General features: G+C 42.3%; 1 protein-coding gene across 3 annotated transcripts; it reads left to right on the top strand.

The window, feature by feature from the left end:
• Nucleotides 1–15,528: 15,528 nt before the first annotated feature.
• LOC123724366 (butyrophilin subfamily 2 member A1) lies at nucleotides 15,529–63,260 on the top strand. Of its 3 annotated transcripts, XM_045687185.1 has the most exons (14): nucleotides 15,541–15,666; nucleotides 15,811–15,879; nucleotides 16,199–16,291; nucleotides 16,721–17,071; nucleotides 18,650–18,931; nucleotides 21,759–21,872; nucleotides 24,430–24,450; nucleotides 24,853–24,873; nucleotides 25,115–25,135; nucleotides 26,490–26,510; nucleotides 51,289–51,309; nucleotides 52,164–52,190; nucleotides 54,607–54,633; nucleotides 62,231–63,260. In XM_045687185.1, exons 4-14 carry the CDS (start codon nucleotides 16,822–16,824, stop codon nucleotides 62,758–62,760), a joined length of 1,335 nt encoding a protein of 444 aa, XP_045543141.1. In that variant the 5' UTR covers nucleotides 15,541–15,666; nucleotides 15,811–15,879; nucleotides 16,199–16,291; nucleotides 16,721–16,821; the 3' UTR covers nucleotides 62,761–63,260. The 3 variants fall into 3 exon arrangements, with proteins under 3 accessions (XP_045543135.1, XP_045543139.1, XP_045543141.1); XM_045687179.1 differs by lacking the exon at nucleotides 16,199–16,291 and having other exon boundaries at nucleotides 15,529–15,666; XM_045687183.1 differs by lacking the exons at nucleotides 16,199–16,291; nucleotides 21,759–21,872 and having other exon boundaries at nucleotides 15,529–15,666.
• The last annotated feature ends 8,829 nt before the right edge of the window (nucleotides 63,261–72,089 follow it).

The following is a 72,089-nucleotide window of genomic DNA, read 5'->3' as shown; positions in this document are numbered from 1 at the left end:
CAACCCCTATTACTAGCTTGTTCAACCTCTCTTTCTTATCGTCTGAGATTCCCAAAGATTGGAAAGCTGCCGCGGTCACCCCCCTCTTCAAAGGGGGAGACACTCTAGACCCAAACTGCTACAGACCTATATCTATCCTACCCTGCATCTGTAAGGTCTTCGAAAGCCATGTTAACAAACAGATTACCGACCATTTTGAATCACACCATACATTCTCCGCTATGCAATCTGGTTTCAGAGCCGTTCATGGGTGCACCTCAGCCACGCTCAAGGTCCTTAACGATATCATAACTGCCATCGATAAGAGACATTACTGTGCAGCTGTATTCATCGACCTGGCCAAGGCTTTCGACTCTGTCAATCACCACATTCTTATTGGCAGACTCAATAGCCTTGGTTTCTCAAATGATTGCCTCGCCTGGTTTACCAACTACTTCTCTGATAGAGTTCAGTGTGTCAAATCAGAGGGCCTGTTGTCCGGATCTCTGGCAGTCTCTATGGGGGTGCCACAGGGTTCAATTCTCGGGCCGACTCTCTTCTCTGTATACATCAATGATGTCGCTCTTGCTGCTGGTGATTCTCTGATCCACCTCTGTGCAGACAACACCATTCTGTATACTTCTGGCCCTTCTTTGGACACTGTGTTAACTAACCTCCAGATGAGCTTCAATGCCATACAACTCTCCTTCCGTGGCCTCCAACTGCTCTTAAACGCAAATAAAACTAAATGCATGCTATTCAACCGATCATTGCCACCCACCCATCCAGCATCACTACTCTGGATGGCTCTGACTTAGAATACGTGGATAACTACAAATACCTGGGTGTCTGGCTAGACTGTAAACTCTCCTTCCAGACTCATATTAAGCATCTCCAATCCAAAATTAAATCTAGAATCGGCTTCCTATTTCGCAACAAAGCATCCTTCACTCATGCTGTCAAACATACCCTCGTAAAACTGACCATCCTACCGATCCTCGACTTCGGCGATGTCATCTATAAAATAGCCTCCAACACTCTACCCGACAAACTGGATGCAGTCTATCACAGTGCCATCCGTTTTGTCACCAAAGCCCCATATACTACCCACTACTGCGACCTATATGCTCTTGTTGGCTAGCCATCGCTTCATACTCGTCGCCAAACCCACTGGCTACAGGTTATCTACAAGTCTCTGCTAGGTAAAGCCCTGCCTTATCTCAGCTCGCTGGTCACCATATTAGCACCCACTCATAGCACACGCTCCAGCAGGTATATCTCACCGGTCACCTCCAAAGCCAATTCCCCCTTTGGTCGCCTTTCCTTCCAGTTCACTGACTGGAACGAACTGCAAAAATCACTGAAGCTGGAGATTCCCATCTCCCTCACTAGCTTTAAGCACCAGCTGTCAGAGCAGCTCACAGATCACTGCGCCTGTTCATAGCCCATCTGTATACAGCCCATCTATCTACCGCATCCCCATACTATATTTATTTATTTATTTTGCTCCTTTTGCACCCCAGTATCTCTACTTCCACATCCATCTTTTGCACATCTACCATTCCAGTGTTTAATTGCCCTATTGTAATTACTTCGCCACCATGGCCTATTTATTGCCTTAATTCCCTTATTTTACCTAATTTGCACTCACTGTATATAGACTTTTTGTTTTCTTTTTTCTACTGTATTATTGACTGAATGTTTTGTTCATTCCATGTGTAACTCTGTGTTGTATGTGTTGAACTGCTATGCTTTATCTTGGCCAGGTCGCAGTTGCAAATGAGAACTTGTTCTCAGCAAGACAACCTGGTTAAATAAAGGTGAAATAAAATTAAAAATTAAAATTGCTTGTAAACAATGTAATTAGTAACTAACACTATAGCTTCAGAACATGGTTAAAACTATCCTTTCGATCTCGTGGATTGCTTCATCTTTGAATTTGAGTGGTTTAATTTCTCCAGCTCCATCCTTCAGCTATTTACCAAAGAAAGTGGCGGGTGGCCATTTAGTTGTTTGAATCCCAGATTGCCCCTTTAAGGATAATATGCTGGTGCTCACAGGAGCAATATTCATTTATTTGATTTCTTATTTCCTTTTTGTGTGTTTGATAATTGGGTTTGTGACAGTTTCTCACAATTCTTCCCGCAGCCGGTATACATTTGTAACGGTCGTCGTATATACTGGACCAAGGCGCAGCGGGTTGAGTGCTCATTTTATCTTTTATTTAGAACACTTAATTAACAAAACAAGAAAACGTACGAACGATTGGAGGCTAACACAGCAGTGCAACAACAACTTCCCACAAGGGACAGGTGAAAACAGGGCTACCTAAGTATGACTCTCAATCAGCAACAACGATGTACAGCTGTTCCTGATTGAGAGCCATACCAGGCCAACACAAAGAAATACACAACATAGATAGAGCATAGAAATACACAACATAGAACATAACCAAACCCCCGGAATACTCTAAACAAACACCCCTCTACATGAACACATTTAACAACAAACCCCGAACCACATAAAACAAACACCCCCCTGCCACGTCCTGACCAAACTACAATAACAAATAACCCCTTTACTGGTCAGGACATGACACATTTTCAGGGATGCCTTTGCACATTCTAAAGATATGAAATGAATGTGACCTATAGTTAACTGGTGCTTAATAATAAGATCTGTGGAGGAAAACTATGGACTGGAAAATGTAAGGGACTTCCTATGGAAAAAGACTAAAGAGCCTATGGAAAGGTTTCAATACATTCGTTAGGGTCTTTTTAAACTGGTGTGAATGTAGCTATTTATTTTAGTGTACATACAAATAAAAATGTATTTAAGAAGGGTTACATGAATGTGTGGTTTTGTACTCTGTGAATGTCAGATGTTACAGGCGCTTACAACCAATGATCATCCCAACCACCCAGGATGACCTCTGCTCTCTCTTGTTAAATCGTCAAAATGGTTTTTTTTTCAACTATTTTTAATTCATTCATTTTCACACTCCACACCATTTTCTTTTCTGACGTGCTGTAAAGAGGGTAAGAATATTTATCAATAACATTAAGTGGGTTATATTAAACCTTTTATTTTCCATTACTCTTAAAAAACGAACACCTAGATTGACAGAGCAGTGATCTCAATAATAGCATAGTGATAATTAATAAGATGCTGGTCTACTGGTTGATATCTGGTTCTGATCTTTATAATTGATGTTTATTTGTTAGACCAATTGTCTCTTTCAGGAATAATGGAGACTGGACCAGACAGTCTGTTTGTGATTCTCCTGCTTCTCCTCCACAGATCACACTCTGAGTCAGGTAACTACAGTGCTAATTCCCTCTGTCTGGTAACTACACAGCTAATTCCCTCTGTGTCTGGTAACTACACTGCTAATTCCCTCTGTGTCTGGTAACTACACTGCTAATTCCCTCTGTGTATGGTAACTACACTGCTAATTCCCTCTGAGTCTGGTAACTACAATGCTTATTCCCTGTGTGTGTTTGAGCGTGCGACACTTGCATTTTTTGTTCAATGTTTTGAATGCACATTCAAATAAATTAAGTCTCACAATTTGTGTGTCTTTAGTGGTGGGTAATGTACCTACAGTGCTGTGTGTCTTTAGTGGTGGGTAATGTACCTACAGTCTGTGTGTCTTTAGTGATGGGTAATGTACCTACAGTCTGTGTCTTTAGTGGTGGGTAATGTACCTACAGTCTGTGTATCTTTAGTGGTGGGTAATGTACCTACAGTCTGTGTGTTTAGTGGTGGGTAATGTACCTACAGTGCTGTGAAAAAGTATTTTCCCCCTTTCTGATTCTCTATTTTTGCATAGTTTTAATACTGAATGTAATCAGATCTTCAACCAAAACTTAATATTAGATAAAGCGAACCTGAGTTTACAAATATAAATGAAAAAAGTATAGTCTACTTATTTTATTATTTAACTGTTATGCAAAACCCAATTCCCCAGTGTGAAAATGTAATTGCTCCCTTACACTCAATAAGTGGTTGTGCCACCATTAGCACCGATGACTGCAACCAAATGCTTCCTGTAGTTGTTGGATCAGTCTTTCACATCGCTGTGGAGGAATTTTGGCCCACTCTTGCATGCAGAACTGGTTTAACTCGTGACATATGTGGGTTTTGAAGCATGAACTGCTTGTTTGAAATCCTGCCACAACATCTCATTCCAAAAGTTCAAACGTGTTGCTTTTTAGCCATGTTCTTGTAGACTTGTGTATTGGATCATTGTCTTGCTACATGACCCACCTACGCTTCAACTTCACCTCACAGATGGATGGTGTCACGAGCGGAATGAACAGTTTAAGGAGTGAGTCAAACGCAGGAGACTGAGGTCCGTTGGAACAATCTTAATTTAATAAATCCACGGGTAAGTTTCACATACGGCTGGGAGCATAACAGTCAGAAAAATTGACAAAAAGAAGCTCCGTTCAAAAGGCAGACGGGGCGTAGCCCGGCAACCCTAATGCCTAGATAATAAAAGTAACACCACACGTAACAACGAACAGTCCCGCACAAAATCCTAGCTAAACACAGACAGACTAAATAACCCCCCCACTAATGACAAAACACAAAACAGGTGCAAACAAAAACCAGACATAACTAATAGACACTGAAACACAGATTGGTGGCAGCTAGTAGGCCGGCGACGACGACCGCCGAGCGCCGCTCGACCGAGGAGAGGCGCCCCCTTCTGTGGATGTTGTGACAGTACCCCTCCCCTGACGCGCGGGTCCCGCAGCGCGCCGACGCCGGCCTTGAGGACGACCCGGAGGGCGAGGCGCTGGGCGATCCGGGCGGAGGTTGTGGAAATTCCGCAACATGGCTGGATCCAGAATGTCCCTTGCCGGGACCCAGCACCTCTCCTCCGGACCGTACCCCTCCCAGTCCACGAGGTACTGCAGGCCCCCCACCCGACGCCGGGAGTCCAAGATGGCCCGGACTGTGTACGCCGGGGCCCCTCCGATGTCCAGGGGGGCCGGGGGGGCCTCCCGCACCTCAGCGTCCTGCAGCGGACCAGCTACCACCGGCCTGAGGAGAGACACATGAAACGAGGGGTTAATACGGTAATATGTAGGAAGTTGTAACCTATAACACACCTCGTTTATTCTCCTCAGGACTTTGAATGGCCCCACAAATCGCGGACCCAGCTTCCGGCAGGGCAGGCGGAGGGGCAGGTTCCGGGTCGAGAGCCAGACTCTATCCCCCGGGTTAAACACGGGGGCTTCACTGCGGTGGCGGTCAGCACTCTCTTTGTGTCGTTCTCCAGCCTTCTTTATACACTCCTGGACCGCCTGCCAGGTCTCCCTAGAGCGCTGGACCCATTCCTCCACCGCAGGAGCCTCTGTCTGGCTCTGTTGCCATGGCACCAGGACCGGCTGATACCCCAACACGACCTGGAAGGGTGACAGGTTAGTAGAGGAGTGGCGCTGAGAATTTTGGGCCATCTCGGCCCAGTGTACGAACCGCGCCCACTCCCCTGGCCGGTCCTGGCAATATGACCGCAGGAACCTGCCTACATCCTGGTTAATACGCTCTACCTGCCCATTACTCTCGGGGTGGAAATCCGAGGTCAGGCTGACCGAGACCCCCAGCCTCTCCATAAACGACCTCCACACCCTGGACGTGAACTGGGGACCCCGATCAGATACGATATCCTCGGGCACCCCGTAGTGCCGGAAGACGTGGGTGAATAGGGCCTCCCTACGGCCCTACAGACCGCGAAGACCGGGCAACGGAATCAGACGGCAGGACTTCGAGAACCGATCCACAACAACCAGGATCGTAGTATTTCCCTGAGATGGCGGGAGATCCGTAAGGAAATCCACCGAGAGGTGAGACCAAGGTCGTTGTGGAACGGAGAGGGGCTGTAATTTCCCTCGAGGCAGGTGCCTAGGAGCCTTACACTGGGCGCACACCGAACAGGAAGAGACATAGTGTGTTACATCCTCTACCAAGGTGGGCCACCAGTACTTCCCCCTCAGGCCTCGCACTGTCTGTTCCACCCCAGGGTGACCCGAGGAGGGTAGAGTATGGGCCCATCGGATCAAACGATCGCGAACACCCAGCGGAACGAACTTCCGACCCGTGGGCCATTGAGGTGGAGTGGGTTCGAGCCGACCCGCCCGCTCGATGTCCGCATCCACCTCCCACACCACCGGCGCCACAAGACAGGACGCAGGGAGTATGGGAGTGGGATCGATGGTCTTCTCCTCGGTGTCGTAGAGACGTGACAGTGCGTCGGCCTTCCGGTTCCGAGAACCCGGGATGTACGAAAGGGTGAACTGAAACCTCATAAAGAACATGGCCCACCTGGCTTGACGAGGATTAAGTCTCCTCGCTGCCCGGATGTACTCCAGGTTACGGTGGTCGGTCCAGATGAGAAAAGGATGACGTGCCCCCTCAAGCCAATGTCTCCATACTGTCAAAGCCTTGACCACGGCTAACAACTCCCTGTCCCCCACATCATAGTTGCGCTTCGGAGGAGCGCCCGAACGCTGCGAAAGCACAGCTCCCACCCCAGCCTCGGACGCGTCCACCTCCACTATGAATGGCAAAGAGGGATCCGGATGCGCCAGCACCGGAGCGTTGGTAAACAGAACCTTCAGACGACGGAAGGCTCTGTCCGCCTCTGCCGACCACCGCAATTGCACCGGACCCCCCTTCATCAGTGAGGCAATGGGTGCTGCCACCTGTCCAAAACCCCGGATAAACCTCCGGTAATAATTGGCGAACCCCAAGAACCGCTGCACCTCCTTCACAGTGGTAGGGGTCGGCCAATTACGCACAGCCGTAACGCGGTCATCTTCCATCACCACCCCTGTGGTGGAAATGCGATATCCCAGAAAAGAAACGGCTTGTTGGAAGAACTCACATTTCTCAGCCTTGACGTATAGGTCATGCTCCAGCAGCCGCCCAAGCACTTTACGCACCAGAGCCACATGCGCGGCGCGAGTGGCGGAGTAGATCAAGATGTCATCAATGTACACCACCACCCCCTGCCCGAGCATGTCCCTGAGAACCTCGTCCAGAAAGGATTGGAAGACAGCGGGAGCATTCTTTAACCCATATGGCATGACGAGGTACTCATAATGGCCCGATGTGGTACTAAATGCGGTCTTCCACTCGTCTCCATCTCGGATACGCACCAAGTTATAAGCGCTCCTGAGATCTAATTTGGTGAAAAAGCGCGCCCCGTGAAATGACTCCACGGCCGTAGCAATGAGAGGTAGTGGGTAACTGAACCCCACTGTGATAGAATTTAGACCTCTATAGTCAATGCACGGGCGCAGGCCTCCCCCCTTCTTCTTCACAAAAAAGAAACTCGAGGAGACGGGTGATTTAGATGGCCGAATGTATCCCTGTCTCAAGGATTCAGTGACGTATGTCTCCATTGCCACTGTCTCCTCCTGCGACAGAGGATACACGTGACTTTTAGGAAGGGCCGCGCCAGCCTGGAGGTTTATCACACAATCCCCTTGTCGATGGGGTGGTAATTGAGTCGCCTTCATTTTACTGAAGGCGATAGCCAAATCGGCATATTCAGAGGGAATGTGTACAGTGGAGACTTGGTCTGGACTCTCCACCGTGGTTGCACCGATGGAAACTCCTATACACCTACCTGAGCACTCCCTGAATCAGAGGATTGTGAGAGGCTAGCCAGGGAAGTCCCAGCACCACCGGAAACGCCGGGGAATCAATAAGGAACAGGCTGATACGTTCCTCATGACCCCCCTGCGTTACCATGACCAGTGGCACTGTTTCCTCCCTCACTTGGCCAGACCCTAGTGGTCGACTATCTAACGCGTGCACGGGGAAGGGTTTGTCCAGTTTAACCAGGGGGATCCCTAACTTATCAGCAACACTTCGGTCCATGAAACTCCCAGCTGCGCCTGAATCGACTAGTGCCTTATACTGGGAGTGAGGGGAAAAACCAGGGAAGAAAACAGAGACATACATGTGGTCGACAGGGGGGTCTGGGTGAGACTGGTGCGGACTCACCTGGGGGGTCGATGGAGTGCTCTGCCTGCCCTCTGAGTTCCCGGGAGAACCTCTCCAGCACCGGTCCGCAGTGTGTCCTCTACGGCCACAGTGGGTGCAGGAGAGGCCCCCCCCTCCGGTCCTCCTAGCAGCAGTCCCTCCAAGCTCCATGGGCGTTGGAGCAGGAGGGATGGGAGGTGGAATGAATAGGCCCCGATCGGAACATCCCCGGGCAGTTAGCAGGTTGTCCAGCCTGATGGACAAATCAATCAACTGGTCCAGAGTGATGGTATGGTCCCGGCAAGCCAGTTCCCGGCGGACGTCCTCACGTAGACTACACCTGTAGTGGTCAATCAGGGCCCGCTCATTCCACCCCGATCCGGCGGCTAGAGTCCGAAACTCCAGCGCAAAGTCCTGAGCGCTCCACGTCTCCTGCCTCAGATGAAATAATCGCTCGCCCGCCACCTTGCCCTCCGGGGGATGATCGAATACCGCCCGGAAGCGGCGAGCGAACTCTGGGTAGTTGTCCTTTGCTGAGTCTGGGCCCTCCCAGACGGCGTTGGCCCATTCCAGGGCTCTACCCGTGAGGCACGAGACGAGGACGCTCACCCTCTCTTCATCGGAGGGAGAGGGCTGGACGGTCGCCAGGTACAGGTCCAACTGGAGCAAAAACCCCTTGCACCCAGCGGCCGTCCCATCGAACTCCCTGGGAGCCATTATCCGTATCCCGCTTGTACTGGGTTCGGTTGGATTCGGTAGGGGCGCAGGGCGATGAATTGGTCCTGGTGGGGGTGATGGAGCGACTCGCTCCCAGCTCTCCAGTCGGGTCAGCACCTGGTCCATGGCCGTGCCCAGTCGCTGGAGGAGACTGGCATGTTGGCCGACTTGTTCCTCCATTGACAATGTTCCTGTCCCTGCTGACTCCATAATTGGTGCTGGATTCTGTCATGAGCGGAATGAACAGTTTAAGGAGTGAGTCAAACGCAGGAGACTGAGGTCCGTTGGAACAATCTTAATTTAATAAATCCATGGGTAAGTTTCACATACGGCTGGGAGCATAACAGTCAGAAAAATTGACAAAAAGAAGCTCCGTTCAAAAGGCAGACGGGGCGCAGCCCGGCAACCCTAATGCCTAGATAATAAAAGTAACACCACACGTAACAACGAACAATCCCGCACAAAATCCTAGCTAAACCCAGACAGACTAAATAACCCCCCCACTAATGACAAAACACAAAACAGGTGCAAACAAAAACCAGACATAACTAATAGACACTGAAACACAGATCGGTGGCAGCTAGTAGGCCGGCGACGACGACCGCTGAGCGCCGCTCGACCGAGGAGAGGCGCCCCCTTCTGTGGATGTTGTGACAGATGGCCTGACATTCTCCTGTAGAATGATCTGATACAGAGCAGAATTCCTGGTTCCTTTCATTAAGGCATGTAATCCAGGTCCTGAGGCAGCAAAGCATTCCAAATCCATCACACTACCACCACAATGCTTGACCGTTGGTATGAGATTCTTACTGTGGAATGCGGTGTTAGGTTTTCGCCAGACAGAATGGGACCCATCTCATCCAGCAAGTTGACTCAAGTTTGCCAGGAAGCGCCTGGATGATCATCTAGACTCTTGGAAGAATGTTCTATGGACAGACGAGTCAAAAGTATAACGTTTTTGGACGACATGCGTCCCATTATGTCTGGCGAAAACCAAACACTGCGTTCCACAGTAAGAACCATTTACCAACGATCAAGCATGGTGGTGGAAGTGTGATGGAAGATTCCTAGAATCCAGAGGGAATAAGCAGGAAATCCTAGAATCCTCCAAACAGGATTTCTGGAATACCAGGTAATTTATTGAATGTTCCCAGAATTCTGCAACCCTAAGTACACTGCTCAAAAAAATAAATGGAACACTTAAACAACACAATGTAACTCCAAGTCAATCACACTTCTGTGAAATCAAACTGTCCACTTAGGAAGCAACACTGATTGACAATACATTTCACATGCTGTTGTGCAAATGGAATAGACAACAGGTGGAAATTATAGGCAATTAGCAAGACACCCCCAATAAAGGAGTGGTTCTGCTGGTGGGGACCACAGACCACTTCTCAGTTCCTATGCTTCCTGGCTGATGTTTTGGTCACTTTTGAATGCTGGCGGTGCTTTCACTCTAGTGGTAGCATGAGACGGAGTCTACAACCCACACAAGTGGGTCAGGTAGTGCAGCTCATCCAGGATGGCACATCAATGCGAGCTGTGGCAAGAAGGTTTGCTGTGTCTGTCAGCGTAGTGTCCAGAGCATGGAGGCGCTACCAGGAGACAGGCCAGTACATCAGGAGACGTGGAGGAGGTCGTAGGAGGGCAACAACCCAGCAGCAGGACCGCTACCTCCGCATTTGTGCAAGGAGGAGCAGGAGGAGCACTGCCAGTGCCCTGCAAAATGACCTCCAGCAGGCCACAAAGGTGCATGTGTCTGCTCAAGCGGTCAGAAACAGACTCCATGAGGGTGGTATGAGGGCCCGACGTCCACAGGTGGGGGTTGTGCTTACAGCCCAACACCGTGCAGGACGTTTGGCATTTGCCAGAGAACACCAAGATTGGCAAATTCGCCACTGGCGCCCTGTGGTCTTCACAGATGAAAGCAGGTTCACACTGAGCACGTGACAGACGTGACAGAGTCTGGAGACGCCGTGGAGAATGTTCTGCTGCCTGCAACATCCTCCAGCATGACCGGTTTGGCGGTGGGTCAGTCATGGTGTGGGGTGGCATTTCTTTGGGGGGCCGCACAGCCCTCCATGTGCTCGCCAGAGGTAGCCTGACTGCCATTAGGTACTGAGATGAGATCCTCAGACCCTTTGTGAGACCATATGCTGGTGCGGTTGTCCCTGGGTTCCTCCTAATGCAAGACAATGCTAGACCTCATGTGGCTGGGGTGTGTCAGCAGTTCCTGCAAGAGGAAGGCATTGATGCTATGGACTGGCCCGCCCGTTCCCCAGACCTGAATCCAAATGAGCACATCTGGGACATCATGTCTCGCTCCATCCACCAACACCACGTTGCACCACAGACTGTCCAGGAGTTGGCGGATGCTTTAGTCCAGGCCTGGGAGGAGATCCCTCAGGAGACCATCCGCCAACTCATCAGGAGCATGCCCAGGCGTTGTAGGGAGGTCATACAGGCACGTGGAGGCCACACACACTACTGAGCCTCATTTTGACTTGTTTTAAGGACATTACATCAAAGTTGGATCAGCCTGTAGTGTGGTTTTCCACTTTAATTTTGAGTGTGACTCCAAATCCAGACCTCCATGGGTTGATAAATTGGATTTCCATTGATTGTTTTTGTGTGATTTTGTTGTCAGCACATTCAACTATGTAAAGAAAAAAGTATTTAATAAGATTATTTCTTTTATTCAGATCTAGGATGTGTTGTTTAAGTGTTCCCTCTATTTTTTTGAGCAGTATATATTAAAAACTGCTGTTGATTAACATGTTGACACTGACTACTGACTTTATTTTTAATCTGTAGGTGTGATAATAGATCAACTCAAACTGCAGAGGGGTAAGTAGTGGTTTATTTGTCCCTAACCCAGATTACACACACGACTGTAAATATTCACTTAACAGACTTCTAATCTTCTAATTAACATGTTAATGATGTTCTCATTGTCTTCCATCTACTCTACATATTTACAGAAGACTTGACAAAGGACAGGGGTAAGTAGTGTCTTCAGATCATCACTTTGCTACAATTATGTGAACCATTTTGTTCCTTTGTTTATTTTTGGAGCACATTAAAGATGTTCCTTCTGATGTTGGAACAGTGGAATGAGACAAGAGCTGGGATTCAATGCAAGGCTCATTATAACACAGCACACTATAACAGACTTTTAAAAGTAATTTATGCTTGAGTCGATGTGCATTCACCATGAATGCAATTTACACGAACGTCGGGGAAAACATGTGCATTGTTGGCTGTATAGTGACAATGGTATATACAGGGTCAGTTCAATACCATACTATATACAGGGTCAGTTCAATACCATGCTATATACAGGGTCAGTTCAATACCATGCTATATACAGGGTCAGTTCAATACCATACTATATACAGGGTCAGTTACAATACCATACTATATACAGGGTCCGTTGAATACCATACTATATACAGGGTCAGTTGAATACCATACTATATACAGGGTCAGTTCAATACCATACTATATACAGGGTCAGTTCAATACCATACTATATACATGTTTAGTTCAATACCATACTATATACAGGGTCAGTTCAATACCATACTATATACAGGGTCAGTTGAATACCATACTATATACAGGGTCAGTTGAATACCATACTATATACAGGGTCAGTTGAATACCATACTATATACAGGGTCAGTTGAATACCATACTATATACAGGGTCAGTTGAATACCATACTATATACAGGGTCAGTTCAATACCATGCTATATACAGGGTCAGTTCAATACCGTACTATATACAGGGTCAGTTGAATACCATACTATATACAGGGTCAGTTGAATACTGTACTATATACAGGGTCAGTTGATTATCGTACTATATACAGGGTCAGTTCAATACCGTACTATATACAGGGTCAGTTGATTATCGTACTATATACAGGGTTAGTTACAGTACCATACTATATACAGGGTCAGTTAATACCATACTATATACAGGGTCAGTTGAATATCATACTATATACAGGGTCAGTTCCAGTACCATACTATTTACAGGGTCAGTTGAATATCATACTATATACAGGGTTAGTTACAGTACCATACTATTTACAGGGTCAGTTATTATGCCCCCAGCCTCTGGAATAACCTGCCAGAGAACCCGATGGGGACCAAGAGACATGTAGAGGCAGCCTTTAGTTATTATGCCCCCAGCCTCTGGAATAACCTGCCAGAGAACCTGAGGGGGACCAAGAGACATGTAGAGGCAGCCTTTAGTTATTATGCCCCCAGCCTCTGGAATAACCTGCCAGAGAACCTGAGGGGGACCAAGAGACATGTAGAGGCAGCCTTTAGTTATTATGCCCCCAGCCTCTGGAATAGCTTGCCAGAGAACCTGAGGGGGACCAAGAGACATGTAGAGGCAGCCTTTAGTTATTATGCGCCCAGCCTCTGGAATAGCCTGCCAGAGAACCTGAGGGGGACCAAGAGACATGTAGAGGCAGCCTTTAGTTATATTGCCCCCAGACTCTGGAATAGCCTGCCAAAGAACCTGAGGGGGACCAAGAGACATGTAGAGGCAGCCTTTAGTTATTATGCCCCCAGCCTCTGGAATAGCCTGCCAGAGAACCTGAGGGGGACCAAGAGACATGTAGAGGCAGCCTTTAGTTATTATGCGCCCAGCCTCTGGAATAGCCTGCCAGAGAACCCGAGGGGGACCAAGAGACATGTAGAGGCAGCCTTTAGTTATTATGCCCCCAGCCTCTGGAATAGCCTGCCAGAGAACCCGAGGGGGACCAAGAGATATGTAGAGGCAGCCTTTTGTTATTATGCCCCCAGCCTCTGGAATAGCCTGCCAGAGAACCTGAGGGGGACCAAGAGACATGTAGAGGCAGCCTTTTGTTATTATGCCCCCAGCCTCTGGAATAACCTGCCAGAGAACCTGAGGGGGACCAAGAGACATGTAGAGGCAGCCTTTAGATATTATGCCCCCAGCCTCTGGAATTGCCTGCCAGAGAACCTGAGGGGGACCAAGAGACATGTAGAGGCAGCCTTTAGATATTATGCCCCCAGCCTCTGGAATAGCCTGCCAGAGAACCTGAGGGGGACCAAGAGACATGTAGAGGCAGCCTTTAGTTATTATGCCCCCAGCCTCTGGAATAGCTTGCCAGAGAACCTGAGGGGGACCAAGAGACATGTAGAGGCAGCCTTTAGTTATTATGCCCCCAGCCTCTGGAATAGCTTGCCAGAGAACCTGAGGGGGACCAAGAGACATGTAGAGGCAGCCTTTAGTTATTATGCCCCCAGCCTCTGGAATAGCCTGCCAGAGAACCTGAGGGGGACCAAGAGACATGTAGAGGCAGCCTTTAGATATTATGCCCCCAGCCTCTGGAATAGCCTGCCAGAGAACCTGAGTGGGACCTAAACTGTGGACATGATTTAAAACACATTTTTAGCTTTGCTTTTCCTCAGTCTGCTTTTTAGTTGTTCACTTTGTGTAATTCTTTTGTTTTTTTATCTGATGTTTGTTGTCTAGTAGATATTTCAGCTTTTTTTTTTTTTTTTTATTTGTTCCTGTAAAGCACATTGTGTTGCATTCCATGTCTGAGATGTTCAGTATAAATAAAGCTTGATTTTATTTTATCCAGTTCATCAATTTGCTAATATGATTAGAACCACAAGTAGGAAAATATCTTAAAGGGACAATCTGCGTTTGGTACATACATTTGTGGGCTTTTAAATTAACGATATATACCCATTGATTCCTGAAGAATATAACTTATAAATGCCTCAGGAGCTTAGTTCAACGTTTCCCATTAGAACCCATTAGAACCCAAAATACAAGCTTGTTTTACTCAATTGTTTGTAAACAATCTATTTGTAAACAAACTCTGTATAGCTTCAAATCATGGTTAAAACTGTAATTTCATGGATGGTCAGTCCTTGCATCCATAGCACACTTTATGAATTTCAATGGTTACATCCCTCAGCTGTTTACCAAAGAAAGTGACGGGAGGCCGTTTAGTTATTTGAATCCCAGATTGCCCCTTTAAGGATAATGGGATAGTGATGCTCACCGGTAAAGATGGATCAGTGTTTGTGGAAATGTATTTCATTTGATTTCTTATTTCCGGTTTGTGTGTTTGATATTTGGGTTTGTGACAGTTTTTTCTCACACTTGTTCCCGCTGCCTGTATACATTTTCAAGGATGCCTTTGCACATTCTAAAGATATGAAATGAATGTGACCTATAGTTAACTGGTGCTTAATAATAATATCTGTGGAGGAAAACTATGGACTGGAAAATGTAAGGGACTTCCTATGGAAAAACATTAGACATTAAAGAGCCTATAGAAAGGTTTGAATGCCTTGCGCTCCTTGGCTATTCCTTTTAATGTACATACTAATGGAAATGATTTAAGAGGTACATGAGTGTGTTTGTCCGTGGTGAGATTCAAGCACGTTAACACTAGATTATTACACTAGATATTTACGTTATACGTCCACCTCGACCAGCCACCCTCCTTTCAGTTTTGCCTTAAATAACCATGTCTTATGTAACCATACCAAACGTAATTTATACTAATTTGAGTGTTCTGGATTTACGTTTACTAAGTTACATCTAGTCTAGTAATGTAACCTAACATAAACATATCATACTATATGAATGGAGTGGCACAGATTTAAGTAAACTACAATATGTTTTGCTTGGATTCCAGACCTCTCTGTGTCACATGGTCTGCACATCAGCCAGGCTCGGAAACTACAACCAAATTTCACCCCCACAGTTCACTCCCATGTTATCTGATTCTGAGCTCACTATGCAACAGTTGTGTGCAGCTATGCAGTTGAACAGGTTCTTGTTCCAAGGAATAGAAAGAATAAGAAGGTAGTTTGATCACATCACAATAGTTTGATCACAGAACACCAGGACATTTATCAGACAAGGCTGCAGTGCCTCAATAGCACTGATTCAACCAGGTAAATGTATCAGCTAGTTGTCTTTTGAAATGTGTTATACTATGTTATCCATTGTTATTGTAGAATTAATGCTACAGTATTGCTTTCCTGGTTTCAAGTTATGTTAGTCTTTCTCTTTATGATGAATGTAATTGTCTTCTTCAGGAATGAAGGTGACTCAACTAGACTGTCTGTGTGTGATTCTTCTACATCTCCTACACACAGCAGGCTCTGGTACAGTAGAATACACATTTAATATCTCACTGCCTTTAATACCTCTGTGTGTGTGATTAATATGATCTCATTGTGTCTTTAGTCACTATTGTGGTCTTAAGGGTTCTACACGGTCTAAACAAACGGAGCCGACGGAGGTCCTTTTGCTTCTCTGTCTACATAGTTCTACTATTGTCCAGGGGCTCCATTGTGTAAACTGTGGAGATCCCTTTAGGGTGCATGGCCTAAGGTGATTTCCTTTCCTAGTCTCCTTTCCTTCATCTGCACTTGTTTGTGTGTGTGTGTGTGTGTGATTAATATTATCTCATTGTGTCTTTAGTTGCTTATGTAGTGTTAAGGTGCATAACCTAAGGTGGATTCCTCTCCTAGTCTCCTTTCCTTCCTCTGCACTGATGTAAGAACTAAACTAAAGGTGAATCCAACTCTTCTGTAGGCATCCACCCTATAGTACTACAGTGTATAGTAGTATAGTACTACTGTATAAACTACAGTGCACTATAGTGCTACTATATATACCACAGTTTATATATTTTTTATTTAACCTTTATTTAACTAGGCAAGTTAAGAACAAATTCTTATTTTCAATGATGGCCTAGGAACAGTGGGTCAACTGCCTTGTTCAGGGGCAAAATTACAGATTTTTACCTTGTCAGCTCGGGGATTCGATCTTGCAACGTTTTCGGTTACTTATCCAACGCTCTAACCACTAGGCTACCTGCCACCAATATATAATACAGTGTATAGTATTACTAGATATACTACAGTGTATTTCAGATCAGTGCAGATGACAGAGGAGAACACTTTAAACTATTGAAACTGTTCATCTGTCTGTTCTCTTCAGAGAGGTTTGAGGTTCTTGGTCCAACTGATGTCATTGCTGTTGTGGCTGGTGATGACATCATTCTGCCCTGTTACCTCAAACCCAACATCAGTGCTGAGGACATGACAGTGGATTGGCTGAACCTGGACTTCATAGACGACCGTGTCTATCGTTACCAAAACCACAGAATTATACAAGAGGATCAGATTCCCTCCTATAGAGGAAGAACTTCACTGTTTAAAGAGGAACTGTGGAGGGGAAACACCTCTTTGAAACTGACCAGGGTACAAGGCACTGATGAGGGACGTTACAAATGCTTAATTCAGTCAAAGAGCTGGTATGATGATTTCACTATTCAAGTCCTCGTTAAAGGTAAGGTTTATTCTCATGTTAATGTAATAATCTAACTACAGTACAATGACATCACCTCTTACCTTCATATCCTCTCTAGGTTATGTGGGACAAAATCGTCCCACCTACTCAACAGCCAGTGGAATCCCGTGGCGCGATATTCAAATACCTTAGAAATGCTATTACTTCAATATCTCAAACATATGACTATTTTACACCATTTTAAAGACAAGACTCTCATTAATCTAACCACACTGTCCGATTTACAACGAAAGCAAAACATTAGATTATGTCATCAGAGTACCCAGCCAGAAATAATCAGACACCCATTTTTCAAGCTAGCATATAATGTCACATAAACCCAAACCACAGCTAAATGCAGCACTAACCTTTGATGATCTTCATCAGATGACACTCCTAGGACATTATGTTATACAATACATGCATGTTTTGTTCAATCAAGTTCATATTTATATCAAAAACCAGCTTTTTACATTAGCATGTGACGTTCAGAACTAGCATACCAACCGCAAACTTCTGGTGAATTTACTAAATTACTCACGATAAACGTTCACAAAAAACATAACAATTATTTTAAGAATTATAGATACAGAACTCCTTTATGCAATCGCTATGTCCGATTTTAAAATAGCTTTTCGGCAAAAGCACATTTTGCAATATTCTGAGTAGATAGCTCGCCATCACGGGCTAGCTATTTTGACACCCACCAAGTTTGGCACTCACCAAACTCAGATTTACTATAACAAAAATTGGAAGTGCATTCTTCGTCAGAATGCACTCCCAGGACTTCTACTTCAATAACAAATGTTGGTTTGGTTCAAAATAATCCATAGTTATGTTCAAATATCCTCTATTTTGTTTGTGCGTTCAAGACACTATCCGAAGGGTAACGAAGGGTGACGCGCCGGCGCGTATCGTGACAAAAAATGTCTAAATATTCCATTACCGTACTTCAAAGCATGTCAAACGCTGTTTAAAATCAATTTTTATGCGATTTTTCTCGTAAAAAAGCGATAATATTCCGACCGGGAAACCCTGTTTTCGATCAAAGACTAAAAATCTAAAATGGACTCTTCTCGTGCACGCGTGCACCAGTCTCATTGTTCTCTGATCGACCACTTACCAAATGCGGTACTGTTTTTCAGCCATGGCCTGCAAAGTCATCATTCAACGTTCTGCCGCCTTCTGAGAGCCTATGGGAGCCGTAGGAAGTGTCACATTACAGCAGAGATCCTCAGTTTTCAATAAAGAGAGTGTAGAAGGCCAAGAAATGGTCAGAGAGGGCACTTCCTGTAAGGAATCTTCTCAGGTTTTTGCCTGCCATATGAGTTCAGTTATACTCACAGACACCATTAAACAGTTTTAGAAACTTTAGGGTGTTTTCTATCCAAATCAAACAATTATATGCATATTCTAGTTTCTGGGCAGTAGTAATAACCAGATTAAATCGGGTACGTTTTTTATCCGGCCGTGCAAATACTGCCCCCTACCCTAGAGAGAATATTACTGGATACAGTATGTGTCTATTTGTTTACAGCCTGTCACCAGTTAGACTGGATGTTATCTGTGTGTCTGTAGCTGTAGGATCCAAGCCAGTGGTGTCCATTGAGGGACACAGAGAGGGAGGGATGGGTCTGCTGTGTGAATCAGAAGGCTGGCACCCTGAGCCTGAGCTGCTGTGGCTGGACAGTAAAGGAGTCCATTTCTCTGCTCGAACTCTTGAGACACACAGAGACTTCAAGGGATTCTACAGAGTCAAACAACATGTCATTGTCCAGGAGACTGACACCAACCGCTTTACCTGCAGAGTCCAACAGAGCCGGATCAATGAGAAGATGGAGACAGAGGTTCACCTCCCTAGTGAGTAACAACATAATATTATTTAGACATGAAACACTGGAGATATTGATGTGTTAATGTCCAGTATATGTTTTAACCAAAGGCTTTGAGACAACAATACAAAAGATTAGGGTTTATTATGATACACTCAACTGCTGTGTGGTAGTATTAGTACCAAACCCTGTTGTTGATGTGTGGTAGTATTAGTACCAAACCCTGTTGTTGATGTGTAATGATGTGTGGTAGTATTAGTACCAAACCCTGTTGTTGATGTGTAATGATGTGTGGTAGTATTAGTACCAAACCCTGTTGTTGATGTGTAATGATGTGTGGTAGTATTAGTACCAAACCCTGTTGTTGATGTGTAATGATGTGTGGTAGTATTAGTACCAAACCCTGTTGTTGATGTGTAATGATGTGTGGTAGTATTAGTACCAAACCCTGTTGTTGATGTGTAATGATGTGTGGTAGTATTAGTACCAAACCCTGTTGTTGATGTGTAATGATGTGTGGTAGTATTAGTACCAAAACCTGTTGTTGATGTGTAATGTGTGGTAGTATTAGTACCAAAACCTGTTGTTGATGTGTATTGATGTGTGTGGTAGTATTAGTACCAAACCCTGTTGTTGATGTGTAATGATGTGTGGTAGTATTAGTACCAAACCCTGTTGTTGATGTGTAATGATGTGTGGTAGTATTAGTACCAAACCCTGTTGTTGATGTGTAATGATTTGTGTGGTAGTATTAGTACCAAACCCTGTTGTTGATGTGTGGTAGTATTAGTACCAAACCCTGTTGTTGATGTGTAATGATGTGTGTGGTAGTATTAGTACCAAACCCTGTTGTTGATGTGTAATGATGTGTGTTAGTATTAGTACAAAACCCTGTTGTTGATGTGTAATGATATGTGGTAGTATTAGTACCAAAACCTGTTGTTGATGTGTAAAATGTGTGGTAGTATTAGTACCAAAACCTGTTGTTGATGTGTGGTAGTATTAGTACCAAACCCTGTTGTTGATGTGTAACGATGTGTGTGGTAGTATTAGTACCAAACCCTGTTGTTGATGTGTAATGATGTGTGTGGTAGTATTAGTACCAAACCCTGTTGTTGATGTGTAATGATGTGTGTGGTAGTATTAGTTCCAAACCCTGTTGTTGATGTGTAATGATTTGTGTGGTAGTATTAGTACCAAACCCTGTTGTTGATGTGTGGTAGTATTAGTACCAAACCCTGTTGTTGATGTGTAATGATGTGTGGTAGTATTAGTACCAAACCCTGTTGTTGATGTGTAATGATGTGTGTTAGTATTAGTACCAAACCCTGTTGTTGATGTGTAATGATGTGTGGTAGTATTAGTACCAAACCCTGTTGTTGATGTGTGTGTTAGTATTAGTACCAAACCCTGTTGTTGATGTGTAATGATGTGTGGTAGTATTAGTACCAAACCCTGTTGTTGATGTGTAATGATGTGTGGTAGTATTAGTACCAAACCCTGTTGTTGATGTGTAATGATTTGTGTGGTAGTATTAGTACCAAACCCTGTTGTTGATGTGTGGTAGTATTAGTACCAAACCCTGTTGTTGATGTGTAATGATGTGTGTGTTAGTATTAGTACCAAACCCTGTTGTTGATGTGTAATGATGTGTGTGGTAGTATTAGTACCAAACCCTGTTGTTGATGTGTAATGATGTGTGTTAGTATTAGTACAAAACCCTGTTGTTGATGTGTAATGATATGTGGTAGTATTAGTACCAAACCCTGTTGTTGATGTGTAAAATGTGTGGTAGTATTAGTACCAAAACCTGTTGTTGATGTGTAATGATGTGTGTGGTAGTATTAGTACCAAACCCTGTTGTTGATGTGTAATGATTTGTGTGGTAGTATTCGTTCCAAACCCTGTTGTTGATGTGTAATGATGTGTGTGGTAGTATTAGTACCAAACCCTGTTGTTGATGTGTGGTAGTATTAGTACCAAACCCTGTTGTTGATGTGTAATGATGTGTGGTAGTATTAGTACCAAACCCTGTTGTTGATGTGTAATGATGTGTGTTAGTATTAGTACCAAACCCTGTTGTTGATGTGTAATGATGTGTGGTAGTATTAGTACCAAACCCTGTTGTTGATGTGTGTGTTAGTATTAGTACCAAACCCTGTTGTTGATGTGTAATGATGTGTGTGTTAGTATTAGTACCAAACCCTGTTGTTGATGTGTAATGATGTGTGTTAGTATTAGTACCAAACCCTGTTGTTGATGTGTAATGATGTGTGGTAGTATTAGTACCAAACCCTGTTGTTGATGTGTGTGTTAGTATTAGTACCAAACCCTGTTGTTGATGTGTAATGATGTGTGTGTTAGTATTAGTACCAAAACCTGTTGTTGATGTGTATTGATGTGTGTGGTAGTATTAGTACCAAACCCTGTTGTTGATGTGTAATGATGTGTGTGGTAGTATTAGTACCAAACCCTGTTGTTGATGTGTAATGATGTGTGTGGTAGTATTAGTACCAAACCCTATTGTTGATGTGTAATGATGTGTGTGGTAGTATTAGTACCAAACCCTGTTGTTGATGTGTAATGATGTGTGGTAGTATTAGTACCAAACCCTGTTGTTGATGTGTAATGATTTGTGTGGTAGTATTAGTACCAAACCCTGTTGTTGATGTGTGGTAGTATTAGTACCAAACCCTGTTGTTGATGTGTAATGATGTGTGGTAGTATTAGTACCAAACCCTGTTGTTGATGTGTAATGATTTGTGTGGTAGTATTAGTACCAAAACCTGTTGTTGATGTGTAATGATGTGTGGTAGTATTAGTACCAAACCCTGTTGTTGATGTGTGTGTTTTAGGTGAGTTATTTGACACAACCCCATGGAAAATGTCCTTGATTGTGTTATGCTGTTTGGGAGCCATCACTGTGATTGGGTTAGCTCTGGCTATCTACTGCATATGCAATAATAAAGGTAATGGAGAGATGATATGAATGTTTCATTGTTAGACATAAATGTCTGCAATGTTTTTTTCAACCTCACCACATCACTGTGGTTGTATTCTATGGATACAGGATAATATACTACACTTGCAGGTGATTAACATGTTAACACTGATGACTGATTTTAATCTGCAGGTCATTAACATGTTAACACTGATGATTGATTTTAATCTGCAGGTGTGATAATAGTTCAACTAAAACTGCAGCGGGGAAAGTAGTGGTTTTATTGTCCTTAACTCTGATACACCTGGATCACTGATGGACCAGTCACATTAATGTTGATGTTCTAGAACAGGATGTGTTGAGACTGTAGATGACCACTAGACTAGAGAGAGGTAGTCTCTGATACACCTGGATCACTGATGGACCAGTCACATTAATGTTGATGTTCTAGAACAGGATGTGTTGAGACTGTAGAGGACCACTAGACTAGAGAGAGGTAGTCTCTCATACACCTGGATCACTGATGGACCAGTCACATTAATGTTGATGTTCTAGAACAGGATGTGTTGAGACTGTAGAGGACCACTAGACTAGAGAGAGGTAGTCTCTGATACACCTGGATCACTGATGGACCAGTCACATTAATGTTGATGTTCTAGAACAGGATGTGTTGAGACTGTAGATGACCACTAGATTAGAGAGAGGTAGTCTCTGATACACCTGGATAACTGATGGACCAGGCACATTAATGTTGATGTTCTAGAACAGGATGTGTTGAGACTGTAGAGGACCACTAGACTAGAGAGAGGTAGTCTCTGATACACCTGGATCACTGATGGACCAGGCACATTAATGTTGATGTTCTAGAACAGGATGTGTTGAGACTGTAGAGGACCACTAGACTAGAGAGAGGTAGTCTCTGATACACCTGGATCACTGATGGACCAGGCACATTAATGTTGATGTTCTAGAACAGGATGTGTTGAGGCTGTAGAGGACCACTAGACTAGAGAGAGGTAGTCTCTGATACACCTGGATCACTGATGGACCAGGCACATTAATGTTGATGTTCTAGAACAGGATGTGTTGAGGCTGTAGAGGACCACTAGACTAGAGAGAGGTAGTCTCTGATACACCTGGATCACTGATGGACCAGTCACATTAATGTTGATGTTCTAGAACAGGATGTGTTGAGGCTGTAGAGGACCACTAGACTAGAGAGAGGTAGTCTCTGATACACCTGGATCACTGATGGACCAGTCACATTAATGTTGATGTTCTAGAACAGGATGTGTTGAGACTGTAGAGGACCACTAGACTAGAGAGAGGTAGTCTCTGATACACCTGGATCACTGATGGACCAGTCACACTAATGTTGATGTTCTAGAACAGGATGTGTTGAGGCTGTAAAGGACCACTAGACTAGAGAGAGGTAGTCTCTGATACACCTGGATCACTGATGGACCAGTCACATTAATGTTGATGTTCTAGAACAGGATGTGTTGAGACTGTAGAGGACCACTAGACTAGAGAGAGGTAGTCTCTGATCATCAAATCAAATGTATTTATATAGCCCTTCGTACATCAGCTGATATCTCAAAGTGCTGTACAGAAACCCAGCCTAAAACCCCAAACAGCAAGCAATGCATGTGAAAGAAGCACGGTGGCTAGGAAAAACTCCCTAGGAAAAACTCCCTAGAAAGGCCAAAAACCTAGGAAGAAACCTAGAGAGGAACCAGGCTATGAGGGGTGGCCAGTCCTCTTCTGGCTGTGCCGGGTGGAGATTATAACAGAACATGGTCAAGATGTTAAAATGTTCATAAATGACCAGCATGGTCAAATAATAATAATCATAGTAGTTGTCGAGGGTGCAACAAGCACGTCCGGTGAACAGGTCAGGGTTCCATAGCCGCAGGCAGAACAGTTGAAACTGGAGCAGCAGCACGGCCAGGTGGACTGGGGACAGCAAGGAGTCATCATGCCAGGTAGTCCTGAGGCATGGTCCTAGGGCTCAGGTCCTCTGAGAGAAAGAAAGAAAGAGAGAAAGAGAATTAGAGAGAGCATATTTAAATTCACACAGGACACCGGATAAGACAAGAGAAATACTCCAGATGTAACAGACTGACCCTAGCCCCCCGACACATAAACTACTGCAGCATAAATACTGGAGGCTGAGACAGGAGGGATCAGAAGACACTGTGGCCCCATCTGATGATACCCCCGGACAGGGCCAAACAGGCAGGATATACCTGGATCACTGATTGACCATTCACATTAATGTTGATGTTCTAGAACAGGATGTGTTGAGGCTGTATAGGCCCAGTAGAGTATAGAGAGGTAGTCTTTGTTACACCTGGATCACTGATGGACCAGTCACATTTAATTAATGAAATTAAGATGTGGTGGTAGGTTAGAATATCTTCATTGGAGAAGTTGTCTCACAGAGGTACGCTGGACTCATTTAGATGGTGGAACTAAATTAGGATTTGCGACGTTTGAGAAGTGATATAAGTCCTAGAGAGAGACTACATCTTCTAGTGTTAATGATGTTCTCACTGTCTTCCATCTACTCTACATGTTTACAGATAACCTCACCGAGCAGCGAGGTAAGTATTGTCTTCATATCATCACTTTGCAAGAATTATCTGAAGCATTTTAAGTCTTTTTTTGGTTGCTGAGCACATTTATGTTCCTTCTGATGTTGGAACTGTGGTATGAGACAAGGGCTGGGATTCAATTCAAAGCGCATTATAACGCAGCACACTATAACAGACTTTTAAAAGTATTTTATACATGAATCGACATGTGCATTGTTTACCATGAATGTGATCTCCGTGAATGCTGGTGGAAAATGCCTTTAAAAAGTGCTTTGTCAGATGTGAAGTGCCCTGCGGTATACTACACATTGGATTGAATCCCGACCAAGGAGTCCCAGAGAGAGACTACATCTTCTTGTGTTCATGTTAATGATGTTCTCACTGTCTTCCATCTACTCTACGTGTTTACAGATGACCTCAAGAAGGAGAAAGGTAAGTAGTGTCTTCAGTTCATCACTTTGATATTATTAGAACCACAAAAGTTACATTTTCTTTAATTTACCGACTTCAAGTATGAAAACATTTTAAGAAGGTTATTTTGAGCTCATTGAAGATGTTCCTTCTGATGTTGGAACATTGGTATGAGACAAGGAGTCCCAGAGAGAGACTACATCTTCTAGTGGTCATGTTAATGATGTTCTCACTGTCTTCCATCTACTCTACATGTTTACAGATGACCTCACTGAGAAGCTAGGTTAGTAGTGTCTTCAGATCATCACTTTACCTGAATTATGTCATCCATTAGATGTTTTAAAAATGTTTAACTGCAATCCAGGTCATTTGGTTCTGCTATTAGATGAAGAACATGGATATTCACATTACCGTAATTTCCGGACTATTTAGCGCACCTGAATATAAGCCGAAGCTGAATTAAAATTTTTATTTTTTATTTTGAACAGAAATAAGCCGCACATGTCTATAAGCCGCAGGTGCCTACCGGTACATTGAAACAAATGAACTTTACACAGGCTTTAACGAAACACGGCTTGTAACAAAAATAAATAGGTTTTAATGAAACACGGCTTGTAACAAAAATAGGCTTTAACGAAACACTGCTTCTAACAAAAAATAAAAAATTAGTAGTAAGCTTTATATGTCTTTTTGCACTGAGTCAATTCCTCATGCTGCTGTTTCCAACGTCTTATCATCGACTCATTAAGACCAAGCTCCCGTGCAGCAGCTCTATTTCCTTTTCCAACAGCCAGATCAATCGCCTTCAACTTGAAAGCTGCATCATATGCATTTCTCCGTGTCTTTGCCATGATGAGGGTGACAAAATAACTACCGTAATCAGAATAACTACCGTAATCAGAAAGCTTCATGCCGCCAAAAAACTGAGCACGTCACAGAATGTGTTTTTTTCTTTGAAAAAAAATTTGAAAGCGGGAAAAATCCATATATTAGACGCGTCATTGTTTAAGCCGCGAGGTTCAAAGCGTGGTAAAAAAGTTGCGGCTTATAGTCCGGAATTTACGGTAACCTGTTGTATAAATAAACAAAATATCTGACATTGTATTCCCATTTGAACTTTGCTGTGTTTTAAATTAGTTGAAAGTGTAGTGATAGACATTATGGTGACAACAAAACCAAATATCAAACATTGTTTTTCCACTGTAATTTGGTTGTGCTTTTGGATGGTTGAAAACATAGTTATAACACATTGGAAATTCAACTCACTTTTGGCAGTCTTTATGAGTGGGTGAATATACTGTAGGTTGTAATCTCGTTGATCAACGTCTCAACCAAATATTACCCAAATATCCACGTTGAGATTACGTAGTTTGCCCAGTGGGTAGTTTCTGATGGACCAGGATCTCTGATTGACCAGTCACATTTATTTAATGAAATTGAGAGGTGGTAGTAGGAATATCTTTATTGGAGAAGTTGTCTCAGAGGTACGCTGGAGTTATTTAGGTGGTGGAACTCAATTAGGATTTGTGACGTAAGAGAAGTGATATGAGACAAGGAGTCCCAGAGAGAGACTACATCTTCTAGTGTTCATGTTAATGATGTTCTCACTGTCTTCCATCTACTCTACATATTTACAGATGACCACAAAAGGAAGCTAGGTAAGTTCTGTCTTCAGATCATCACTTTGAAAGAATTATGTGAACCATTTTGTAAAGGCTATTCGTAATCCAATTCAAAACTTACGTTGAAGCCCCAGGTATGTGATGCTTCCGTCATACACGCTTTCAAAGTAACCACAAAACAGGGAATACAAATCTTGAATAGTGTAAAAACAAACAGCAATGTATTTGCACTGGTACAAAGATATGTAGTCTAGTGGGTCACCCTTAAACACTGGTATACTAAGAACCTGTAGTCTACTGGATCACCCTTAAACACTGGTACACTAAGAACCTGTAACCGAGTGGGTCACCCTTGAACACTGGTACACTAAGAACCTGTATTCTCATGGGTCACACTTAAAAACTGGTACAAAGATATGTAGTCTAGTGGGTCAACCTTAAACACTGGTACACTTAGAACCTGTAGTCTAGCAGGTCACCCTTAAACACAAGTACACTAAGAACCTGTAGTCTAGTGGGTCACCCTTAAACTCTGGTATACTAAGAACCTGTAGTCTAGTGAGTCACCCTTAAACACTGGTATACTAAGAACCTGTAGTCTAGTGGGTTACCCTTAAACATTGGAACAAAGATATGTAGTCTAGTGAGTCAGCCTTAACACTGGTACACTAAGAACCTGTAGTCTAGTAGGTCACCCTTAAACACGGATACACTAAGAACCTGTAGTCTAGTGGGTCACCCTTAATCACTGGTATACTAAGAACCTGTATTCTAGTGGGTCACCCTTAACAAATGGTACAAAGATATGTAGTCTAGTGGGGCACCCTTAAACACTGGTACACTAAGAACCTGTAGTCTAGTGGGACACCCTTAAACACTGGTACACTAAGACCCTGTAGTCTAGTGGGTCACCCTTAAACACTGGTACACTAAGAACCTGTAGCCTAGTGGGTCACTCTTAAACACTGGTACATTAAGAAACTGTAGTCTAGTGGGTCACCCTTAATCACTGGTACACTAAGAACCTGTATTCTAGTGGGTCACCCTTAAAAATGGTACACTTAGAACCTGTCGTCTACTGGGTAACCCATAAACACTGGTACACTAAGAACCTGTAGTATAGTGGGTCACCCTTAAACACTGGTACACTAAGAACCTGTAGCCAAGTGGGTCACCCTTAAATACTTGTATACTAAGAACCTGTAGTCTAATGGCTCACCCTGAAACACTGGTACACTAAGAACTAGTAGTCTAGTGGGTCACCCTTAAACACTGGTACACTAAGAACCTGTAGTCTAGTGGGTCACACTTTATCACTGGTACAAAGATAAGTAGTCTAGTTGGTCACCCTTAAACACTGGTACAAAGATATGTAGTCTAGTGGGTCACCCTTAAACACTGGTACACTAAGAACCTGTAGCCTAGTGGGTATCCCTTAATCACTGGTACAAAGATATATAGTCTAGTGGGTCACCCTAAACACTGGTACACGAAGAACCTGTAGTCTAGTGGGTCTCCTTAAACACTGGAACACTACGAACCTGTAGACTAGTGGGTCACCTTAAACACTGGTACACTAAGAACGTGTAGTCTAGTGGGTCACCCTTAAACACTGGTACAAACATATGTAGTCTGGTGGGTAAGCCTTAAATACTGGTACAAAGATATGAAGTCTAGTGGGTCACCCTTAAACACTGGTATAAAGATATGTTTTCTAGTGGGTCCACCTTAAACACTGGTAAAACATTTGTAGGATAGTGGGTCACCCTTAAAAAATGGTACAAAGATATGTAGTCTAGTGGGTCACCCTAAACACTGGTGCACTTAGAACCTGTCGTCTACTGGGTCCCCCATAAACACTGTTACACTAAGAACCTGTAGTCCGGTGGGGCACCCTTAAACACTAGTACACTAAGAACCTGAAGTCTAGTGGGTCACCCTTAAACACTGGTATACTAAGAACCTGTAGTCTAGTGGGTCACCCTTAAACACTGGTATACTAAGAACCTGTATTCTAGCGGGTCACCCTTAAACACTGGTACACTTAGAACCTGTCGTCTCCTGGGTCACTGGTACACTATGAACCTGTAGTCTAGTGGGGCACCCATAAACACTGGTACAAAGATATGTAGTCTAGTGGGTCACCCTAAACACTGGTACACTAAGAACCAGTAGTCTAGTGGGTCACTCATAAACACTGGTAAAAAGATATGTAGTCTGGTGGGTGACCCTTAAACACTGGTACACTTAGAACCTGTAGTCTAGCGGGTCACCCTTAAACACGGGTACACTAAGAACCTGTAGTCTAGTGGGTCACACTTAAACACTGGTACATTAAGAACCTGTAGCCTAGTGGGTCACCCTTAAACACTGGTACACCAAGAACCTGTAGTCTAGTGGGTCAGCCTTAAACACTGGTATACTAAGAACCTGTAGTCTAGTGGGTCACCCTTAAAAACTGGTGCACTAAGAACCTGTAGTCTAGTCGGTCACCCTTAAACACTGTTATACTAAGAACCTGTATTCTAGTGTGTCACCCTTATTAAATGGTACAAAGATATGTAGTCAATTGGGTCACCCTAAACACTGGTACAAAGATATGTAGTCTGGTGGGTAAGTCTTAAATACTGGTACAAAGAACCTGTAGTCTAGTGGGTCACCCATAAACACTGGTACAAAGATATGTAGTCTGGTGGGTCACCCTTAAACACTGGTACACTTAGAACCTGTCGTCTCCTGGGTCACTGGTACACTATGAACCTGTATTCTAGTGGGTCACCCTTAAAAAATGGGACAAAGATATGTAGTCTAGTGGGTCACCCTTAAACACTGGTACACTAAGAACTAGTAGTCTAGTGGGTCACCCTTAAACACTGGTACACTAAGAACCTGTAGTCTAGTGGGTCACACTTTATCACTGGTACAAAGATATGTAGTCTAGTGGGTCACCCTTAAACACTGGTACAATGATATGTAGTCTAGTGGGTCACCCTTAAACACTGGTATAAAGATATGTTTTCTAGTGGGTCCACCTTAAACACTGGTAAAACATTTGTAGTCTAGTGGGTCACCCTTAAACACTGGTACAAAGATATGTAGTCTGGTGGGTCACCCTTAAACACTGGTACACTAAGAACCTGTAGTCTAGTGGGTCACCCTTAAACACTGGTATACTAAGAACCTGTAGTATAGTGGGTCACCCTTAAACACTGGTACACTAAGAACATGTAGCCGAGTGGGTCACCCTTAAAAAATGGTACAAAGATATGTAGTCTAGTGGGTCACCCTTAAACACTGATATACTAAGAACCTGTAGTCTAGTGGGTCACCCTTAAAAAATGGTACAAAGATATGTAGTCTAGTGGGTCTACTTAAATACTGGTACACTAAGAACATTTAGTCTAGTGGGTCACCCTTAAACACTGGTATACTAAGAACCTGTAGTATAGTGGGTCACCCTTAAACACTGGTACACTAAGAACATGTAGCCGAGTGGGTCACCCTTATACACTGGAACACTACGAACCTGTAGTCTAGTGGGTCACCCTTAAACACTGGTTCACAAAAAACCAGTAGTCTAGTGGGTCACCCATAAACACTGGTACAAAGATATGTCGTCTGGTGGGTCACCCTTAAACACTGGTACACTACGAACCAATAGTCTAGTGGGTCACCCTTAAACACTGGTACACTTAGAACCTGTAGTGTAGTGGGTAACCCATAAACACTGGTACACTTGGAACCTGTAGTCTAGGTGATCCCCCTAAACACTGGTACAAAGATATGTAGTCTAGTGCGTCACCCTTAAACACTGGTACACTAAGAACCTGTAGTCTAGTGGGTCACCCTTAAACACAGGTACACTAAGAACCTGTAGTCTGGTGGGTAACCCTTAAACACTGGATCAAAAAGAACCTGCAGTCTAGTGGGTCACCCTTAAACACTGGTACAAAGATATGTAGTCTAGTGGGTCACCCTAAACACTGGTACACTTAGAACTAGTAGTCAAGTGGGTCACCCATAAACAGTCGTAAAAAGACATGTAGTCTGGTGGGTCACCCTAAACACTGGTATTTTAAGAACCTGTAGTCTAGTGGGTCACCCTTTAACACTGGTACACTTAGAACCTGAAGTCTAGCGGGTCACCCTTAAACACTGGTACACTAAGAACCTGTAGTCTAGTGGGTAACCCTGAAACACTGGTACACTAAGAACTAGTAGTCTAGTGGGTCACCCTTAAACACTGGGATACTAAGAACCTGTAGTCTAGTGGGTCACCCTTAAACACTGGTACACTAAGAACCTGTAGTCTAGTGGGTCACCCTTAAACACTGTTATTCTAAGAACCTGTAGTCTTGTTGGTCACCCTTAAAAAATGGTACAAAGATACGTAGTCTAGTGGGTCACCCATTAACACTGGTATATTAAGAACCTGTAGTCTAGTGGGTCACCCTTAAACACAGGTACACTAAGAACCTGTAGTCTGGTGGGTAACCCTTAAACACTGGTTCAAAAAGAACCTGCAGTCTAGTGGGTCACCCTTAAACACTGGTTCAAAGATATGTAGTCTAGTGGGTCACCCTAAACACTGGTAAACTTAGAACTAGTAGTCAAGTGGGTCACCCATAAACAGTCGTAAAAAGACATGTAGTCTGGTGGGTCACCGTAAACACTGGTATTTTAAGAACCTGTAGTCTAGTGGGTCACCCTTAAACACTGTTATTCTAAGAACCTGTAGTCTTGTTGGTCACCCTTAAAAAATGTTACAAAGATACGTAGTCTAGTGCGTCACCCTTAATAAACACTGGTACAAATATATGTAGTCTGGTGGGTCACCCTTAAACACTGGTACAGTAAGAACTAGTAGTCTAGTGGGTCACCCTTAAACACTGGTACACTAATAACCTGTAGTCTAATGGGTCACCCATAAACACGGGTACAAAGATATGTAGTCTAGTGGTTCACCCTTAAACACTGGTACAAAGATTTGTAGTCTAGTGGGTCACCCTTAATAAACACTGGTACAAAGATATGTAGTCTGGTGGGTCACCCTTAAACACTGGTACAGTAAGAACTAGTAGTCTAGTGGGTAACCCTTAAACACTGGTACACTAAGAACCTGTAGTCTGGTGGGTCACCCTTAAACACTGGTACACTAAGAACCTGTAGTCTAGTGGGTCACCCTTAAATACTTGTATACTAAGAACCTGTAGTCTAGTGGGTCACCCTTAAACACAGGTACACTAAGAACCTGTAGTCTGGTGGGTAACCCTTAAACACGGGTTCAAAAAGAACCTGCAGTCTAGTGGGTCACCCATAACACTGGTACACTTAGAACTAGTAGTCAAGTGGGTCACCCATAAACAGTCGTAAAAAGACATGTAGTCTGGTGGGTCACCCTAAACACTGGTATTTTAAGAACCTGTAGTCTAGTGGGTCACCCTTTAACACTGGTACACTTAGAACCTGAAGTCTAGCGGGTCACCCTTAAACACTGGTACAAACATATGTAGTCTAGTGGGTCACCCTAAGCACTGGAACACAAAGAACCTGTAGTCTACTGGGTCACCCTTAAACACTGGTACACTAAGAGCCAGTAGTATAGTGGATCACCCATAAACACTGGTACAAAGTTATGTACTCTGGTGGGTAAGCCTTAAATACTGGTACAAAGATATGTAGTCTAATGGGTCACCCATAAACACGGGTACAAAGATATGTAGTCTAGTGGTTCACCCTTAAACACTGGTACAAAGATTTGTAGTCTAGTGGGTCACCCTTAATAAACACTGGTACAAAGATATGTAGTCTGGTGGGTCACCCTTAAACACTGGTACACTAAGAACCTGTAGTCTAGTGGGGCACCCTTAAACACTGGTACACTAAGAACTAGCAGTATAATGGGTCATCCTTAAACACGGGTATACTAAGAACCTGTAGTCTAGTGGGTCACCCTTAAACACTGGTACACTAAGAACTAGTAGTCTAGTGGGTCACTCTTAAACACTGGTACACTAAGAACCTGTAGCCTAGTGGGTCACCCTTAAAGACTGGTACAAAGATATGTCGTCTAGTGGGTCACACTTTAACACTGGTATATTAAGAACCTGTAGTCTAGTGGGTCACCCTTAAACACCGGTACACTAAGAACCTGAAGTCTAGTGGGTCACCCTTAAACACTGGTATACTAAGAACCTGTAGTCTAGTGGGTCACCCTTAAACACTGGTACAAAGATATATCGTCTGGTGGGTCACCCTTAAACACTGGTACACTAAGAACCTGTAGTCTAGTGGGTCACCCATAAACACTGGAACACTAAGAACCTGTAGTCTAGTGGGGCACCCTTAAACACTGGTATACTAAGAACCTGTATTCTAGTGGGTCACCCTTAAAAAATGGTACAAAGACATGTAGTCTAGTGGGTCACCCTAAACAATGGTACACTATGAACCTGTAGTCTAGTGGGTCACCCTAAACACTGGTACACTAAGAACCTGTAGTCTAGTGGGTCACCCTTAAACACTGATACACTAAGAACCTGTAGTCTAGTGGGTCACCCTTAAACACTGGTACACTAATAACCTGTAGTCTAATGGGTCACCCATAAACACGGGTACAAAGATATGTAGTCTAGTGGTTCACCCTTAAACACTGGTACAAAGATTTGTAGTCTAGTGGGTCACCCTTAATAAACACTGGTACAAAGATATGTAGTCTGGTGGGTCACCCTTAAACACTGGTACAGTAAGAACTAGTAGTCTAGTGGGTAACCCTTAAACACTGGTACACTAAGAACCTGTAGTCTGGTGGGTCACCCTTAAACACTTGTACACTAAGAACCTGTAGTCTAGTGGGGCACCCTTAAACACTGGTACACTAAGAACCTGTAGTCTAGTGGGTCACCCTTAAACACTGATACACTAAGAACCTTTAGTCTAGTGGGTCACCCTTAAACACTGGTACACTAAGAACCTGTAGTCTAGTGGGTCACCCTTAAACACTGTTATTCTAAGAACCTGTAGTCTTGTTGGTCACCCTTAAAAAATGGTACAAAGATACGTAGTCTAGTGGGTCACCCATTAACACTGGTATATTAAGAACCTGTAGTCTAGTGGGTCACCCTTAAACACAGGTACACTAAGAACCTGTAGTCTGGTGGGTAACCATTAAACACTGGTTCAAAAAGAACCTGCAGTCTAGTGGGTCACCCTTAAACACTGGTTCAAAGATATGTAGTCTAGTGGGTCACCCTAAACACTGGTAAACTTAGAACTAGTAGTCAAGTGGGTCACCCATAAACAGTCGTAAAAAGACATGTAGTCTGGTGGGTCACCGTAAACACTGGTATTTTAAGAACCTGTAGTCTAGTGGGTCACCCTTAAACACTGGTACACTAAGAACCTGTAGTCTAGTGGGTCACCCTTAAACACTGTTATTCTAAGAACCTGTAGTCTTGTTGGTCACCCTTAAATTTTTTTACAAAGATACATAGTCTAGTGCGTCACCCTTAATAAACACTGGTACAAATATATGTAGTCTGGTGGGTCACCCTTAAACACTGGTACAGTAAGAACTAGTAGTCTAGTGGGTAACCCTTAAACACTGGTACACTAAGAACCTGTAGTCTGGTGGGTCACCCTTAAACACTGGTACACTAAGAACCTGTAGTCTAGTGGGGCACCCTTAAACACTGGTACACTAAGAACTAGCAGTATAGTGGGTCATCCTTAAACACGGGTATACTAAGAACCTGTAGTCTAGTGGGTCACCCTTTATCACTGGTACAAAGATATGTAGTCTAGTGGGTAAGCCTTAAATACTGGTACAAAGATATGTAGTCTAGTGGGTCACCCTTAAACACTGGTAAAAACATTTGTAGTCTCGTGGGTCACCCTTAAACACTGGTACACTAAGAACCTGTAGTTTAGTGGGTCACCCTTAAACACTGGTACAAACATATGTAGTCTAGTGGGTCACCCTTTATCACTGGTTCAAAGATATGCAGTCTGGTGGCTCACCCTTAAACACAGGTACAAAGATATGTAGTCTAGTGGGTCACCCTTAAACACTGGTTCAAAGATATATAGTCTAGTGAGTCACCCTTAAACACGGGTACACTAAGAACCAGTAGTCTAGTGGGTCACCCATAAACACTTGTACAAAGATATATCGTCTGGTGGGTCACCCTTAAACACTGGTACACTAAGAACCTGTAGTGGAGTGGGTCACCCTTAAACATTAGTACACTACGAACCAATAGTCTAATGGGTCACCCTTAAACACTGGTACACTAAGAACCTGTAGTTTAGTGGGTCACCCTTAAACACTGGTACAAACATATGTAGTCTAGTGGGTCACCCTAAGCACTGGAACACAAAGAACCTGTAGTCTACTGGGTCACCCTTAAACACTGGTACACTAAGAGCCAGTAGTATAGTGGATCACCCATAAACACTGGTACAAAGTTATGTACTCTGGTGGGTAAGCCTTAAATACTGGTACAAAGATATGTAGTCTAATGGGTCACCCATAAACACGGGTACAAAGATATGTAGTCTAGTGGTTCACCCTTAAACACTGGTACAAAGATTTGTAGTCTAGTGGGTCACCCTTAATAAACACTGGTACAAAGATATGTAGTCTGGTGGGTCACCCTTAAACACTGGTACACTAAGAACCTGTAGTCTAGTGGGGCACCCTTAAACACTGGTACACTAAGAACTAGCAGTATAGTGGGTCATCCTTAAACAAGGGTATACTAAGAACCTGTAGTCTAGTGGGTCACCCATAAACACTGGAACACTAAGAACCTGTAGTCTAGTGGGGCACCCTTAAACACTGGTATACTAAGAACCTGTATTCTAGTGGGTCACCCTTAAAAAATGGTACAAAGACATGTAGTCTAGTGGGTCACCCTAAACAATGGTACACTATGAACCTGTAGTCTAGTGGGTCACCCTAAACACTGGTACACTAAGAACCTGTAGTCTAGTGGGTCACCCTTAAACACTGATACACTAAGAACCTGTAGTCTAGTGGGTCACCCTTAAACACTGGTACACTAATAACCTGTAGTCTAATGGGTCACCCATAAACACGGGTACAAAGATATGTAGTCTAGTGGGTCACCCTTAATAAACACTGGTACAAAGATATGTAGTCTGGTGGGTCACCCTTAAACACTGGTACAGTAAGAACTAGTAGTCTAGTGGGTAACCCTTAAACACTGGTACACTAAGAACCTGTAGTCTAGTGGGGCACCCTTAAACACTGGTACACTAAGAACTAGCAGTATAGTGGGTCATCCTTAAACACGGGTATACTAAGAACCTGTAGTCTAGTGGGTCACCCTTTATCACTGGTACAAAGATATGTAGTCTAGTGGGTAAGCCTTAAATACTGGTACAATAAGAACCTGTAGTCTAGTGGGTCACCCTTAAATACTTGTATACTAAGAACCTGTAGTCTAGTGGGTCACCCTTAAACACAGGTACACTAAGAACCTGTAGTCTGGTGGGTAACCCTTAAACACTGGTTCAAAAAGAACCTGCAGTCTAGTGGGTCACCCATAACACTGGTACACTTAGAACTAGTAGTCAAGTGGGTCACCCATAAACAGTCGTAAAAAGACATGTAGTCTGGTGGGTCACCCTTAAACACTGGGATACTAAGAACCTGTAGTCTAGTGGGTCACCCTTAAACACTGGTACACTAAGAACCTGTAGTCTAGTGGGTCACCCTTTATCACTGGTTCAAAGATATGTAGTCTAGTGGGTCACCCTTAAACACAGGTACAAAGATATGTAGTCTAGTGGGTCACCCTTAAACACTGGTTCAAAGATATGTAGTCTAGTGAGTCACCCTTAAACACGGGTACACTAAGAACCAGTAGTCTAGTGGGTCACCCATAAACACTTGTACAAAGATACATCGTCTGGTGGGTCACCCTTAAACACTGGTACACTAAGAACCTGTAGTGGAGTGGGTCACCCTTAAACATTAGTACACTACGAACCAATAGTCTAGTGGGTCACCCTTAAACACTGGTACACTAAGAACCTGTAGTCTAGTGGGGCACCCTTAAACACGGGTATACTAAGAACCTGTAGTCTAGTGGGTCACCCTTAAACACTGGTACAAAGATATGTAGTCTAGTGGGGCACCCTAAACACTGGTACACTAAGAACCTGTAGTCTAGTGGGTCACCCATAAACACTGGAACACTAAGAACCTGTAGTCTAGTGGGGCACCCTTAAACACTGGTATACTAAGAACCTGTATTCTAGTGGGTCACCCTTAAAAAATGGTACAAAGACATGTAGTCTAGTGGGTCACCCTAAACACTGGTACACTATGAACCTGTAGTCTAGTGGGTCACCCTAAACACTGGTACACTAAGAACCTGTAGTCTAGTGGGTCACCCTTAAACACTGGTACACAAAGAACTTGTAGTCTAATGGGTCACCCTTAAACACTGGTACAAACATATGTAGTCTAGTGGGTCACCCTAAGCACTGGAACATAAAGAACCTGTAGTCTAGTGGGTCACCCTTAAACACTGGTACACTAACAACCAGTAGTCTAGTGGATCACCCATAAACACTGGTACAAAGATATGTAGTCTGGTGGGTAAGCCTTAAATACTGGTACAAAGATATGTAGTCTAGTGGGTCACCCTTAAACACTGGTAAAAACATTTGTAGTCTCGTGGGTCACCCTTAAACACTGGTACAAAGATATGCAGTCTGGTGGCTCACCCTTAAACACAGGTACAAAGATATGTAGTCTAGTGGGTCACCCTTAAACACTGGTTCAAAGATATGTAGTCTAGTGAGTCACCCTTAAACACGGGTACACTAAGAACCAGTAGTCTAGTGGGTCACCCATAAACACTTGTACAAAGATATATCGTCTGGTGGGTCACCCTTAAACACTGGTACACTAAGAACCTGTAGTGGAGTGGGTCACCCTTAAACATTAGTACACTACGAACCAATAGTCTAGTGGGTCACCCTTAAACACTGGTACACTAAGAACCTGTAGTTTAGTGGGTCACCCTTAAACACTGGTACAAACATATGTAGTCTAGTGGGTCAACCTAAGCACTGGAACACAAAGAACCTGTAGTCTACTGGGTCACCCTTAAACACTGGTACACTAAGAGCCAGTAGTATAGTGGATCACCCATAAACACTGGTACAAAGTTATGTACTCTGGTGGGTAAGCCTTAAATACTGGTACAAAGATATGTAGTCTAATGGGTCACCCATAAACACGGGTACAAAGATATGTAGTCTAGTGGTTCACCCTTAATAAACACTGGTACAAAGATATGTAGTCTGGTGGGTCACCCTTAAACACTGGTACACTAAGAACTAGTAGTCTAGTGGGTCACCCTTAAACACTGGTACGCTAAGAACCTGTAGTCTGGTGGGTCACCCTTAAACACTGGTACACTAAGAACCTGTAGTCTAGTGGGGCACCCTTAAACACTGGTACACTAAGAACTAGCAGTATAGTGGGTCATCCTTAAACACGGGTATACTAAGAACCTGTAGTCTAGTGGGTCACCCTTAAACACTGGTACACTAAGAACTAGTAGTCTAGTGGGTCACTCTTAAACACTGGTACACTAAGAACCTGTAGCCTAGTGGGTCACCCTTAAACACTGGTACAAAGATATGTCGTCTAGTGGGTCACACTTTAACACTGGTATATTAAGAACCTGTAGTCTAGTGGGTCACCCTTAAACACCGGTACACTAAGAACCTGAAGTCTAGTGGGTCACCCTTAAACACTGGTACAAAGATATGTAGTCTGGTGGGTCACCCTTAAACACTGGTACACTAAGAACCTGTAGTCTAGTGGGTCACCCATAAACACTGGAACACTAAGAACCTGTAGTCTAGTGGGGCACCCTTAAACACTGGTATACTAAGAACCTGTATTCTAGTGGGTCACCCTTAAAAAATGGTACAAAGACATGTAGTCTAGTGGGTCACCCTAAACACTGGTACATTAAGAACCTGTAGTCTAGTGGGTCACCCTAAACACTGGTACATTAAGAACCTGTAGTCTAGTGGGTCACCCTTAAACACTGATACACTAAGAACCTGTAGTCTAGTGGGTCACCCTTAAACACAGGTATACTAAGCACCTATAGTATAGTGGGTCACCCTTAAACACTGGTACACTAAGAACATGTAGCCGAGTGGGTCACCCTTATACACTGGAACACTTTGAACCTGTAGTCTAGTGGGTCACCCTTAAACACTGGTACACAAAGAACTTGTAGTCTAATGGGTCACCCTTAAACACTGGTACAAACATATGTAGTCTAGTGGGTCACCCTAAGCACTGGAACATAAAGAACCTGTAGTCTAGTGGGTCACCCTTAAACACTGGTACACTAACAACCAGTAGTCTAGTGGATCACCCATAAACACTGGTACAAAGATATGTAGTCTGGTGGGTAAGCCTTAAATACTGGTACAAAGATATGTAGTCTAGTGGGTCACCCTTAAACACTGGTAAAAACATTTGTAGACTCGTGGCTCACCCTTAAACACTGGTACACTTAGAACCTGTCGTCTACTGGGTCACCCATAAACACTAGTACACTAAGAACCTGTAGTCTAATGGGTCACCCTTAAACACTGGTACACTAAGAACTAGTAGTCTAGTGGGTCACCCTTAAACACTGGTTCAAAGATATGTAGTCTAGTGGGTCACCCTTAAACACTGGTACACTAAGAACCAGTAGTCTAGTGGGTCACCCTTAAACACTGGTACACTACGAACCAATAGTCTAGTTGGTCAACCTTAAACACTGGTACACTTAGAACCTGTAGTGTAGTGGGTCACAAATAAACACTGGTACACTAAGAACCTGTAGTCTAGGTGATCCCCCTAAACACTGGTACAAAGATATGTAGTCTAGTGCGTCACCCTTAAACACTGGTACACTAAGAACCTGTAGTCTAGTGGATCACCCTTAAACACTGGTATTCTAAGAACCAGTAGTCTTGTTGGTCACCCTTAAAAAATGGTACAAAGATACGTAGTCTAGTGGGTCACCCTAAACACTGGTACACTTAGAACCAGTAGTCAAGTGGGTCACCCATAAACAGTCGTAAAAAGATATGTAGTCTGGTGGGTCACCCTAAACACTGGTACTCTAACAACCTGTAGTCTTGTTGGTCACCCTTAAAAAATGGTACAAAGATACGTGGTCTAGAGGGTCACCCTTAAACACTGATATACTAAGAACCTGTAGTCTAGTGGGTCACCCTTAAAAACTGGTACACTAAGAACCTTTATTCTAGTGGGTCACCCTTAAAAAATGGTACAAAGATATGTAGTCTAGTGGGTCACCCTAAACACTGGTACACTACGAACCTGTAGTCTAGTGGGTCACCCATAAACACTGGTACAAAGATATATAGTCTAGTGGGTCACCCTAAACACTGGTACACTAAGAACCTGTAGTCTAGTGGGTCTCCTTAAATACTGGTACACAAAGAACCTGTAGTCTAGTGGGTCACCCTTAAACACTGGTACAAAGATATGTCGTCTGGTGGGTCACCCTTAAACACTGGTACACTAAGAACCTGTAGTCGAGTGGGTCACCCTTAGACATTGGTACACTACGAACCAATAGTCTAGTGGGTCACCCTTAAACACTGGTACACTAAGAACCTGCAGTTTAGTGGGTCACCCTTAAACACTGGTACAAACATATGTAGTCTAGTGGGTCACCCTAAGCAATGGTTCACAAAGAACCTGTAGTCTACTGGGTCACCCTTAAACATTGGTACAAAGATATGTAGTCTAGTGGGTCCACCTTAAACACTGGAACAAAGATTTGTAGTCTAGTGGGTCACCCTTAAACACTGGTACACTAAGAACTAGCAGTATAGTGGGTCACCCTTGAACACGGGTATACTAAGATCATGTAGTCTAGTGGGTCAACCTTAAACACTGGTACAAAGATATGTAGTCTAGTGGGTAAGCCTTAAATACTGGTACACTAAGAACCTGTAGTCTAGTGGGTCACCCATAAACACTGGTACACTAAGAACCTGTAGTCTAGTGGGGCACCCTTAAACACTGGTACATTAAGAACCTGTAGTCTAGTGGGTCACCCTTAAACACTGGTACACGAAGAACCTGTAGCCTAGTGGGTCACACTTAAATACTTGTATACTAAGAACCTGTAGTCTAGTGGGTCACCCTTAAACACTGGTACACTAAGAACTAGTAGTCTAGTGGGTCACCCTTAAACACTGGTATACTAAGAATCTTTGGTCTAGTGGATCACCCTTAAACACTGGTACAAAGATATGTAGTCTAGTGGGTCACCATTAAACACTGGTACACTAAGAACCAGTAGTCTAGTGGGTCACCCATAAACACTGGTACAAAGATATGTCATCTAGTGGGTCACCCTTTATCACTGGTACAAAGATATGTAGTCTAGTGGGTCACCATTAAACACTGGTACACTAAGAACCTGTAGTCTAGTGGGTCACCCTTAAACACTGGTACACTAAGAACCTGTAGCCTAGTGGGTCACACTTAAATACTTGTATACTAAGAACCGGTAGTCTAGTGGGTCACCCTTAAAAACTGGTACACTAAGAACTAGTAGTCTAGTGGGTCACCCTTAAACACTGGTATACTAAGAACCTGTAGTCTAGTGGGTCACCCTTAAAAACTGGTACACTAAGAACTAGTTGTCTAGTGGGTCACCCTTAAACACTGGTACAAGAAGAACCTGTAATCTAGTGGGTCACCCTTTATCACTGGTACAAAGATATGTAGTCTAGTGGGTCACACTTAAACACTGGTACACTAAGGACCTGTAGTCTAGTTGGTCACCCTTTACCACTGGTACAAAGATACGTAGTCTAGTGGGTCACCCTTAGACGTTGGTACAAAGATATGTAGTATAGTGGGTCACCCTTTAACACTGGTATATTAAGAACCTGTAGTCTAGTGGGTCACCCTTTAACACTGGTATATTAAGAACCTGTAGTCTAGTGGGTCACCCTTAAACCCTGGTGCACTAAGAACCTGTAGTCTAGTGGGTCACCCTTAAACACTGGTACACTAAGAACCAGTAGTCTAGTGGATAACCCATAAACACTGGTACAAAGATATGTAGTCTGGTGGGTAAGCCTTAAATACTGGTACAAAGATATGTGGTCTAGTGGGTCACCCTAAACACTGGTACACTAAGAACCTGTAGTCTAGTGGGTCCACCTTAAACACTGGTAAAACATTTGTAGTCTAGTGGGTCACCGTTAAACACTGGTACAAAGATATGTAGTCTGGTGGGTCACCCTTAAACACTGGTACACTTAGAACCTGTCGTCTACTGGGTCACCCATAAACACTGGTACAATAAGAACCTGTAGTCTAGGTGGGCACCCTTAAACACTGGTACACTAAGAACTAGTAGTCTAGTGGGTCACCCTTAAACACTGGGATACTAAGAACCTGTAGTCTAGTGGGTCACCCTTAAACACTGGTACACTAAGAACCTGTAGTCTAGTGGGTCACCCTTAAACACTGGTATACTAAGAACCTGTAGTCTAGTGGGTCACCCTTAAACACTGGTACACTAAGAACCTGTAGTCTAGTGGGTCACCCTTTATCACTGGTTCAAAGATATGTAGTCTAGTGGGTCACCCTTAAACACTGGTACACTAAGAGCCAGTAGCATAGTGGATCACCCATAAACACTGGTACAAAGTTTTGTACTCTGGTGGGTAAGCCTTAAAAACTGGTACAAATATATGTAGTCTAATGGGTCACCCATAAACACGGGTACAAAGATATGTAGTCTAGTGGGTCCACCTTAAACACTGGTACAAAGATTTGTAGTCTAGTGGTTCACCCTTAAACACTGGTACACTAAGAACTAGTAGTCTAGTGGGTCACCCTTAAACACTGGTACACTAAGAACCTGTAGTCTGGTGGGTCACCCTTAAACACTGGTACACTAATAACCTGCAGTCTAGTGGGGCACCCTTAAAACACTGGTAAACTAAGAAGATGTAGTCTAGTGGGTCACTCATAAACACTGGTACAATAATAACCTGCAGTCTAGTGGGGCACCCTTAAACACTGGTAAACTAAGAAGATGTAGTCTAGTGGGTCACTCATAAACACTGGTACACTAAGAACCTGTAGTCTAGTGGGTCAACCTTAAACACTTGTATACTAAGAACCTGTAGTCTAGTGGGTCACCCTTCAACACTGGTACACTAAGAACTAGCAGTATAGTGGGTCACCCTTAAACACGGGTATACTAAGAACCTGTAGTCTAGTGGGTCACCCTTTATCAATGGGACAAAGATATGTAGTCTAGTGGGTCACCCTTTAACACTGGTATATTAAGAACCTGTAGTCTAGTGGGTCACCCTTTATCACTGGTATATTAACAACCTGTAGTCTAGTGGGTCACCCTTAAACACAGGTACACTAAGAACCTGTAGTCTGTTGGGTAACCCTTACACACTGGTACAAAGATATGTGGTCTAGTGGGTCACCCTAAACACTGGTACACTAAGAACCTGTAGTCTAGTGGGTCACCCTTCAACACTGGTACACTAAGAACTAGCAGTATAGTGGGTCACCCTTAAACACGGGTATACTAAGAACCTGTAGTCTAGTGGGTCACCCTTTATCACTGGTACAAAGATATGGAGTCTAGTGGATCACCCTTAAACACTGGTACAAAGATATGTAGTCTAGTGGGTAAGCCTTAAATACTGGTACACTAAGAACCTGTAGTCTAGTGGGTCACCCTTAAACACTGGTACACTAAGAACCTGTAGTCTAGTGGGTCACCCTTAAATACTTGTATACTAAGAACCTGTAGTCTAGTGGGTCACCCTTTATCACTGGGACAAAGATATGTAGTCTAGTGGGTCACCCTTTAACACAGGTACTCTAAGAACCTGTAGTCTGTTGGGTAACCCTTACACACTGGTACAAAGATATGTGGTCTAGTGGGTCACCCTAAACACTGGTGCACTAAGAACCTGTAGTCTAGTGGGTCACCCTTAAACACTGGTACACTAAGAACCTGTAGTCTGGTGGGTAACCCTTACACACTGGTACAAAGATATGTGGTCTAGTGGGTCACCCTAAACACTGGTACACTAAGAACCTGTAGTCTAGTGGGTCACCCTTAAACACTGGTGCACTAAGAACCTGTAGTCTAGTGGGTCACCCTTAAACACTGGTACACTAAGAACCAGTAGTCTAGTGGATCACCCATAAACACTGGTACAAAGATATGTAGTCTGGTGGGTAAGCCTTAAATACTGGTACAAAGATATGAAGTCTAGTGGGTCACCCTTAAACACTGGTATAAAGATATGTTTTCTAGTGGGTCCACCTTAAACACTGGTAAAACATTTGTAGTCTGGTGGGTCACCCTTAAACACTGGTGCACTTAGAACCTGTCGTCTACTGGGTCACCCATAAACACTGGTACAATAAGAACCTGTAGTCTAGTGGGGCACCCTTAAACACTGGTACACTAAGAACCTGTAGTCTAGTGGGGCACCCTTAGACACTGGTACACTAAGGACCTGTAGCCTAGTGGCGCACACTTAAATACTTGTATTCTAAGAACCTGTAGTCTAGTGGGTCACCCTGAAACACTGGTACACTAAGAACTAGTAGTCTAGTGGGTCACCCTTAAACACTGGGATACTAAGAACCTGTAGTCTAGTGGGTCACCCTTAAACACTGGTACACTAAGAACCTGTAGTCTAGTGGGTCACCCTTAAACACTGGTACACTAAGAACCTGTAGTCTAGTGGGTCACCCTTTATCACTGGTTCAAAGATATGTAGTCTAGTGGGTCACCCTTAAACACTGGTACACTAAGAACCAGTAGTCTAGTGTGTCACCCATAAACACTGGTACAAAGATATGTCGTCTGGTGGGTCACCCTTAAACACTGGTACACTAAGAACCTGTAGTGGAGTGGGTCACCCTTAAACATTAGTACACTACGAACCAATAGTCTAGTGGGTCACCCTTAAACACTGGTACACTAAGAGCCAGTAGCATAGTGGATCACCCATAAACACTGGTACACTAAGAGCCAGTAGCATAGTGGATCACCCATAAACACTGGTACAAAGTTTTGTACTCTGGTGGGTAAGCCTTAAAAACTGGTACAAAGATATGTAGTCTAATGGGTCACCCATAAACACGGGTAAAAAGATATGTAGTCTAGTGGGTCCACCTTAAACACTGGTACAAAGATTTGTAGTCTAGTGGGTCACCCTTAATAAACACTGGTACAAAGATATGTAGTCTGGTGGGTCACCCTTAAACACTGGTACACTAAGAACTAGTAGTCTAGTGGGTCACGCTTAAACACTGGTACACTAAGAACCTGTAGTCTAGTGGGTCAACCTTAAACACTTGTATACTAAGAACCTGTAGTCTAGTGGGTCACCCTTCAACACTGGTACACTAAGAACTAGCAGTATAGTGGGTCATCCTTAAACACGGGTATACTAAGAACCTGTAGTCTAGTGGGTCACCCTTTATCACTGGTACAAAGATATGGAGTCTAGTGGATCACCCTTAAACACTGGTACAAAGATATGTAGTCTAGTGGGTAAGCCTTAAATACTGGTACACTAAGAACCTGTAGTCTAGTGGGTAAGCCTTAAACACTGGTACACTAAGAACCTGTAGTCTAGTGGGTCACCCTTTATCACTGGGACAAAGATATGTAGTCTAGTGGGTCACCCTTAAATACTGGTACACTAAGAACCTGTAGTCTAGTGGGTCACCCTTTAACACTGGTATATTAAGAACCTGTAGTCTAGTGGGTCACCCTTTAACACTGGTATATTAACAACCTGTAGTCTAGTGGGTCACCCTTAAACACTGGTACAAAGATATGTGGTCTAGTGGGTCACCCTAAACACTGGTACACTAAGAACCTGTAGTCTAGTGGGTCACCCTTAAGCACTGGTATACAAAAAAATGTAGTCTAGTGGGTCACCCTTAAACACAGGTACACTAAGAACCTGTAGTCTGTTGGGTAACCCTTACACACTGGTACAAAGATATGTGGTCTAGTGGGTCACCCTAAACACTGGTACACTAAGAACCTGTATTCTAGCGGGTCACCCTTAAAAATGTTACCAAGATATATGTAGTCTAGTGGGTCACCCTTAAACACTGATATACTATGAACCTGTAGTCTAGTCGGTCACCCTTAAACACTGGTACACTAAGAACCAGTAGTCTAGTGGGTCACCCTTAAACACTGGTACAAAGATATGTAGTCTGGTGGGTCACCCTTAAACATTGGTACACTAAGAACCTGTAGTCTAGTTGGTCAAAATGTATCACTGGTGCAAATATATGTAGTCTAGTGGTTCACCCTTAAACACTGGTACACTAAGAACCTGTAGTCTAGTCGGTCACCCTTAAACACTGGTACACTAAGAACCAGTAGTCTAGTGGGTCACCCTTAAACACTGGTACAAAGATATCTAGTCTAGCGGGTCACCCTTAAACACTGGTACACTAAGAACCTGTAGTCTAGTGGGTCACCCTTAAACACTGGTACAAAGATATGTAGTCTTGTGGGTCACCCTTAAACACTGGTTCACTAAGAACCTGTAACCGAGTGGGTCACCCTTAAACAATAGCACAAAGATATGTAGTCTAGTGGGTCACCCTTAAACACTGGTACACTAAGAACCAGTAGTCTAGTGGGTCCCCCAGTGGTACACAAACAACCAGTAGTCTAGTGGGTCACCCACTGGTACACTAAGAGGTGGTAATGAACACAACTTTTGCTGCCTTACCTGCATTTCAGTGATAGCATTTTGGTGTAGCAGAATGTTGACATTACTGTCCATGTTGTCAGCTCCACCCTGATCTTGGTTGATAGGCCTTCCTCCCCTAGCTGGAAGTTGCAGCTGCCTATCTTTTGGTCTTACAACAGTGTGTTAGTTGTGTGTTAGTTGACCTCTGATGAACAGTGCTGTATGTGGTGGTAGTACTTAGTTACATCATACTACTTTGACCCTGGCCCTGTGCAGTGTGAACAGACGTGATGGACAATGGGGATCCCTGGTCAGCCATGATGTGTGACTGTGTGGTATGGAGACCTGTGACAACCTGAGTGGTGGTGGGCACCATTTTGCTTTGAGTAACCTTCCCAATGGTATCTTCAGGCCTTGCCATTGCATTCAGGTAGCATTCATTCAATCATCTGATTTGTTTCCCCATTCCTTGAGGTGCTTCCTAGTCATTTTATTTATTTATTTTTTATTTAACCTTTATTTAACCAGGTAGCCTAGTTGAGAACAAGTTCTCATTTGCAACTGCGACCTGGCCAAGGTAAAGCGTAGCAATTCGACACATACAGCAACACAGAGTTACACATGGAATAAACAAAACATACAGTCAAAAATACAGTAGAACTAAAGAAAACAAAAAGTCTATATACAGTGAGTGCAAATGAGGTAAGTTAAGGAAATAAATAGGCCATGGTGGCGAAGTAATTACAATATAGCAATTAAACACGGGAATGGTAGATGTGCAGAAGATGAATGTGCAAGTAGAGATACTGGGGTGCAAAGGAGCAAGATAATTAAATAAATACAGTATGGGGATGAGGTAGGTAGATAGATGGGCTGTTTACAGATGGGCTATGTACAGGTGCAGTGATCTGTGAGCTGCTCTGACAGCTGTTGCTTAAAGCTATTGAGGGAGATATGAGTCTCCAGCTTCAGAGATTTTTGCCGTTCGTTCCAGTCATTGGCAGCAGAGAACTGGAAGGAAATGTGATAGACTGCATCAGTGTTGGAGGCTATTTTATAGATGACATCACCGAAGTCGAGGATCGGTAGGATGGTCAGTTTTACGAGGGTGTGTTTGGCAGCATGAGTGAAGGATGCTTTGTTGCGATATAGGAAGCCAATTCTAGATTTAATTTTGGATTGGAGATGCTTAATGTGAGTCTGGAAGGTGAGTTTACAGTCTAACCAGACACCCAGGTATTTTTAGTTGTCCACGTATTCTAAGTCAGAGCCGTCCAGAGTAGTGATGCTGGACGGGCGAGCAGGTGCGGGCAGTGATCGATTGAATAGCATGCATTTAGTTTTACCTGTGTTTAAGAGCAGTTGGAGGCCACGGAAGGAAAGTTGTATGGCATTGAAGCTCGTCTGGAGGTTAGGTAACACAGTGTCCAAAGAGGGGCCAGAAGTATACAAAATGGTGTCGTCTGCGTAGAGGTGGATCAGAGAATCACCAGCAGCAAGAGCAACATCATTGATGTATACAGAGAAGAGAGTCGGCCTGAGAATTGAACCCTGTGGCACCCCCATAGAGACTGCCAGAGGTCCGGACAACAGGCCCTCCGATTTGACACACTGAGCTCTATCAGAGAAGTAGTTGGTAAACCAGGCGAGGCAATCATTTGAGAATCCAAGACTGTCGAGTCTGCCAATAAGAATGTGGTGATTGACAGAGTCGAAAGCCTTGGACAGGTCGATGAATACGGCTGCACAGTAATGTCTCTTATCGATGGCGGTTATGATGTCGTTTAGGACCTTGAGCGTGGCTGAGGTGCACCCATGACCAGCTCTGAAACCAGATTGCATAGCGGAGAAGGTACGGTGGGATTCGAAATGGTCGGTAATCTGTTTGTTAACTTGGCTTTCGAAGACCTTAGAAAGACAGGGTAGGATAGATATAGGTCTGTAGCAGTTTGGGTCTAGAGTGTCACCCACTTTGAAGAGGGGGATGACCGCGGCAGCTTTCCAATCTTTGGGAATCTCAGACGATACGAAAGAGAGTTTGAACAGGCTAGTAATAGGGGTTGCAACAATTTCGGCAGATCATTTTAGAAAGAGAGGGTCCAGATTGTCTAGCCCGGCTGATTTGTATGGGTCCAGATTTTGCAGCTCTTTCAGAACATCAGCTATCTGGATTTGGGTGAAGGAGAAATGGTGGGGGCTTTGGCGGGTTGCTGTTGAGGGTGCCGGGCAGTTGACTGGGGTAGGGGTAGCCAGGTGAAAAGCATGGCCAGCCGTAGAGAAATGCTTATTGAAATTCTCAATTATAGTGGATTTATCGGTGGTAAGTGTTTCCTAGCCTCAGTGCAGTGGGCATCTGGGAGGAGGTGCTCTTATTATCCATGGACTTTACAGTGTCCCAGAACTTTTTGGAGTTAGTACTACAGGATGAAATTTCTGTTTGAAAAAGATAGCCTTAGCTTTTCTAACTGCAGTGTATATTTGTTCCTAACTTCCCTGAAAAGTTGCATATCACGGGGGCTATTCGATGCTAATGTAGAACGCCACAGGATGTTTTTGTGCTGGTCAAGGGCAGACAGGTCTGGAGTGAACCAAGGACTATATCTATTCCTAGTTCTACATTTTTAATCTCATAGAATACATTCGGCTTAGCACTGGTAGCCAATATTTCAGCTTCAAGCTCCAAACCTTTATTTTGTGCCTTGAGTTGAGCCTCCTGTTTCTCCAATGCATGTTTACTTTTCAATGCTTCAGCTTTAACCAGTAAGGCTTCCCTTTCAGCCTTCAAATAGAGCCTGATAGAAGATGTGGTGGATTGTCCTGAGTGCCTGCTGTGTTGTTATTTATTTACATCTTTTGATGAGACATTGGAGATACTTGGCTGGACCTCTTCATTAGTTTTGATGAGACATTGGAGATACTTGGCTGAACCTCTTCATCAGTTTTGATGAGACATTGGAGATACTGTCCCTAGGCTGGCCCTCCTCATCAGTTTTGATGAGACATTGGAGATATTGTCCCTTGGCTGGACCTCCTCATCAGTTTTGATGAGACATTGGAGATACTGTCCCTTGGCTGGACATCCTCATCAGTTTTTTTTTGCCGCTGTGCATTACTGTGCTTCTTCCATCCATGTGTCCATATTGGATGGCAAAACAATTCCGTGTTGCTGCGTTTGGGCGATTCCATTCATCCTGATACTTTGTTGCATTCTCAGCAGTTAACAAAGCCTTAATGGACTAATTGAGATCATGCAACAACTTAACCAACTTTGAGAAATCTTTGTGTCAGCAAAGATTTCGACATTTCCATCATCTCCCATAAGTTGTGTGATCTCATTTCTATTTTTAGTAAGTGCACCCAACTTAGCACTTCTCAATCATTTGAACTTTTGCAAAGTTTCAATTGGATCCATTGTAAGGGCAGGTAAGAGCACTGAACATCAAATCACATTCAATTCCATTGATTTGCAACCATCAGCACGGTATGAACACATTTTAGCACGGCATAGGTTAATGAATGAGCCAAAAACAAAGTCATCACAACTCAGACACAGCAGCCAATCAGCAAAGTGTCCGCTTTTTGCCGCTCCACAATGAGTTCTCAACTCAGTGCGCAAATACAACAACAAAAGACACACACGATTCCAAGCTCCACGAGCAATCGATTCCAAGCTTACAAGTTCCACATATTCATTCAACACATAGAGCAGAGACAAAACGGAAGAGCAACCACAATTCTCTCCCCTCTATTCACAGTGAATAGCTCAAATCAAACAGTCACAGAGCTTCAATAGCATCAGTCACTTCTAACACTGTCACTGGGAACATCCATTTACAGTTGAGGAGTTACAGTAGTTTTACCTTGGTCAGATGAAATGTTCGCCTCTTTACCTCGGGTCCGATGAGTGATCACGCTCATAAACCTTTCGTTCCATTCAGCGACGTCTTTTGTGAAACATAAAGGCAATTCGTAATCCAATCATGTGATGCTGCCATCAGACACCATTCCAAAGTAATCACAAAACAGGGAATCCAACGCTCCTATAGCGTAACAACAGAAATGTATTTGCCAGACAAAGGCTCCACATTTCCAAAACACAGGTCATTTCATAGGCTACAAAACAAAAAAGTATATAGTAGAAGGTTTCTTAGTTCATGTAATAGTGATAAAAAAAACGGTATTGTAACGCATTACCTGAGTCCTAGCTGACCCATAATGCGAACGTTCTCAATTTAAATTATACGCGCGAGTGCCCTTTACTCACTTACTGGTTCCAAAACGAAACCCCTCTTTTGAAAATCTTCTTCAAAGCACCCCTTAAGTCTACAAAGGTTAAATAAACGAACTGATGGGCCTCCCGAGTGGCGCAAAGCAGTGCTAGCTGTGCCACTACAGATTCTGGGTTTGAGTCCAGGCTCTGTCGCAGCCGGCCGTGACCGGGAGACCAATGGGGCGGCGCACAATTGGCCCAGCATCGTCCGGGTTAGGGGAGGGTTTGGCCGGCAGGGATGTCCTTGTCCCATCGCGTTCCAGCAACTCCTGTGGCGGGCCGGGCACATTGCACGCTGACACCGTCGCTAGGTGTACGGTGGTTCCTCCGACACATTGGTTCGGCTGGCTTCCGGGTTAAGTGGGCATTGTATCAAGAAGCAGTGCGGTTTGGTTGGGTTGTGTTTCGGAAGAAACAACCTCGACCTTTGCCTCTCCCAAGTCCGTACGGGAGTTGCAGCGATGAGACAAGACTGTAACTAACAATTGGGGAGAAAAAGGGGTAAAATACACAAAAGAAAACACGACCTGATGGCAGAGTATTGGTTTTTAAATGAACCTTAAGGTTTTTTTTTTTTAACCTTATATTTTCCTAAAAGATCCTACAGGAACCTTTTATTTTTAGAGTGTAGACTAGAGAGAGGTAGCTAACATAACACATGTTGATTCCCCCTTGGACACCACTGATGTGTCTAATTGACTATATGTATCTGTTTATCTGTAGAAATACTGACTTCTCAGCTGGGTAAGTATTAAGGCTTTGTTACCTACTGTATATGATGGCTAATATATGTTAGCTTAGTCAATGGAGTTGAGTTGTGATGAGTGTGTGCGGACTGTACCTCCGACTATCAGTACCTATCAGTTGATACTTGTAAAAATGTAAATTCTTAAACTCTTTCCGTGTACCTGTTTGTCCTGTGTACTTTCTTTGTTTGCTGAAATCCTTAGTTTTTTTATTAAAGTAGCATTTTACGTGACCTCTGCCAAAGGAATTGTTGTGTGAAGGAGCAGCCAGTCATTGCACGGCTGATTTAAAAAAAAAAAAAAAAAAAAAAAAAAAAAGTTTTGGCTGTGAACGCCTAGAATAAAATGTGTAATGAAAAAATACGGATTTCCATTCCAACTGACAACAGAATAACAAACAGGACAAGGATAAGCATAGCTACACAGTACGCCTTAAATAATGGATATGTATAAAAGCATTGAGTTGTAGTGCCTGCTTGAAGTCGTAATTCTGTACTCCATTGCGATTATAACCGTTTTTATCCAAAACTACGGATTTCAGCAAACCAAAAAGGCACACAGTTACAGAGGACACACATGGGTACAAGAAAGCATTAAAGAATGGGCATTTACAAGTATGGACAAGTATGGACTAGTGAGTGACTGGATGTAGTGACGATACACTCTTCTTGGTGCATCACTCTAGAACTCATTATGGAAGATATCCTTATTACAGGGTTCTAAACTATAGCTTCAGTATATGCTGGCTTCCAGTACATCAATAATACATGGACCATTTCTAAATGTTTGTGTACAGTGATGAGAACTGTATATCTTAATGATTAATATTGGCTAAAAATAATGTATCCACAGATTTTGTGAACACAAACTGGAGTCCAGGTAAAGGAAGAACTGATTTCTAATATTTTGAATATACTTTTTCTTGGAATCTTGTTTGCAGTTATAGTATGATAGATAATTAATGTAGTAAATGTTTTATTACATTGTGTCAGTGTGTTTGGCACTCAATTTTACTGAAGTTACCATCAATCTCACCACTGGCATAACACAGTTTCTCTGGATCCCCGCAAGGTCGGAGTTCGCCCCCCCCAAAATAAAAATCGAAGTATAGACTACCGATCGCTGGCCATGGTGCTGAAATCGCGACATGCCTATTCAGCTGCATGCCTATCGAATCGACGATGGGCTTTCTGTGGTGCCAAGGCTTAGCTTTGGCTAATGGATACATGTTAATTGGTAGACAGGCCTATTTGGTTGGTGGCAATAATGTAATTACTTGTTCAGTAATTCAAGTTGTAAATTCAATCAATAAATGTAAAATAAAAGCCTAGACAGTATTTCCTGAGACATTGTTTAGTATATGTCCTTTGTGCTGCACACAATTCAACTTGACTGATGCATGCCAAGAAATAACAGAGATAAGGGACTGTTGATTTTACAACCACAACTTAAATGCCGGTTCACCAGTATGAACAAAAATCGCAAACATGTTATTTTGTTCAAGCCCTCAAGAACTGTTATCTGTTTGCATCTACCAATGTATTGTCTGTCCAGTATCCAGAGCACCTGTCTCCAGAGCTTCCTATACAGTTAATCTCTTTCCGTAACGTGTCGAGGACGGCTATTAATAAAAGCAGTTGAGTTGACAGCTGTTTTGCACTGTTTCGCTATGGTTTTAGTTATCAATCTAACCTTTAAACAGCGTACATCCCTCCTATAGACAAGGGGAGAAGGGTTCGATTTTGTCGTTCTGAGCATATGCAATGTGTCTGCCTCCGCATTAAAACAAATGTTTGACTTCCACACAATTACTTTTTTACTTATTTTAGTTTTAAGGAAGTGTGTAGGTCGCATTCATTATTGTAGAGCAATGAAAGTTATGTATTTAGATCCGCCAGCTCGATACAAATTCAGAGATTGATTTGCCATGTCTGTGCCTTGAAGCAGTCGTGCTGAATTGGGGCGGCAGCGTAGCCTAGTGGTTAGAGCGTTGGACTAGTAACCGAAAGGAGATCAAATTCCCAAGCTGACAAGGTACATATCTGTCGTACTGCTCCTGAACAAAGCAGTTAACCCACTGTTCCTAGGCTGTCATTGAAAATGAGAATTTGTTCTTAACTGACTTGCCTAGTTTAATAAAAAAATGTTTTTCCAAGGACCGCCCCTTTGACATAACGTTGCAGTGAAGAAAAATAAATTGATGTAGTGATACTTTCTACCACCAGAGGGAGGCAAATACATATTTATTTTACGGAGGACGTTGACATGGTCCAAGTAAGGTCTGGATGGTCTTCTGACTTATAAAACGGTGGGAAATCAAACAAATAAGTCATGTAAACATAAACATAGATTTTATAGTAATTCTAGTACTGAGTTCGGGGACTGTCAGCTTGTGGGCTCCCGAGTGGTGCAGAGGTCTAAGGCACTGCATCTCAGTGCTAGTGGCGTCACTACAGATCATGGTTTGATCCTGGGCTGTATCACAACCGACTGTGATCGGGAGTCCCATAGGCCGGCGCATAATTGGCCCAGCGTCGTCTGGGTTAGGGGAGGTTTTGGTAGGCCCTCATTGTAAAATAAGAAGAAACAAATTAACAGAATTTCATAGTTAAATAGAAGTTAAATAAAACAAATATTAGTTAATTATAGATGTTACTGAACTGCTGTATTTGAAGTACAACTCCCTTCTGCTCAGTTTCACTGATGTTGCTATGGCAACTCAAGCTGTTTTTACCATCAATGTAACTGTTGCTTCTGCAGAGATATCATTTTCAAAACTAAAACTCATAAAGAACTACCTAAGAAGCATTAGGCTCTCGGTCTGATATGAGTTCTTGAACACCTAAGTCAGCTCCACTCATTGCACTGGCGCTGTCGTAGCCTTGACAACAGCATTTGTTCACTGACTGTCCCCTCATACTATCAATCAGTTTCTTTTTCACTTTTTCACTTTTTCAGTCACATTCCTGAAGCCCCAAAAAACGACATTTATCTTCCTACCACATATGGAAAAGAAAAAGGTTTATTAATTAATTTATGGAGGGTTACTGTCAAAATGATTTATTATATATACGTATATAAAAAATTGGCTCTTGGGCTCCCCACCTTCCTGGGACTGCGGGGGTGTCAGATATGCCAGTGTTTCTCTCCATATGTTCACTAAGATTAAAGTTATTATAGGTCTGCATAGTTTGAGGTCTGGATTGAACAACACAAATGTGCACTTAGTTGTTTGTGATATCCATCAGTATGTTGCTCATTTTCATAACCAACAGTCTCTTCCTCTATATTTCAGATGTTGAAACCATCAGAAGACATGCAGGTGTGTTTTATACTATGTGACATCCACAAATTATTACATACCATACGAAACGTAACATATTATACCAAATAGTGTCTCGGATTTACTTACAGAATAATAGCAAATGCTTGAGACCACTTTGGTGGATTTGACAGCTCTAACGCAGTTCCACCTCCAACACTGTCAAGTCTACCGCTATGCGTATGTTTGATAAAGCAGATATGATTGAATCGAGCACTAAATCATGTATTAACATTAGTTTAGAGGTTCTCACCCATGACCTAATGAAAACTGCTACAGGATGTCCTGTTCTCTCTACCTCAGTCACACATGGACCACAAATAGAGGAAGACAGTATCATGTGTCAGAGATCAATACAGTAACATGTAGTCCTCCACTTGTATTATACCAACTGACTATCATGTCATTATATTTACCATAGTTTATTATGCCACTGATGATGATGTCAGCATGTCATTGTGTTTACCATAGTGTATTATACCATAAATGTCATGATGTCATTGTGTTTACCATAGTGTATTATAACACTGATGATGATGTCATTGTGTTTATCATAGTGTATTATAACACTAATGTCATGATGTCATCGTGTTTACCATAGTGTATTAACCTGTTGGGGTATAGGGGGCAGTTTTTTCACGGCCGGATGAAAAACGTACCCAATTTAAACAGGTTACTAATCTGGCCTAGAAACTAGAATATGCATATTATTAGTAGATTTGGATAACAAACACTCTGAATTTTCTAAAACTGTTTGAATGGTGTCTGTGAGTATAACAGAACTCATATGGCAGGCAAAAACCAGAGAAAAAGTCAACCAGGAAGTGGAGGATCAGAGAATTGTAGTTTTTCTTTCTAGTCCCTTTCGAAACTACAGTATCTGTGGGGTTACGTTGCACTTTCTAAGGCTTCCATTGGCTGTCTAAAGCCTTCAGAAAGTAGATTGAGCCTTCTGCTGTCACTGGGCAGAGTATAGGAGCTCAGTTACTGAGTGGCCTGCCTGGCAACAAAGGAATTGAATATGCGCGATCACGCAAGAACGCTGTTCCTTCTTTTTCTTCTTGAATGAATATGCTATTGTCCGGTTGGAATATTATCGCATTTCTACCTTAAAAATACCATAAAGATTGATTTTAAACAGCGTTTGACATGCTTATAAGAACAGTAATGGAACATTTTGACATTTTGTGTCTCGAATTACGCTCGCGCATCATTCTTTTGGATAGTGACCTGAACGCACAAACAAAACGGAGGTATTTAGACAAAAATATGGATTATTTGGAACAAAAACAACATTTCTTGTGGAAGTAGCAGTCCTGAGAGTGCATTCTGACGAAGATCAGCAAAGGTAATACAATATTTCTAATACTAATTCTGAGTTAAGGTTCCCCCAAAATTGGCGGGTGTCAGTATAGCTCGCCGTAATGGCTGAGCTGTGTACTCAGAATATTGAAAAATGTGCTTTCTCCGTAAAGCTATTTTAAAATCTGACACAGCGGTTGCATCCAGGAGTAGTCCATCTATAATTATTTAAATAATTGTTATATATTTTGTCAACGTTTATGATGAGTATTTTTGTAAATTGATGTGCACATTCACCAGACGTTTTGGTGGGAATACATTTTCTGAAAATCACGCGCCAATGTAAAATGCTGTTTTTGGATATAAATATGAACTTTATCGAACAAAACATATATGTATTGTGTAACATAATGTCCTAGGAGTGTCATCTGATGAAGATCGTCAAAGGTTAGTGCTTCATTTAGCTGTGTTTTGGGTTTTATTGACACATGTCCTTGCATGGAAAATGGCTGTGTGATTATTTTGTCTATGTACTCTCCTAACATAATCTAATGTTTTGCTTTCGCTGTAAAGCCTTTTTGAAATCGGACAATGTGGTTCGATTAACCTGTTATGGCTAGGGGGCAGTATTTTCACAGCCGGATAAAAAACGTACCCGATTTAATCTGATTATTACTCCTGCCCAGAAACTAGAATATGCATATAATTATTGGCTTTGGATAGAAAACACTCCAAAGTTTCTAAAACTGTTTGAATGGTGTCTGTGAGTATAACAGAACTCATTTGGCAGGCCAAAACCTGAGAAGATTCCATGCAGGAAGTGCCCTGTCTGACAATTTCTTGGCCTTCTTGATTATCTCTATCCATTACAGGGGATCTCTGCTGTTACGTGACACTTCCTACAGCTCCCATGGGCTCTCAGAAGGCGGCAAAAAGCTGAATCGTGGCTTTGCAGGCTCTGGCTGAAAAAAAGTAGCGCGTTTGGATAGTGGCTGGTCACAGTACTTTGAGACTCAGGCGCGTGCACGAGGGGACTCCATGTTTTATCTTTGAACGAAAACCACCGCTCCCGGTCTGAATATTATCGCTTTTTTACGAGAAAAATTGCATAAAATTGATTTTAAACAGCGGTTGACATGCTTCGAAGTACGGTAATGGAATATTTAGAATTTTTTTGTCACGAAATGCGTCATGCGCATGACCCTTATTTACACTTCGGATAGTGTCTTGAACGCACAAACAAAACGCCGCTATTTGGATATAACTATGGATTATTTTTAACCAAACCAACATTTGTTATTGAAGTAGCAGTCCTGGGAGTGCATTCTGACGAAGAACACCAAAGGTAATCAAACTTTTGTAATACTAAATCTGACTTTGGTGAGTGCTAAACTTGCTGGGTGTCTAAATAGCTAGCCCGTGATGCCGGGCTTTGTACTCAGAATATTGCAAAATGTGCTTTCACCGAAAAGCTATTTTAAAATCGGACATATCGAGTGCACAAAGGAGTTCTGTATCTAGAATTCTTTAAATAATTGTTATGTTTTTTGTGAACGTTTATCGTGAGTAATTTAGTAAATTCACCGGAAGTGTTCGGTGGGAATGCTAGTTCTGAACGTCACATGCTAATGTAAAAAGCTGTTTTTTGATATAAATATGAACTTGATTGAACAAAACATGCATGTATTGTATAACATAATGTCCTAGGGTTGTCATCTGATGAAGATCATTAAAGGTTAGTGCTGCATTTAGCTGTGGTTTTGTTTTTTGTGACATTATATGCTAGCTTGAAAAATGGGTGTCTGATTATTTCTGGCTGGGTACTCTGCTGACATAATCTAATGTTTTGCTTTCGCTGTAAAGCCTTTTTGAAATCGGACAGTGTGGTTAGATAAAGGAGAGTCTTGTCTTTAAACCTCTTACATCTAGGCGTTCCGCTAGCGGAACACCTGTTCCAATATCCAATGATAGGCGTGGCGCGAATTACAAATTCCTCAAAAATACAAAAACTTCAATTTTTCAAACATATGACTATTTCACAGCATTTTAAAGACAAGACTCTCCTTTATCTAACCACACTGTCCGATTTCAAAAAGGCTTTACAGCGAAAGCAAAACATTAGATTATGTCAGCAGAGTACCAAGCCAGAAATAATCAGAAACCCATTTTTCAAGCTAGCATATAATGTCACAAAAACCCAGAAGACAGGTAAATGCACCACTAACCTTTGATGATCTTCATCAGATGACACACCTAGGACATTATGTTATACAATACATGCATGTTTTGTTCAATCAAGTTCATATTTATATCAAAAACTGCTTTTACATTAGCATGTGACGTTCAGAACTAGCATACCCCCCGCAAACTTCCGGAGGAATTTGCTAACATTTTACTAAATTTCTCACGATAAACGTTCACAAAAAGCATAACAATTATTTTAAGAATTATAGATACAGAACTCCTCTATGCACTCGATATGTCCGATTTTAAAATAGCTTTTTGGTGAAAGCACATTTTGCAATATTCTAAGTACATAGCCCAGGCATCACGGGCTAGCTATTTAGACACCCGGCAGGTTTAGCCTTCACCAAAATCAGATTTACTATTATAAAAGTTTGATTACCTTTTGTTGTCTTCGTCAGAATGCACTCCCAGGACTGCTACTTCAATAACAAATGTTGGTTTGGTCCAAAATAATCCATCGTTATATCCAAATTGCGGCGTTTTTGTTCGATGCGTCCCAGACACTATCTGAAAGGGTAAATAAGGGTCGCGCGCATGGCGCAATTCGTGACAAAAAAAATCTAAATATTCCATTACCGTACTTCGAAGCATGTCAACCGCTGTTTAAAATCCATTTTTATGCAATTTTTCTCGTAAAAAAGCGATAATATTCCGACCGGGAATGTCCATTTAGCTAAACAGAGGAAAGTAAACAAAGCTTTCGGTCGACGCGGGCACGAGCCTGAGTCTCACAGTACTGTAACCAGCCACTACCCAAACGCGCTACTTTTTTTCAGCCAGAGCCTGCAAAGCCACGATTCAGCTTTTTACCGCCTTCTGAGACCCTATGACAGCCGTAGGAAGTGTCACGGGACAGCTAAGATCCTCACTCTTCAATAAACAGAGACAAGAAGAACGACACCTTGTCAGACAGGCCACTTCCTGAATGAAACCTTCTCAGATTTTGGCCTGCCATATGAGTTCTGTTATACTCACAGACACCATTCAAACAGTTTTAGAAACTTTAGGGTGTTTTCTATCCATATGTAATAAGTATATGCATATTCTAGTTACTGGGTAGGAGTGGTAACCAGATTAAATCGGGTACGTTTTTTTATCCAGCCGTGAAAATACTGCCCCCTAGCCATAACAGGTTAAAATGCTGTAAAATAGTCATATGTTTGAAAAATGGAAGTTTTCGGATTTTAGAGGAATTTGTATTTCGCGCCACGCCCATCATTGGATATTGGAGCAGGTGTTCCGCTAGCGGAACATCTAGATGTAAGAGGTTAAAATGGTGTAAAATAGTTGATTGTTTGAGAAATGAAATTATGAGATTTTTGATGTTTTGTATTTCTCGCCATGCTATTTCACTGGCTGTTGAATAGTGTGTCCCGCAGGTGGGACGGTAGCGTCCCACGTAGCCCTGAGAAGTTTTAAACCACTGATGTTAATGTCATGATGTCATTGTGTTTACCATAGTGTATCATACCACTAATGTCATGATGTCATTGTGTTTTCCATAGTGTATTAAACCAGTGATGTCATGATTTCATTGTGTTTACCATAGTGTATTACACCACTGATGTTGATGTCATTGTGTTTACCATAGTGTTTTAAACCAGTGATGTCATTATTTCATTGTGTTTACCATAGTGTATTACACCACTGATGTTGATGTCATGATGTCATTGTGTTTACCATAGTGCATTATACCACAGATGTTGATGTCATTGTGTTTACCATAGTGTATTACACCACTGATGTTGATGTCATTGTGTTTACCATAGTGTTTTAAACCAGTGATGTCATTATTTCATTGTGTTTACCATAGTGTATTACACCACTGATGATGATGTCAGCATGTCATTGTGTTTACCATAGTGTATTATAACACTGATGATGATGTCATTGTATTTACCATAGTGTATTAAACCACTGACGTTGTTGTCATGATGTCATTGTGTTTACCATAGTGTTTTAAACCAGTGATGTCATGATTTCATTGTGTTTACCATACTTTATTATTCCACTGATGTTGATGTCATTGTGTTACCATAGTGTTATTATACCATTGATGTTGATGTCATTGTGTTTACCGTAGTGTATTATGCCACTGATGTTGATGTCATGATGTCATTGTATTTACCATAGTGTATTATACCACGGCTGTTGATGTCATTGTGTTTACCATAGTGTATTATACCACTGATGTTGATGTCATGATGTCATTGTGTTTACCATAGTGTATTATACCACTGATGATGATGTCATTGTGTTTACGTAGTGTATTATACCACTGATGTTTATGTCATGATGTCATTGTGTTTACCATAGTGTATTATACCACTGATGTTTATGTCATGATGTCATTGTGTTTACCATAGTGTATTATACCACTGATGTTGATGTCATGATGTCATTGTGTTTACCATAGTGTATTATACCACTGATGTTGATGTCATGATGTCATTGTGTTTACCATAGTGTATTATACCACTGATGATGATGTCATTGTGTTTACGTAGTGTATTATACCACTGATGTTTATGTCATGATGTCATTGTGTTTACCATAGTGTATTATACCGCTGATGTTGATGTCATGATGTCATTGTGTTTACCATAGTGTATTATGCCACTGACGTTGATTTGATGATGCCATTGTGTTTACCATGGTGCATTATACCACTGATGTTCATGTCATTGTTATTAACATAGTGTATTATACCACAGATGTTGATGTCATTGTTTTTACCATAGTGTATTATGCCACTGATGATGATGTCATTGTGTTTACCATAGTGTATTGTGCCACTGATGTTGATGTCATTGTGTTTACCATAGTGTATTATGCCACTGATGATGATGTCATGATGTCATTGTTTTTACCATAGTGTATTATGCCACTGATGATGATGTCAGCATGTCATTGTTTTTACCATAGTGTATTATACCAGTGATTTCATGATTACATTGTGTTTACCATAGTGTATTATACATTTACATTTTTACACTTTAGTCATTTAGCAGATGCTCTTATCCAGTGCGTAGTAGTGAATGCATACATTTCAGACATTTTTTTCTCCGTACTGTTGATGTAATTGTGTTTACCATAGCGTATTATACCACTGATGTTGATGTCATTGTGTTTACCATAGCGTATTATACCAATGATGATGATGTCATTGTGTTTACCATAGTGTATTAAACCACTGACGTTGATGTCATGATTTCATTGTGTTTACCATAGTGTATTATACCACTGATGTTGATGTCATTGTGTTTACCATAGCGTATTATACCAATGATGATGATGTCATTGTGTTTACCATAGTGTATTAAACCACTGACGTTGATGTCATGATTTCATTGTGTTAACCATAGTGTATTATAACACTGATGTTGATGTCATTGTGTTTACCATAGCGTATTATACCAATGATGATGATGTCATTGTGTTTACCATAGTGTATTATACCACTGATGTTGATGTCATCTTGTTTACCATAGTGTTTTAAAACAGTGATGTAATGATTTCATTGTGTTTACCATAGTGTATTATACCACTGATGTTGATGTCATCGTGTTTACCATAGTTTATTATGCCACTGATGATGATGTCATTGTGTTTACCATAGTGTATTATAACACTGATGATGATATCATTGTATTTACCATAGTGTATTAAACAACTGACGTTGTTGTCATGATGTCATTGTGTTTACCATAGTGTTTTAAACCATTGATTTCACGATTTCATTGTGTTTACCATAGTTTATTATACCACAGATGTTGATGTCATTGTGTTTACCATAGTGAATTATACCACTGATGTTGATGTCATTGTGTTTACCATAGTGTATTATACCACTGATGTTGATGTCATTGTTTGCCGTAGTGTATTATACCACTGACGTTGATGTCATGATGTCATTGTGTTTACCGTAGTGTATTATACCACTGTATTTGACGTCATGATGTCATTGTGTTCCTCATAGTGTATTATATCACTGATGTTGATGTCATGATATCATTGTGTTTACCATAGTGTATGTTTCTCTCCACAGTGGATTTGACTCTAGACCCTGATTCTGCACATTGTAACCTCATCCTGTCTCAGGACGGGAAACAAGTGAGACATGGAAAACTAAATCAGGTTCTCTCTGACTACAGGAAGAGGTATAAAAATTGTTCCGGTATCCTCGGAAATGTGGGCTTCTCAAGGAAGTTCTACTATGAGGTGCAGGTGGAGGGGAAGACTGAGTGGACTTTGGGAGTGGTCAGAAGGCCCATCAATAGGAATGAAAGGTCTAGACCGATCCCTTATAAAGGATACTGGACTGTGGAGCTGAAGAATGGAGAGTACACAGCTCACGCTGATTCCCCTGTCACCCTCTCCCTGAGAGAGAAGCCCCAGAAGGTGGGGGTGTTTGTGGATTATGAGAAGGGACAGGTTTCCTTCTTCAATGTGGAGGACAGGTCTCATATCTACTCTTTCACTGGCTCCAAATTTTCTAAGAAACTCTATCCATTCTTCAACCCTGGTGGTTCAGATAGTGTTTCACTGGTCATCTGTCCTGTAGATGCCACTGACTGACTGTTTTAAATCAAACAAGGCAGATACAGTATAAACAGCAGTAACTCCTATTGAGACTTAATGTACATGAGTTGTTAGTTATAGATTTCCTGTCAATCTTTGTTGTTGTTGTAGAGTGGACAAGTTGATTGTTTATTGGATAGGACAGAGAGGTAAAGGTAGGAATGTTGAAAGGACAATGGGTTGGATCTGAACCCATTCTGGTACTGGACCATCCCAGACCACTGATTTCTTGTCAATGTTTGACTTATCTTTGACATGTCTTTCACCAATCCCTTGGACTGTTCTGTATTCATTATAGTGTTATATATATATTTTTATTCTCTGTGTTTTCTAAAAGTATAGTGCTTTCTGTGGTGGTGGGACAAGCCAGCAACAAATATGTAGCTTTGTGCCGTGATTGGCTCTGTGTTCTGTCTCTCATGGGGACACTACGTCACCACGAAGTGGAAGGGTAGTGTCGTGTCTTTGGCATCATTAAAACTGAAGACTTATTTATAAAATAACTCTCTGTAATTATTATTACGCGATTAAACTGATTAATCATGTAACTGTAATTTAACTAGGAAGTCGGGGCACCAAGGAAAATATTCAGATTACAAAGTTATAATTTTCCTAATATAACTTTCAGATATTTTAATATCTGATCAATTAGTCTTTGAATTAATGAATTATTTACCTCATGTTAGTCTCATTCCACACGTCGTAAATTGTTGGTTTTCTGCACGAACCCAGTCTTCACTATGAGTCATCCATACATCAATTGTCTTAAATCTTTTATTTACTAACTAAGTAATTCACAGAAATGCACAACAAACAGTAGATATGGTTACAAGGAAATTATAGGGGAATGTGCCCTAGTGGGCTAAACCGGCATCGCGGCTTGGTGGACAAAAGGGAAGAGGGGGTCGACTGAGGTGAGACACTACAAAGTTACATTTTACATTTTAGTCATTTAGCAGACGCTCTTATCCAGAGCGACTTACAGTAGTGAATGCATACATTTTTTAATTTTTTTTCTGTGCTGGCCCCCCGTGGGAATCGAACCCACAACCATGGCGTTGCAAACACCATGGTCTACCAACTGAGCTACAGGGAAGGCTGATAATTGTTGATAATTATAACAATTGAAATGCTAAACCTTTGCACTTGAACGCTCACTCATTCGGGAATAATTGCAATCAATATATATATTTACGCTCAGTGTGTCGTCGGGATCTCTGTTGAAATGTTTGTTTCTGTTGGAGAGTTTGTGTGCCCTCTGTCTCTCTGCCGTGGTTAGAATGGATAGTTCAGAGTAACATTCATTTGTTCTTATTCTGTCGGATCGATAGTCTAAGAGTTTAACCAAGTGGTATGGTTAAAAGATTCAGAAATCTACTCAAACCTTAGCTCCCTCTGTGATGAGGTACTGGTCTCTACTCAAACCTTAGCTTATAGTCAGGTTTATAGTCTGGTCTCGACCCTTGGCCCTCTCGTAATTGAGGTAAGCTCGGTCTGAAGTGGGAAAACCCAGGTGGCGGTTTTATTCGGAACATAGAAAAGGGGTGTCCCATGATGCCGGGTCCTGTCTGTGCTCAGGGGGCGGTCCTCTGATTTAGTTAAACTCCAAAAGGAATTGGAGTTTCCTTCATTAAACAGTCTAAAATCCTGTTACATAATTTCACAAATAGTTTCATCTTTACTCATTCATTTTATACAACAATTAGATGTAAGCCTCACAACTGAGACTGTTGTATAAACAGGATTATGGTAATGTGGATGTATTGTCTCATGAGTTTCACAAAATTGCACCAAACGGACCAATTCGTAGCTCGTTACTTCACCGATCTTTTATACATTCTCCAGAACATGAACATTGTTCAGACCTCGAGTTCTGTGAGGTGGAAGAAATTCCTTTGTTCTCACTATGAAAACTCACTCTCTCTCTATACTGTGGCCATGAGGAGATAATCTCCTCCAGGAATTTACGACCTCTCTGACCACGGCAGCCTGGGTGTAGGAGACAGAGAGAAATGGTGCAGAGGTAGGGGGATGGTGCTCGCTGTGTCCAAAGAGAGCAACGTCATGACAGTAGACTTCCAAAATTCTAGCCCTTTGGGTGCTGCCATAGAGTTACATTAGAAGTGCCCATCCAAGAAGGCTCAAGGTCATTGGTCATAGATTAAATTATGTCAAATCACGTTACATGTACAGCAGCTTTGATTGGACTGATCATGTCAACATCATACTTTCAAAATCTTAGCTAGCAGTCAATATCATGAATCAAGTCGAAAATCTACTGGCAAATCCTTTTTAATCCTTGTCCTATGAAGATGAATAATGGAGTGAAATTATAGACAGCACAACAAGGTGAGTCCAAAAATGTCTTGTATGCTGCTGCATAAATGATGTAATATGCCAGGGAGATATGTATACTGTAGCTAAGAAAGTAATACTAAATGTATGTTGTGTAGTAAGCTGTTAGTAGCCCATGTGCCTCACGTTGGTTGTCAACATCATACTTTCAAAATCTTAGCTAGCAGTCAATATCATGAATCAAGTCGACAATCTACTGGCAAATCCTTTTTAATCCTTGTCCTATGAAGATGAATAATGGAGTGAAATTATAGACAGCACAACAAGGTGAGTCCAAAAATGTCTTGTATGCTGCTGCATAAATGATGTAATATGCCAGGGAGATATGTATACTGTAGCTAAGAAAGTAATACTAAATGTATGTTGTGTAGTAAGCTGTTAGTAGCCCATGTGCCTCACGCTAATAATTTGGTCCCCCCCCTTTCTGACTTGGTGGTGCACATGTAGCCTTTTTTAGAGAATTGTAATCATCGAATATTGTAAGAGTTTTCATTGTCTGCTAATATGCCCCCGTTATTTATCCTATGGTTCTGACTTGGTGTACAGGGAGAATACTGTAAGAACAGTCCATGTTCTGAATTCTGTCGCTGTATATTTCAAAAGTGCTGAACAATAGTTATATTGACAACGTCCGTCCTAGCTCACTCATTAACCTCCCTGGGCAAGGTGGGACGCTTGCGTCCCACCTAGTCAACAGCCAGTGGAATCGCGTGGTGCAAAATACAAATACCTCATAAATGCTATAACTTCAATTTCTCAAACATATGACTATTTTACACCATTTTAAAGACAAGACTCTGGTTAATCTAACCACGTTGTCCGATTTCAAAAAGGCTTTACAGCGAAAGCAAAACATTAGATTATGTCAGGAGAGTACCCTGACAAAAATAATCACAGCCATTATCAAAGCAAGCATATATGTCACAAAAACCAAAACCACAGCTAAATGCAGCACTAACCTTTTGATGCTCTTCATCAGATGACACTCCTAGGACATTATGTTATACAATACATGCATGTTTTGTTCAATCAAGTTCATATTTATATCAAAAACCAGCTTTTTACATTAGCATGTGATGTTCAGAACTAGCATACCCACCGCAAACTTCCGGTGAATTTACGTAATTACTCACGATTAACGTTCACAAAATACATAACAATTATTTTAAGAATTATAGATACAGAACTCCTTTATGCCTTCGCGGTGTCAGATTTTAAAATAGCTTTTTCGGCAAAAGCACATTTTGCAATATTCTGAGTAGATAGCTCGGCCATCGGCTAGCTAATTTGACACCCACCAAGTTTGGCCCTCACCAAACTCAGATTTACTATAAGAAAAATTAGATTACCTTTGCTGTTCTTCGTCAGAATGCACTCCCAGGAATTCTACTTCAACAACAAATGTTGTTTTGGTTTGAAATAATCCATAGTCATATCCAAATAGCTCCGTTTTGTTAGTGCGTTCAGGTCAGTATCCGAAGGGTGACGCGCGAGTGCATTTCGTGACAAAAAAAATTCAAAATATTCCATTACCGTACTTAGAAGCATGTCAAACGCTGTTTAAAATCAATTTTTATGCGAGTTTTCTCGTAAAATAGTGATAATATTCCAACCGGGCGACGTTGTATTCATTCAAAGAGAGAAAGAAAAATATGGAGAATTCACATGAACGTGCATCTCCAGTGTCACTGTTCTCAGCCTGACCACTCACAAAATCTCCTGCTGTTTTTCGCCCAGAGACTGGAGAGACGTCATTCAACTTTCTGGCGCCTTCTGAGAGCCAATGGAAACCTTAGAAAATGTCACGTTACAGCAGAGATGCTGTATATTCGATAGAGATGCCGCAGAAGGAGAACAAATTGTCAGACAGGGCACTTCCTGTATGGAATCTTCTCAGGTTTTGGCCTGCCATATGAGTTCTGTTATACTCACAGACACCATTCAAACAGTTTTAGAAACTTTAGAGTGTTTTCCATCCAAATCTACTAATTATATGCATATTCCCGTTTCTGGGCAAGAGTGGTAACCAGTTTAAATCGGGTACGTTTTTTTATCCGGCCGTGCAAATACTGCCCCCTAGCCCCAACAGGTTAATGGCTTAATCGAAATTACGGATTGCCTCTTATCCGCTCGTCGTTCCCTTATGCCATAGTTTGTACATCTCAATTGTCAGTGGAAACCACATTTGTTTAAACAAGTCAGCCATATCAGCTATGTTTTTAAAAAAGGCAGTAAATGAGGCTGAATGAACTGTTTCGCTGCCAGACAAGGCTCCACTGATAGCCAGAGGTAGCAGTGGTAAGGTGTTGGGACTGCTGTTGGGACAGCTTTATGTAGGCCCTAACAGTTTGTGGGCGCCGTTTGTAACCGTTACAGTGCAACTAATGTATTGTTTAGTGTTGTGTTGTGCAGTGGCTTTGCTGGCGTGCACAAGATTTACATGCTAAAATCACAACTAGTTGTGTATCCATTCTGCTGTGTGCGCCTACATTTAGGTAACAATGTAGCAGCAGCACAAAATACGTGTTTTACATATTGATCATTTGATAATAAAATGTTCTGAAAGAGTGTTTAAAAATAGTTTTAGCTCCATCATTGTCATCAGACAGACTACTGTTTCAGACAGACTACTGTATACGACAGACTACCCCATCAGACTACTGTATCAGACAGACTATTGTGTCAGACAGACTATTGTATCAGACAGACTATTGTGTCAGACAGACTACTCTATCAGACTACTGTATCAGACAGACTACTGTATCAGACAGACTACTGTATCAGACAGACTATTGTGTCAGACAGACTACCCATCAGACTACTGTATCAGACAGACTACTCTATCAGACAGACTACTGTATCAGACAGACTATTGTGTCAGACAGACTACCCATCAGACTACTGTATCAGACAGACTATTGTATCAGACAGAATACTGTGCTTCTACATCTGCATTGCTTGCTGTTTGGGGATTTAGACTGGGTTTCTGTATTTCACTTTGACATCGGCTGATGTAAAAAGGGCTTTATGAATAAATGTGATTTATTAATTGATTGTATCAGACATACTATTGTATCACACAGACTACTGTATGACACAGACTATTGTATCAGACAGACTACTGTATCAGACAGACTGTTGGATCAGACTACTATATCAGACAGACTACTGTATCAGACAGACTACTGTATCAGACAGACTACTGTATCAGACAGACTACTGTATCAGACAGACTGTTGGATCAGACTACTGTATCAGACTACTTTATCAGACAGACTATTGTATATAAGGAATTTGAAATTATTTATACTTTCAAGTATATTTCAGCAATTACATTTACTTTTTTATACTTAAGTATATTTTAAACCAAATACTTTTAGACTTTTACTCAAGTATCATTTTACTGGGTGACTTGTACTTTTACTTGAGTCATTTTCTATTAAGGTATCTTTACTTTTTTAAAGATGCCTTAAGTATGACAATTGGGTACTTTTTCCACAACTGGAATAGTGTCCTCACTGTCCTGTTGATCTGGTCCAAACTCATCAATACTCTACAAGCCAGAGTATTAGCCTGACATAACTATCATGTATTTACTTTGATCACCAGCCATGTGTCTTTGACAGCTGTATGCATGGGCAAGTAAGGCTGAGGCCAAGAGTCAATCAGATCAAGCATTAACCAGCGATAGCTAACTACATAGGGGATTTTTTTGGTGGTGTTTGAGGTGGAACTGCATTGTAGGTGTCAATCGGTGAGCAGCTGCTCTTGATCATTGTCACGAAGCCCCACCCATGTCAATCACTAAAAAAGTTCAGAAAGAGAAAGTGAAGGCAATACAGAAATAATTGCGCTCAAATTGAAAAAAACATTCAAGAAAATAATGAGGATTTCTATCATCCTAATGAAGGTGTAGATTACATCTCACATTCCAGTGTTCCAACTTGTAAACAAGGCTGCATGGGATTTCTGTTAATGCAAGTGCAGCCAATTGCATTGTCCGCTTTAGGTATAATGCCAGGAGTCACTTGTGTATTCAGACTGGTCTCATAGACTAAACGTAATATAGTAAACGTAAATCCGGGACACTCAAATGAGTATGATATGATATGGCTGTGGGTTGGAGAGTACAGGGAGGATTACACTGAGTCCTGTTGATGGATACTAGACTGTATGGCTGTGGGATGGAGGGTACAGGGAGGATTACACTGAGTCCTGATGATGGATACTAGACTCTATGGCTGTGGGTTGGAGAATACAGGGAGGATTACACTGAGTCCTGATGATGGATACTAGACTGTATGGTTGTGGGATGGAGAATACAGGGAGGATTACACCGAGTCTTGATGATGAATACTAGACTGTATGGTTGTGGGATGGAGAGTACAGGGAGGATTACACTGAGTCTTGATGATGGATACTAGACTGTATGGCTATGGGATGGAGAGTACAGGGAGGATTACATTGAGTCCTGATGATGAATACTAGACTGTATGGTTGTGGGATGGAGAATACAGGGAGGATTACACTGAGTCCTGATGATGGATACTAGACTGTATGGCTGTGGGATGGAGAGTACAGGGAGGATTACACTGAGTCCTGATGATGGATACTAGACTGTATGGTTGTGGGATGGAGAGTACAGGGAGGATTACACTGAGTCTTGATGATGGATACTAGACTGTATGGTTGTGGGATGGAGAGTACAGGGAGGATTACACTGAGTCCTGATGATGGATACTAGACTGTATGGCTATGGGATGGAGAGTACAGGGAGGATTACATTGAGTCCTGATGATGGATACTAGACTGTATGGCTGTGGGTTGGAGAATACAGGGAGGATTACATTGAGTCCTGATGATGGATACTAGACTGTATGGCTGTGGGTTGGAGAATACAGGGAGTCCTGATGAATAAAAAAAGAAATACAAATATAGGACAAAACACACATCACGACAAGAGAGACAACACTACATAAAGAGTGACCTAAGACAACAACATAGCATGGCAGGAACACATAATAATAACAAGGTAGCAACACAACATGACAACACAGCATAGTAGCAACACAACATGACAAGTTCGATTTGAATTCGAAATAAATCACTGACAGTGTCACCAGCAAAGCACCCCCACCCCATCACACCTCCTCCTCCATCCTTCACAGTGGGAACCACACATGCAGAGATTATCCGTTCACCTACTCTGCGTCTCACAAAGACACGGCGGTTGGAACCAAAAATCGCAAATTTGGACTCATCAGACCAAAGGACAGATTTCCACCGGTCTAATGTCCCTGAAGCTGACAAGGTATAAATCTTTCATTCTTCCCCTGAGCAAGGCAGTTAACCTCTTGGCGTTCTCCTAGGATAGGGGGCTCTAAAGTGATTTTTGAAAAAAAATTGTGCCCATTTTAAACGGCCTCCTACTCAAACTCAGAAGCTAAGATATGCATATAATTAATACTTGTGGATAGAAAACACCCTAAAGTTTCTAAAACTGTTTGAATGGTGTCTGTGAGTATAACAGAATTCATATGGCAGTCAAAACCCAGAGACAGATGGAAACAGGAAGTGGAATTCTGAATTGCGAACTCAACTTCATCACGCTGCCTATTAATCACACCGTGAGCTATGGTTCATTGAGCACTTCCTATTGCTTCCACTAGATGTCCCCAGTCTTCACAAATTGGTTTGAGCCTTCTACTGTTAAAATTGAATGAATGAGACACTGTGGAACGTGGTCACACGGAGAGGGCCATCACCATTATGACGCCGGCGCCCCTGGTTACCCTTCCCTTTCGAAACGTTTTGAAACACAATGCAATCGTCCCCCTCGAATCTTATTGGCTCTCTTGTTGAAACAGGCCCTGAAGATTTATGTTATACAACGTTTGACATGTTTGAACAAACCTAAATGGGAAAAAATGCTTTTTGTCGAAATGGCTGTCCCGTGGCCGACGGAGGATTTGGATCAGCCTTCAGACGCGCTAACAAGAACAAGCTAATGGAACATAATGGATGAACTTTTTCGAACGAAAATACATTTGTTGTGGACCTGGGATTCCTGGAAGTGCTTTCAGATGAAGACAACCAAAGGTAAGGGATTATTGACAATAGTATACAAGACTAGATGTGATATGCGATTGTTCCAAGATGGCGCTGACATGTAACGTTAGCCTATTTTTCAGAGTATCGCATCCCCTTTCATTGCAAAGTATGATTACCCAGTAAAGTTCATTTTAAATCTGGTATTACAGGTGCTTTCAAGAGATATTCATCTATAAATCTTAGAATGACAATATTACATTTTAAAAATGTTTTCGAATAGTAATTTAGTAAATTGTAGCTCTGTTTCATCGGATGCATTTGAGGGAAAATAGTTAGTCAACGTTATGCACCGATGTAAAATGCTGTTTTTATATATAAATATGAACTTTATCGAACAAAAGAATGCATGTATTGTGTAACATGATGTCCTAGGTGTGTCATCTGTTGAAGATTGTCAAAGATTAGTGCTGCATTTAGCTGTTTTTTGGTTATTTGTGATGCATGTGGTTGGTCGGAAAATGGCTATGTGGCTACTTTTACGATATACTCCTCTAACATAATCTAATGTTTTGCTTTTGCTGTAAAGCCTTTTTGAAATCGGACAACGTGGTTCGATTCAGGAGAGGTGTATCTATAAAAAGATATAATTTGAATTATTTTTTTTATTTTTTTAATTATTACATTTTGTTATGCTAATGGCGATATGATTTACGGTACGGAGGCCGCACAGGGGTTAACCCACTGTTCCCCGGGCGCCGAAGACGTGGATGTCAATTAAGGCAGCCCTCCGCCCCTCTAGGATTCATAGGGGTTGGGTTAAATGCGGAAGACATTTCAGTTGATTGTATCCCTCTTTCCCTTTCCCATTGCTAGTGTTTCTTAGCCCAAGCAAGTCTCGTCTTATTATTGGTGTCCTTTAG

Source organism: Salmo salar, chromosome ssa01 (genome assembly GCF_905237065.1).
Source record: "Salmo salar chromosome ssa01, Ssal_v3.1, whole genome shotgun sequence".
NCBI classification, from domain to species: domain Eukaryota; kingdom Metazoa; phylum Chordata; class Actinopteri; order Salmoniformes; family Salmonidae; genus Salmo; species Salmo salar.
This window is presented reverse-complemented; position numbering and strand designations above follow the sequence as displayed.

Bases quoted from the DNA above. Each gene is read 5' to 3' on its own strand.
- LOC123724366 (XM_045687179.1), top strand. From the start codon at position 15,813: ATGAAGGTGACTCAACTAGACTGTCTGTGTGTGATTCTTCTACATCTC. The intron at 17,072-18,649 runs GTAAGGTTTATT...GTGTGTCTGTAG, and splicing joins TATTCAAGTCCTCGTTAAAG to CTGTAGGATCCAAGCCAGTG. The intron at 51,310-52,163 runs GTAAGTATTAAG...ATGTATCCACAG, and splicing joins AATACTGACTTCTCAGCTGG to ATTTTGTGAACACAAACTGG.